Raw genomic sequence first — 69569 nt, forward strand, 5'->3', positions numbered from 1 at the left:
GGAATCGTCGCCCCTATTCACAAAGCCAAGATATGCCGCAATGGAGTGGAGCCCGAACATCAGTCGATTCATTCTTTCAAAATTATCAGTTTGTGCCTCCTGTACGAGTTGAAGAAGAAGATGATGATGAAGGAGAAGAAGAAAATGATGAAAGAGAAGAGGAAAATGAGGAAGAAGAGGTTGTTCAGAACATCCATGTCCAACCTCGACCAGTTGCGGAGGGTTCATCACGCGTCGGGGTAGGGAAGTACATGAGCAAAGTGTACAAGAGATTGTCAATCAGAAAGAATAAGGGGATTGAACCGTCGAAATACACCCCATCGTCGTATAAGTAGCTCATTTTTTATTATATATTGATGTTTTGATACTTGATTAACAGGTTTATGGTGACATATTTTAAGATGAATTCTTGCAAAAAAAATTTATAAGAATATCTTTTTTGTGTTACGAATAATTTTTCATTTAATGCTTGTTACCATCACCAAATGTGAGAATATAGAATAAGACAAAATAATAGTGTACTCAATTAAGATTAAGAAAATCTGTAGGTACGCTCAATTAGACAAAATAATAGTGTACTCAAAGCTCAATTACTCAACCAACCCATCCCAAAATGAGAAAACCATTACATAAAAAAGGTTCAGCAAGGCAGCAACATGCTTTTTATCCAACCGCAGTAAAAACACTGTCTTCACCAACAAGTCTTGTAACAACAGAAAGAGTATGATTTCCCATAACACGATCCAACAAATAAAGGTAAATTAAATTTATGAAAATCAAAAATTGAGAAGAAAAAAATACCTGCACTGCAAGAAGTGGGAGGATCCTTCTGCAAATGTCAACAACTCCTACATAACACGACCGACTGAGCAATTTCTTCGGTCATGCCCCTCTACGCCGCAATTCCTGCACTTGCGAGGAACTCTCGGTTCATCTTCCTCATGGACATGTGAACAAAGAACTCTCCACATATGTCACTTCCCACAAGTGCACTCTGAATCCCTAAACTCGACCTCTTGTCTGTTATTGCCCTTTTCCTGTCCATTTTCTAAACGTGGACGACTTAGAATTTGGTAATGGCCTAGTTCTCGGTCAAGTACTTAACAGTAATGTATTTTCCCCTTCGCATCATTCTAGTAAGTTTGTCCCTCGCCCACGGGGTTAACCGACCTTCGGTATGTTGTATTTCTGTTTTTCTATCTGCCCACCATTGCACTGTTCTCCAAAATGTCAGATCAACCAAAGCTCTAATTGGCAGCTCTCTTATACCTTTCAACACTTTGTTGTAGCTCTCTGACATGTTTGTTGAGGTCACCCCCATCTCAGTTCATCATCGTAACAAAGAGACCAATTTTCTTTTTTGGCTTTGTTGAGCTCTTGTATCGCAACAAGACTTTCCTCCCGTAGTGCACGTCGCCTTCGCATGTATTTACGTACTTGAGTTGTGACACCCAATGCCTATAACATGCCTTTCACATTAGTGCCCTTACATTTCGTCAAGATATTTTTCCTCAAATGGATCAAACAAAATTTGTGGTGACATATCGGCGGCTTTTTCCATTTATCAGAACGCATAGCCTTAAGAATTCCTTTATGCCTATCTGAAATGATGCACACCTCTCTTTGGTATTTCACCACATGAATTCTTACATGATCCAAAAACCACTCTCAACTGTCGCCAGTTTCTTCATCAACAACAGCATATGCAATCGACAGGCATTTCTTGTTAGCATCAACACCACAAGCAACAAGCAACTTACCTTTAAATCTTCCTCGAAGGTGAGTCCCGTCTATTGTTAAAACTGGTTGGTGGTGGGGAGCGGTTTCGCGTTCGAGTGGATCAAGTTATATGGACGATAACTGAACCAGATGGATCAGTTAGCAAATGTCGTTGCCACTTGATCAAGGCGTTCACGATCTTGCTAGCCACCAATGTAATTTATAACTCCCAATTTTGCACTACTTTAACAGTAAAGCGGCAAGTTCGGGGTCGATCCCACAGAGAAACCAATGTATCAAGTGTGTGAGTAGTGAACATGGGGTCGTCTGCTGCCACGCTTTAATTTTGGGAGTTTTTAACTACTGATTTTACCTTAGGCAGAAAGTAAACTATCTACTGGATCAAGGTACTGCTAACTACTGGATCAAGTAAGTGACATGCTGGAATAAAACTGACTACCTAGGCATGCGGCGAAAACACAAACACTTTGCTATTCGACATGATTAAACACTGGATCAAAGTTTAAAGCGAAATTAAACTAGAACAGTGAATACGAAGGCGAAAACTAAACAACTCCAATTTTATACCCAAAACTCATAATAGTGTTGCAAGCATACAGAATACAGAAAGATTGATTCTTTAACTACAGAACAACGTGAAATCAAACTAAACTAACAACTTCGGGAAATAAGAAAGCAAGTAGAGTCGAGAAAACTCTCGAATGGAAATTCGAGACAACGCCGAACAGATATTGAATACTCTGTCGCGCTCCCTCTCTCTGGCTAACCATTTCTCTCACTATCTTTAGAACTGGGAAACTGAACTAAAACGTAAACTAAACTAAAACGTAACCTAAATGTAAAGGAGATTTTTTTATTATGGTGGCACATCCTCTATTTATAGGCACTTCACACAATCTCCAGCTGGATAACGATCTTGGCAGAGGATATTCGCTCACGCTGTGAGTGAGCGGCTCATCGATTGCTACGTGCCTTCCTTCTAGAATGACGTCGCTTTTCAATAACAGATTCATGACTCAGCTCCGTTCTTGCGTCTCATATATCAGTACGTGTCCCTCTTCTAGAACGTCGTCCTTGCTAACAGAATGATGCCCACCATCTAGCTCATTAGCCTCACGTGTCCTCCTTCTAGAATCCAGTGGTCCCCGCCCAACTGCTTGATCACCCCCTTTGATCAGTTCACCCGATTTTTGGCCTTTTTCACCTTTTGTACCAACTTGATCAACTTGTCCTTGTTCTCTAGTCAAGTCGTATTCCTGCACATTTAACACTTATTTTGCACGATAACTGACCAAGTATAGTACATTTTACCCCCTAAACCGATGCATGAAATAAGCCTTATCAGTTGCCACTCTTGGAAAGCATGTATAGCAGGTCCAAGTGCCCAGAAAACGTAATAGAAGACTTTATTACGTCCCTGGCTCAACAACTCATTGTGCCTCCACTCAATAATTGTGTCTGGATTCCTTGACTGCAGTTCAAGCATGTAGCTTGGTAACTGTCTAAATGACTCATCTCATCCACCAAATACAATCTCTATAGCCCTTCTCCGTGCATACCATGTCTTCTTATAACTGATTACCACGTGAAATCTGTCATGAACAAAATTTCTTACGTCTGCGGCTTTGTACTCGGCATTTTTTATCAATTGATGGCGAATACACAAAGCAATCATTGATGATGAACAGTTAGCATGTCATCTATCATTACGATGACCTTCACAACTATGGCGTCCCACCCACTTCCTAATTTCCTACATATCATCATGGGCTCTTTGTGTAACAGAAACTTCCCACGAATATTCATTAGCTTTTTCAGCGTCGGTCTTGCTGATAATAGCTACCCCATCTTCTGTCCTCCCTACTGGATATTTGCATACGACATGCCACCTTCTTAATTTTCTCTCAACCACCCTAAATTGCCGGTCTTGCCTCAGACTCCACATAGTAATAGCAGTCTTCACATGCAGCTTGCTATCAAATTTTGTTCCCAAATTAATCCGATACGGGAGTGCTTCATCCCAGTACATAGTACTGTGTTCATTACCAACATCAGGTACCTCAGAAGGACCACTCGGTAGTCTGCGAAAATATTTCAACCCACTGTGAACGTATTCTGGAAGTGGTTGTTCACCTTGCACAACGGGTTTACACACTATCTCCTCATCACTAGAAACATCACATGGAGAATCATCACTTAAAATAGCATTAGATGATGATGACGACAATGGTGGATCAAGGTCTCTTCGTACAACATCAACATCAACATTATCTTGAACATTCACTTGATTATTCATTCCAACATCAGCAGCATCTGCAACATCTGCTTGCTCATTCATACCACAATCAAAGCTCATATGTTCAACCCTCGTAAATGATCCAATACCATAATCAACAACTGGTGGGATTTCTAAATTTACAACAGACGAATACTCAAGAAATAATTTAATATGACGAGTAGAATTTAGAGCCTCATTGAACATAAACATCACACTTTCATCACTGTCAACCCCAGTACATATATAACTCATACCGGTACCAAAGAGACAATGCCTCCATGATATTTCGATGGAGTGTTGATATGAATCTATTCTTATCTTAGCACATATCATTGCAACTAATTCAGAGAATGAAGCACACGAATTCAATACGATGGAGGCTCTCGCACGAGGTGGATCATAACCAATACCCACTTGAGGAAGTTGAACTATTCTACCACCCCAATATAAACTCACAAATACTTGCATGATTTCTAAAAAAAATATACAAACCAACAACAATTAGAGACAATTTTTTTCTATAAACCCTAATTTAGTAAATATAAGATAAATTTATTAGAAACCCTAATATTATGCAAATAAACAACAAATATGGGGGGAATGTTGAAATATTGAACAAAACTTACCGAAAGATAAGGGGAAATTGCCGATAATCGACGATAACCGCCGGAAATTGCCAAGAAATCGCCCATTTCTCTCTTTCTCTCGCGCAGAATGAGCTACTGCCTCTGTTTCGCGTCTGTTTTGTTTAAAATAGAGATGCATGAGCCTCATGCGTTTTACCCTAAGACGCATGAGGGTCATGCGTCGTCTAAAAAATTAAAAAAATTAAGCGACGCTTGTCTTTCATGCGTTTTATTAGAAGACGCATGACCCTCATGCGTCTTCTAAAAAAATTAAAAAATTGAACGACGCATGTCTTTCATGCGTCTTCCTATAAAACGCATCACGGTCATGCGTTTCATTAACGGCCGACGCATGAGGGTCATGCGTCTCTCCCAAAGCTGGAATAAAAAAAAGGCCAATACACTTATAGAATTTAAAAAACCCCCTAGAACTAAAAAAGAATTACCCCGAAAATTTCACCAAAAAAAAACACAAACCCCTTCTTCAATTCAAACAACAAGGGAAGCCACGATTCCTTCCAATTTCAAAATTTCTCCCTGTTTCTTGATAATTAAAATTCAACAGCTCTGTCTCATGAAAATATGAAGGAGCGTGTGTATATTGTATCCATATATGGAAATGGGTATGAAGTGTGTAAGAGGTGAAGAAGAAGAGATACAAAATGGAAAGTTTGTTAAAATAGCATGGATATAACAGTCTTTTTGTTGTAATCTAGCATCCAACTCTTGAATACTAAACACAGAGTTTGCTTACTCTATCTCAGCTTAATAGTAGCTCTAATCTTGGCGGACCTATTAACTTGTAAATACATGGATTCACTGGATCTACAGACATGATTCTCTATGATTTATTTTAAACTTTGTAGCTATTTGAAATTAAAGCAATGATTTGTAATTTAAGTCCGCTACCGTAATGTACGTTAAAATAAGCTAGAGGAGATGGTGATGAGCAACTTGTACAGATATCTTTTTGATAACAGGGTTCGTGTTGGTTTTGATATCGGCACAAATCTAGTCATAATTTTCCACTCTTTCTATTTTCTATGTTTTAGATCCGTGAGCCACCAATAAATTATCCATCCGTCCCGTAAGAATATGCACTCTTTTCTTTTTAATTCGTCTCACAAGAATATGCACTTTCTAGTTTGGAAAGTCTTTTCTCTCTAATAAGGTGAGACTTATTCTCCACTAACAATACTTTATTTACTTTTTCTCTCTACCTCTCTCTTACTTCACCAATTTTACATTAAAACCCGTGGCGACCCCAAAGTGCATATTCTTTGGGGACGGAGGGTGGACAAATCATTGCTTTTCTTCCAAAATTTAAGAATTCTGTTAAAACATAACAATCAATCATACATGTTTTGATTAATTTTGAATTAAATTAACATGATTATTCTAATTAATTTAATATTAAAATTTATAAAATATTTTTCTTACTTACAACAAAAACTGATTTAAATAAATTGAAATTCACTACTTGCCAGCCAAAAACTTACAAATTAATCTTATACATTAGCCTCAATTAACGATTTTAGTCCTAAACATGAACCTTTTTTTAAAAATGTAACTATCAACCAAAATGACCGTTAAATATTAGAGGAATTATTAATTTTTGTATTAAATATATTCTTTTAGATTTTAAGATAAATGCAAATAACTAATTTTAGATTTCAATCTTAAAAACCAACGACAATTCTGGAATTACTTACCGGCCCAATTAAAGATTGGAGCAGCCCGAACCCGTTTGTCAAACCAGATGATTTTAGTCGATTTCGACGACCTGGAAAGAGAAGCAGAAACCAGAAAGATTTAGAGAGAGAAATTATCTGGGACAAATCCAAGAAATTCACACACATACACATACACATACAATACAACCGTAGAAGGCATCGATTCAAGTAATTGGCGTTGTCGTTCGTTCTCCCAAAAAATGAACGGCGGCCCTTCTGGTTTTAGTACGTTTATCTGCCGATTATATATATTTTTTTGGGTTTTAAAGATTGAATTTTTTTCATTTTTTTAAGCTATTGGAAATCGACTTTTTGCCAATAACATTTTTCTGTTGGCAGATAATGCGCCGGTGACAAGAACGATTGTGATTGTCAGTGCTCTTTTTACAATCATTTTTGGGATCCAAGGTCGTTCTAGAAACCTCGGTTGGTCATATCAGGTTCTCTTCTTATTTTCCTTTGAATTAGTTTTTCTTTTTCTGAATTTTATTGCCCAATTTATTTGTTTTTCATGTTATTTGTGTAATTTCGATTTTGCAGTCTGGTTTTATGCCGGTTGTAGATGCTGGCTTCATATTTTGTCTGATGTAGTTTGAACTGTAAAATTTGCTGAACTGATTAAATTAATGTGATTGCTAATTGGGATATTTTTTCGCTTGGATGGAATGGGAGGCTGGCTTACATGCAGTCTTGAAGATTTTGCATCCCAATTCCAAAGTGAAAATGTGTTCTTGATTTTATGCAAACCTTTGAAGCTTTTCACCTTGCCTTTTTAATATCCCATTGATTTGGTGATAGCTAGACTTCCAGAGTTTATAGGAATACTTAAATGCATTTAAGAACGGCGGCGATACAAAATACTGAAAGTGTTTAGATGAACATCAGTTATTACATTAAATGTGTTTACGGAGATAAAACTACTTGTGCTCATTCAAGTTTGAGTTTTACTGAAGCTGGTAAAGCTCAAACAGACAATCTTAGAGAGGATCTTGAAATTGTGTATTAAGATGGTTAGGTGTAGTGCGCTTGGCTTGGCTCAATTTGTTTATTCCCCTATTGGCAAAGAACTAAACTTTATGCATTCGTGGTAGTGTCACTAACATGCTCGTCATTTCTGCATTACTTTTGTTCACACTTTACACATTTGTTATTAGCATCATTGACTTGGTTCTTATACTGGCAGGACATCTTCAGAAAACTTCAAATATGGAAGCTCATAGTGTCAGTTTTTGGATTTTCATCTACGCCAGAACTTTTATTTGGAATATATCTTCTGTACTACTTCCGTGTATTTGAGAGGCAGATAGGTTCTAATAAATACACTGTAAGCCTTCTTTTCATGCATCTCAATATGTGCCATGCCATGTCAGATAAAAAGGATTCCTTAGTCTTATATTGAAACTATATAACCATATCTCTATGAAGAGTCTCCCTGCATTTCGTCTTTTTGGTGGCTTTAGATGGATTCTTTTACGTTTGTGGCATGAAGTTGATGAAATCAGAAAATAACTCAGACAAAATTGTTTCAATTAAGTGAATAATGGACCCTGAATTCTGGTGATTACTTTATCTGGTTGGTGGTTGTGAAACTTGTGATAATCTTTTCTGCAGGTTTTTATCATATTCTCCATCGCCATCTCTATATTGCTTGAAGTCTTCGCGCTATTACTACTTAAAGGTGCAATACTTTCTTAATCTCCTTTTATATGTCCTTGTATTGAATTACATTTTAAGCGACATGCGCATTCAATACGGGCAAAGTGAAGCCCAAATCCTTTTTGATGATGCGTTGAGTAATGCGCATTCAATACGGGGAAAAGTGAAGCCCAAATCCTTTTAGATGATGGGGTGAGTAGTGACACACTGTTGAGGGATACCTTGATGACTTCATTAAATTACTTGTTATTGCAAATTTGGGTATCATTATTCATTTGAAACCATCTTAAAACCACCTAGTGTTTCAGCACCCTGTCACCGGCTTTCTTCTGTCACAACACTGGTTAACTTAATTTCAACATAATGCCCTAGTTCTTAGATCGAACATGTTTTGGTTGGAACAATACCGTATCTGGAAAACTCTTAACTTCATTGTACCATGACTTATGGCTTTCCTAGTAATTTTTGGAGAAATGGTGTAAGTATTTGTAGCATTTACTGCCTGCAGTTGTCTTCTTCCATGGATTAATTGGTCATATGCTGTTTCCTTAATGAGCATTTTCCAAAAAATAGTTCCCTATTTTATCAAATTGAATCACTTGCTAATATAGTTCTGTACTTAAGATGTGAAGTGGACAGACTTCAGTCAGAAGTACATTTCACATACGCATGTTAATCCTTCTGGTAATAACTTGGCTTTATTTTTTTTGGCAGATCCCTCCTTGAATATACTAACTTCTGGACCCTACAGCCTTATATTTTCTTCGTTCGTACCCTTCTATTTTGATATTCCCGTTTCAACGCGGTTTCATGTGCTAAACCTCAAATTTTCTGACAAGACTTTTATATATCTAGCCGGTCTTCAGGTAATTCACCAGTATTGGTGTTTTTTTACTTTGCATCGTCTGCTATGTCTGTAAATATGGTGCCCTATTTCCTTATTGCAGCTATTTTTGTCATCTTGGAAAAGATCCATGGTGCCAGGGATTTGTGGTATTTTAGCGGGGTCCCTGTATCGCATGAATATTCTCCGTGTACGCAGGATGAAGGTTGTATCCCATCTTCTTGTGATCAGTGCTCTCTACTTAATGATTTTATCTCCCCCCACAATGCATTTTGGCTCACGCCCTCACGCAAGAATCCCATTTGTGGATCTTCCCACGTGCAGATTCGTTTATGGCCTAAAATTGCTATTGAGCTCTACTGACTAAGTTTGTACTTACCGATTTTTAGTTTCCTGAAGCAATTGCCTCATTCTTCTCAAGACTGTCTTTCCCATCATCGATGGGAAGTAGTACGCCGGCCACTGGATCATCTAGGAATGTTTTAGGAAGCGCACCGACCTATCCTGGTCGCCAGATGGAGGTAAAGTCTATCACGGGTTTCCTTGTTCAAGAGATGAATTTGGTTGATTACCTCTGAAGATGAATACAACTAACTCGTTTAACCTCTGAATTTGAATTATGTAATATCTCTCTCTAGTAGCTGTATTTGACTTTCTTTGGCTCCAGGGGAACTATCCAGCTCCGACCCTGTCAACATTGATGGAACCGCCAGAGGACTCCATAGCCACACTGGTGTCAATGGGCTTTGACAGGAACTCAGCAAGGCAAGCCCTCGTACGTGCCAGAAACGACGTTAATGCTGCAACCAACATCCTCCTCGAGTCTCAGGGGCATTAAGCAAATCATCAAACTATGGTTTTGAAGAACAGGACAAGCATTCCATTCAAGCGTGGCACGAGCAGTTGCATCAACATGTTTTTACAAAGCATTTTGCGGGTGGCAGGAGAATTCTTATCTCTGTTATATTTTTCAAAACTTGACTTCTCTCACTAAGAAGGAATCAGGATATTGAATAGCTGTAAACATGATGCTATGTGCAGTTTGTTTCTCAGTAGTAGTATAGTAGATTGCCAAGTAAACAAAATTTACTTCATCAATTGAACTCATGCCAGAATAAACAGGCAAATTTGCAATTATTGTACCTGCAGCATTTATGTGCATCTCAAACACAAGTAGGAAAGAGCCGTTTTGAAACAAATTATATACTCGTACGATGAGTAGACTAAATGAGATCATAGCTCGAGGCAAACATATAACGCAGTAGGTGGAAATTCCACAGTTTGGATCTAGATAGTACTGATGTCCACTCGGCTTTTATGAAGCTGGAAGGCCGGTGTGATCCAGCTCCCGCAACTGCACTGAATCCCTGACCAGTTGAAGTAACCTAGTCGAGCTTCGCAGTGGGCGCATGTTAGCTTGCCCTCAAGACCACCTTCTTCCACTGGCAAATTGTAAAAACACTCATCAATTATCGATTTTATAGTTCCAGAAAGAATTAGTTATAGAACCAGTTTTAGAAAGTCCAAGACTGAACAAATAACCATCAATCTGGATGAGATAGTCATCCTACCTGTTTTCATCCAGCGAAGAGGCTCAACAAAGATGGAAGAGCACTCCTCGTCACCGGGTCTTCTGAAAGGATTTCCACCTCTCCTTTTATGCCAATCAAAGCATGATTCACCCTCTCCTGGAACATGATCCAAAACATTTTCCTGCAATGCAATGACTCTACGGCATTTTTTGCATCGGAATGCACAAGTACGAGGGGCCTGTATGTCAGGTGATGCTTCAGCATTTGAGGAAACAGTTCCTGCTGGCAGTCCAGGATCTGCACCAAACTTCGAACCATCTATTTGTTCCCCACGATTATAGGAATCGCCTGTTATTCCGTTCAGAAGGACCCCATGCAGGCATCAATGAATGAAAAAATGTTCTTGGAAAAGATAATTCAACATATTTAGTACTTACTGCACCTCAGTACATGCGGGACATACCTAACTAGCATCAATTACAAAAAACTGAAAAAAAAATGACTCGAGCACATGCTAACCGTTGCCCATTTTACTGGACTCCAAGAATAAAAGAACTAGATAATTGTGATTAGCAATTGTCAAGCAAATTTTAAGGAATCTTCTTGTATCATTAGAGTATAGAGATGTGTGGAATGACATCAATATACATCAGATACTCTAATCTTATGGATGCAAACAACTGCTGTTTTTTCTTCTTATAAATTAACTTTTTAAGTTGAATGACAAATATTAAGATTGTTAACACATGAGAAAGAATAAATAATGCTTTCTTTGTTGAAGTAGATCAATTTGAATAACGATGGCAACGACCCACTAAGCTCTAAAACCCAAGCCAGGGACTAGCTGTGAATCGTGATCATCTGGCTACTATATTAGTATAACCACCACATAATATTTTTCTAGAACATTTCATACTTAGTTTGGTTAAGCAAATCAAGAATTACGGTATCAGAAATTATAGAAATAAAACAATAAACGTGAAAAGGGGTACAACAAATTCATTCAAGGAAAAAATATTCACCTAATACTTTCAACCGGAAGCGCTTGTATATGGAGCTTGCACGATCAACTTTAAACCCCATTTGTTCAAACATTTTCAGCTGCATGCAACAACAGTGACAGGTGAGTAACACACACAACCTAAAAATGCACGAATAATTATGAACTAACACATTAATTTAAAAATAAATACCTGCTCCAAGAAACCATCATTAGGGCCCACTGATTCACAGCTCTGCTTCAAGGATTCAATAGCATCTGATAATCACAAGAAGAGCCAAAAAAAATTTAACACATTCAAAAAAAACAAAAAAAAAGTAGATAAATAAAGTTGATAGTAGCAGCACAAAAATGCTTATTTACAAATGAATCGAAAAATATGGTATTTGGTAAAATGGCATGTGCATGCACTTTACAACAATGAAAGAACAGCTCCAAACCTTCTAACGGTAGCTGTTCACATTTCATCAGGTATGCGGTATTTATTGCTGCACTGCAATGAATACTAATTTTAATATTTTGCATGACAATTAGTAGAGTGATAACAAGAAGATGTAAATAAGCCAACAGCGGGTACACACATAATTCAATTGAAAGTTTGACCTTAACACCATGATAGCCTGGCCGTCAATATACATGTTGAATAAATCAGTGTGTCGACATATAAATGTTCAACTACAAGTCTACATATAAATAAAGAAGTCATTCCATGAGAGGGGAAAGGAAAATAATTATGCTAGGCATGTGTTCGCTAATCTATTAAATACTACTAGCTAATAGAGTTCTTGAAAAACTTGGAAGTTGGTAAATAATGGAACCTTCTTCAACCTACATGAGAAAGACGAAGAGCTGAGGAAAATTTTCATTAAAGTTTTAGATATAAACTAATTGATCAGGCACTTGACCAAACCCGCCTTTGCCAGTTCTCTATTATCTTTTGGATCTTTGTAAGCTTTTGGCCACCCTTTTTTTTTGTATTAGTACATTCTAATCAAAATAAAAAATTACTGAAGTGTTAGCTTTATCAAGAAAATAATTCTTTAGTCATGCTTAATATTACTAATGTAGAAGCAATTATTAGTGCAAGGAAAGGAAGTTATTATTATGTCTAAAAACCATAGAGCAGACCAACCAACCACCTAAGTAGGTATAGTACAAGTAGAGACATGACATAATCAAAATTATATTCCATACCTCCTTGATACGCCTGCAAAGCAGTGGACAAGAACTGAACCTTCTTTCCTACTAATTTCAATAAAATCCAAGCACACATCCAAATGGTCCAGCAAATTTTCACTTTCCATATCCCTTATAGGTACAGCCATCCTCACAATCTTCAAATCCTTACCAGCATACTCCATTGAATAAAGCAGCTTATCTGGTGATAAAGCAGACTTCGACATGTCGTGTGGAACATCCTCCGATCCGGAGTCCCCGACATAGACCTTCCGTATTTCTTTGCATGGAATTGAGATCCCACTACGCCACTCGGAGAAGAAAGAAATGGATTCCGAACTAAGAACTGACAGTATATGTGTGATTTCATTAGAGTCCTTCTGGAGAACATCCGCAGCATCACCAATGTTGCCAATAAATAAATGCTCACGCACCAGGTACGGCATACCAACATGAACACTTGCACCTATCTCAAATGGATGGAGACTAGAGAGAAGAAATAAAAGACGTTAAAGTCATATACTTGTGCTGAATTCAAATGTAAATCTAATAACTTCTTAAAAAACCAGCAGCTACATCACACCATATAGTTTTAGGTGTCACAAAAAGCAGAAAGACCTTAACAAATAGTACCACAAGGAAAGAAACAGATGCAAAAAATATCACTCTCACACAGGAGTAATCCCGGAAGTCGGGATCACACTTCTTCGCCATTAACTTTTTCCCATTTTTCCTTTTCTGTCCGCCAATAAATGTCTCATTCTACTTTTAGTATATTTGGTAAGTGGACCTTATATTCCACTAACACATTCCCTATTTTATATAAATCCAATATATAAAAGTAGGTCTCTCATTCTACTAACTTTTTCTACCCACATTACTTTATAAAGTCAAACTATTTCTTAAAACTCGTGCCGGTTAGATATAGGACATTTAATCATGGACGGAGGGAGTACCTCTTTGAAATCACCGAATAAAAACATAACTATCGTCAAAAGTATCAAAGAAACTATCCGTCGAGCTAGTGTAGAAACTTCAGTCTTCAGGCATAAATAAAGGTGTTCAATTTAACTAAATATCAGCAACTTTGCGACACAGTTACATTTTCCGATTTTCGAAACAGAAAAGGCAGCATAAATCATCATATTATAACTACGAATCCACACTGAAGCTGATAATTCAAAATATATACGATTACCGGAGAATCTAACTCATCTAAATTCGCCGCCGAACAGAAAAAAAGGTTGTAGAATAAAGCAATTCATTCATGAACTGGAACTATGACAAAGATTCCTAGAAAATGAAATTCCTCCTAGCAATAGCAATAAAGTCATGCACCGTACCTTGGGCCGGAGATGGGATATTCCGGTGATTCGACGAGGAGTGTTGGCGGGCTAACGAATAAGGAAGCTGAATATTCCTGTTCTTTTTTGGCTGTGCGATTTCCACTCGCGTTTGAACTTTTATAGAACCTTCGCACGTGTGAAGGAATCCTGCAGCACGTGCGAGCCTGTTTACTTTTTAGGAGAATGGCATCTTTCCACCTCGGGAGCTCTAACTTGAGAAAATGTTTTGAATAAGTAAAACATTTTATTATATCTTGAAAATTTGAGAAAGTAATTCTAATATTCTGTATTTTGTTGGAATTGTAAAGATCATGTATTAATTTTAATTAAATTACTTAATTGAAATTAAATAGAAAGATAACAAAATTAACCTTAGTTTATGAATTGGATAAATAATGGGCTAAAATTGGGCCGAATATTTTTGCATTGGGCTTTGTATTGTGGTAATTAAGATGAAGAACGAAGAAAAAAATACACTCTCTGGCTGGATTGGGAAATTCGCACATCCCGTTAATTTGATATTTTTACGGACGATTTTTAAAGATTGTGGAAATATCAGATATCACTGAAAGTTGGTAGTGTTTCCGACCAATACCCCTTTTCTTTAATTTAACAAATACATCATCCATGTGCAATACTTATCTTAACTTAATTTAGCTCAAGTTTTAAGAAAAATTGATAAAAAAAAATTAGTGAAATGCAAATCCTACTTTTATATATTGATTTTAATATAAAATATGAATGAAATATGTAGTCCATTACTAAAATAACAAGAATTAAATAAGACATGTATTTGCACGCAAATTGAAAAAAACACATATGACAAGTATGGCAGACACAGTGAATATATCTTTTGTGATGTCTACCCGTACAATACAAATTTGTAGGAATGAACATCCATTGATCATTCATTACAAGGTAGATGTTACACTTTCCATTTTAATTAGACTCACAAAAAATGTTAAATTTCATTTTTTATAAAAAAATATTCTTATCACATAATATATACTAGAAAAAATATATTACCACTTAACACACAATAATATCTCCTAAAATCCAGCATCACCCATGTGTGATATCTACATCGGAACGAGGGAGTAGTATGTTATCTAACTTTCGGTTTATTATGCACACTGAAAATAGATCAAGAAAGTAATGGTGAAAAAAGGTTAACTGTAATGACTATAAATGAATAGGCCACTAAAAGTATTAGCATTAGAAAAAGGAAAAGAAAAATGAGTAGTAATAAGTTAAACCTATTTCCATAAAAAATATATTAAAACCAATTGCTGTCATTCTAGTTCCTCAATTCTGATCTCATACTGTTCACCAGATGAAAGAAGTTTGACACCAACCATGCCTTTTTCCCACTCAGAACTCCCCACTATTATTAGTCTCTGGGCATTCACTCTTGCTGCTCTTTTAAACGCCCTGTCATATTAGAGTCAAGAATTAAGATTGAAAGAACATGGGATATCTGAAACAGCTTTTGGTGTATACCACATGAGGGCATAAACATTCGAAGATTTTTTTTTTCTTTTGATTTATCAGATACTCGGATCATAAATACACTTACCATTTAAGTGGCTTGTTCTCCAAAACTAAGTCGACAGTTTGGCCCTTTTCCCTGAGTCTAGCAGCAACTAGAGAAGCTGCGCCTCGTAGATCCTGACCCAACGAGCAGACAATATTCTGTACCTGGGGGCTAAGTTCTGGAAGAAGTCCCCTATCTTTTAGCAGCTGTAAGGAATATGAAGTTGGGTGGGGATCACAAAATCAAGAAAGATGCTTTAGATGGTTGTAGAAGAAAGGTTGATTTAAGGGAATGGAGTTGTATAGTGGCAGTTGAATGCTGATTCCAAAAGGCCTAATTTTGCAAGAGGAGATGGAATAAATTGTACTCACTTCTATAATAACTGCATCCCCAAATCCAAACCCACAAGCTGGGACATCTTCACCTCCAAAAGTGGACAGTAGTCTGTCATATCGTCCACCGCCACAAATAGCTCTCAGCTTTCCTTCTCGATCAAATCCCTGTAAAGAGAACCATGGTATCAGTTGAAAGCAAAAAAGTTATAGATTCTCTAGTTACTATGATATTAATATTCATTTATCCTGCTTATTCAAGACAAAAGGTCCGATATACTCATGCTAATAGATCAAAGATGTGCTCTCAGTGCATCATTAATGTGCAGGAGAGGAAGAGGGTTGCAAATGAAAGAAAGGGTGGTGAGTAGATAATTATATGGCTATATTATTAAGACAAAATAATGTGTTGAACATGTGCCATTCATACAAGACTAGAACCTAGATGGTCATGGTTCATCCTAGAAATTAGAACGGCCATGGTACAAAATTCCGCACTTGTTCAAGCCATTAACTATCAAGCTGACCTCTATGCTTTAACTCTGGTTAGTGGTAGTTATTATAAAACCTGCAGTGGTAAAGTATCACAATTCAAAAATATGCTTCCTACCTAACCAGTATGAGGTATATTGTTTAGAGACTGCAACTTCCCTCTAACCTATAAGAGTCATACTTAGAAAAGCCTCAGATGGTAGATTCATATGTGGAAGAAAGCTAACATAGTTTTCACTGGGATTACTTCAATTTAATCATGTAGTCACTTGTTTCAGATCTTAAATCTAGAGTTGCTAAATTACATTATCTCTACTTCATGGTATAACATTTATCGCCTTAGAGGACTTTAATAAGTTGAGGGTGTAATTATTTTGACAAGTTCAAACTATTTATGGAAATCAAGTTTGCAATTAAAACATATAAAGATCTGTTTAACATCTATTTATACCTCAAAAACAATTCCAGTGTAGTAGGCTAGGCCACGGACAATGGATGCATCAAATTGGATCCACTCAGAATAACCGTACTTTTCAGCAAGTGAGAATAATTGCTTTAACTCAGCAAGGGCCTCAAATGAAGTGCCAAGTTTCTCTGTAATGATGCATAAGCAAACAAAATATTAAGATTGCAATTTCTTCATATGTATCGAAAAATAAAACTGTCTCAGTTTTAACAGTTTTATCTCATCTATCAGTCCCAAAGTTGACAAGTAACTTTTTGTAACTTCAGTCATCATCAGAAGTCTTTGACAAGATATCAACATACAGAAGAAATAAACCATAATTGCACTGGTCTACCCAACTTCTACATATCCAGCTCTCCTAACTCAATATAAGGTAGCCCCTTTTCTCTTTTCTTAGCAGCCTCAAAATAGGATGATCAAACGCTAATCTCAATTTCTATGATGCCAAGCAAAACAAAAATTCACATTATCATGTCTAACATACTACCTTCCAACTCTTCCAAGGATTTCACTGTAAGGATTTGTAGTAGCTCTTCAACCGCCTGCTCTGATAACTCAGCAGCCATGAGCTCATTTTTTATGTCATCCATGGGAATCTTCTCCAACTGTTTAGAACGAAAAAACAACCAAATAAACACGTAACAAGACAGGTCAGAGAATATAATATTAAACTCAGCATGAGAAAGATGGATGGAAATAAGATGCAAAAGTGTTTATTATTAAATGTGTGTGCATATACACATGACCATTTCAATTATCGAACTGACCTTGTCTATTGTTACACAAACCCTACCAAATAAGGTATCTGGTACTGAGTAGCGTCGGAGCACTTCTTGCAAAACCTGCAAAAAAGGTAAGAATGACAATATATTAAGGCAAATCATCACTGCACAAAAAAAGGAACAGAACAAAATTTCTATTGGTAATATTATACCCCACTCTGGTGGTTAGAAAGGTTTTCACTTAATGTCAGAAGTCTGAACCACAAACTTTGAACTAAAAGATAAGTGATTTAGTTTCATTAAATCAACCTTCATAGCAATGCCTCCCCGCCCGAACCCAACCAAAAACAGAAAGGGAAAGGGGAAAAAGAATCATATAAATTCTAATTTTCAATATCCTGGACTCCAAGTATACATCTAAATGAAAAAACATCTACCTTCATACCTTCCGACTTGAAACTTTAAACCCAACATCTGATGCTGTAATTCCAATGCGTTTGAAAAAGGTAACAATGGAAGAAATCAGCTCTGCCTCAGCCTGATAGTGAATGGATCATCAGAAAAAATATATAATTTAATCATAGAGCTCTGACTTGGGATTGGATGGCACTGAGAACCTAGATATGCGACAAAATAGAAGATAGTGATACTGCACATCACATATTCAGGTTACTATAGTTTGAAATCAGTCATGTTCAAATATTGATCGTGAAGTAAATTAGAATCCCTATACGCACAATTCCAAATAATTCCAGACCAGATAACATGTTTAAAGTTCAAAAATAAAATTGTCTAAATTCAATATAATTGAGAAAACTAAGACGAAAATTAGTCTTGCTAGACTAGGCAGGGTACAATTTGAGAAAAATAGATAACTCCCTTACAGTTGTAGTAGTAAGTGACAGAGCAAATAATCTTCACTCTTAGATGGACTTAGGTTCTACATAGCCTTTATGCGGATCTACTCAAAGGAATGTGGTAACCATAAAAAGCTCTGAGATAATTAGTTAACTTACCGTAACATTAGGTACACCAATAATATCCATGTTCCATTGGTAATGCTCACGACGGCGTCCCCTGGTCATTCGCTCATATCGCCAGCACTGTCCAATGGCAAACCATTTTAGCGGAAGGGATACTGATTTTCTGGACAGAAAGAAAAAACAAGGAGATCAAAATCTGGCATCTGTACCTGAGGCTGGATACAAGAATTAGCAAACAAATAACTATCGCTAGCACATTCAAATATTTTTGGAAAAAGAATGTCTGGAACCACAGTGGTCCTTAAGTTACCGAATATAGTGAAAGATGAGATATAAGATTTCAAAAACTTACCCTTTCTGTAGCACTAGTCTCGCTAGAGAAGGAGTGAGTTCTGGTCTTAATGCTACTCTACGATTTCCCCGATCCTCAAAGCAATAAAGCTTCGCCCATACAAGAAGAAAGAATATTATAAGTAACCTGGTGAAAAAATTACGAACTCTGTCATACAAATGTCGTCTTGAGATTTTGAAGTCTTCATATGCATTTCAGGTTTCTAACAAAGTTTAATTTCAGAAAAACTTTAAAACCACCTAGGTTATTGAGCATAAAGACTTCTATTCCTCCTACAATACTAGAGACTAAAGAATAAAGATAAACAACAAATTCTACTAAACAAAGGACTCCTGCTCGGAAGATAATAACCAACAACTAAAGATAAGGATGCCACCACAGATGATAGTTATCACACATCAGCTTATCGCCTTTTAATTCGACATTAGAATGAAATACTTATTGAGTCAATTGACTTCACTAAGCTAACACAGAAAGAAAACAGCATATGTATCAATTTATCATGGAACTAAAACAAGAAGAACCTGGTCCTTGATTTCCTCCCCAGCTTTTCTCACAAACAGTGCCTCCGACTCGAGCACGGGAAAATCAACCTCTTCAAAACCGAATAGCTGCGATACCTAAAATATTCAACAATCCGCACAATTGAGACTACATCCTTCAATATAATAGCTCAAAAGCCTTCACTATTGCATAGCGGAGAAATCGCATTAACAATATCTTCAGGTAAAGTTATCCCAAGGTGTTAATTTCGTCCAAACAGTGCATAACATAGAACCAAATAACTCAATTTTCATAATTTTCGAAAATTACCTCCCTGAAATTCTGAAACAGCCAAGTGCGCATCCGCATTTCTTCAGGAGGGAAATCTCGAGTTCCCTTGGGCGGATTAACGTCGATTTTCTGCGTGAAATCAGAAGAAGGCGGGGGGGAAGCGAGAGAGCTGGATCGACCGATTCGGGCATTATCTAGTTCAGAGTAGGAGGCGGAAGTGGACAGAGCTTTGACTTTGAAAAAAGGTGGAGCTTCCTTGGGCAGAGGGTGGCGAAGAGAGCGGAGGAAGGCGGCGGCGGCGGAGGGGTGGCGGTAATGGATAAGGAAGGAACAGTTGGTTATCGCACGCATTTTGCCTCGACCCACTCAGGACTCAGCTCACCAGTCAGCGCAAAAAATTAAATTAAATTAAATTAAATTAAATTAAATTAAATTAAAATGTGAGAGAAATAGTGAGAGAGTTGATCAATGACGTAATAACACGGTGAAATTATTTATTTTATTGAGCATCACCAATGGCGGACGTCCGCGCGGAATTCCCACCGGCGTGCGGGAATTCCGTGGCGGACATCCGTCATTGCGCGTCCCAGGCACGGATATGGAATTCCACGAAAGAATTGGCAGTTCCGCGGCATTCAGCGGAATTCCGTGCGGGAGTCCGCCATTGCGGAATTCCGCTTTTTTTCATTAAATATATTTTTTTTTCCGGAATTCCGCTATTGTGCAGTTGGAATCCGTATGACATGGCATGGCAGTGGGAAGTCCGTATGACGTGGCAGCAAGTGTTTTTGAGAAGTCCGCCGGGAATTCTGCTCCAATGCTGATGCTCTTAGTACTCCCTCCATCATTAATTGGCATCGGTTGACTTACATGAGTTTTAAAAGATAGAGTAGAAAATGAGTGGAAAAAGTTAGTTGAATGTGAGTATTACTTTTATATATTAATTTTATAGAAATAATAAAATGAGAGTGAAATGAGTTATCAAATATCAGCCTTCTATCTCACTATCTCTATATTTTATTTAATTGTTGATCAAATATAAAATAACAAAAATGAAATAAATTGAAAAAAAATATAGAAAAACAATTTTAAATGATAAATAATACCCCCTCCGTTCCATAGCAATAAAGTCATTTTGTCATTATGGTACGTTCCATAGTAATAGAGTCATTTCCCTTTTTAGTAAAAGTCAACACATTTTTCCACCCCTACTTTAGAGCATCTACAGTGGTTCTGGACATGCAATAGCCCTCCCATAGCCTTGCCACTGCCACATCATCAGCACTAAAATCCTCTTGCCACATCATCTGGACATGCAACTGGACAAGCAACTGGACATGCAATAGCACAACCACATCACTCAATTATGAAAAACAAACAATTAACAATCACACAAAATACGGAATTAAATATACGACACATATACGCGAAAATATACTATTTTCATTTAAATTAAAAAGTACATTTAAAAAAATTACATAATTTTAAATAAAAACTAACGCCTTGCAATCCTCCGCGCACACAACTCTTCAATTAAATCCTTTTTGAGTCGAATATGAGCATCCGTTTGACGCTTGGAGGAGGGCTTCTTCATCGTGAGGTACCCCACCTTGTACGTTGGCGGCGGCGACGCCGTGGTTTGGACCTGCTTCATTATCGTCGTTGGCCCAATTAGTCAGTTGAACACCTTCATCTTCGACAATCATGTTATGCATGATAATACAAGCATACATTATATCAGCAATGCAGTCGACATTCCACAAACGCGTTGGTCCCTTAACTGCAGCCCATCGAGCCTGAAGCACACCAAATGCGCGCTCCACGTCCTTTCGCGCCGACTCCTGCCGCGTCGCAAAGTAGGCCTTTTTCGCATCTGATGCGTACCGGATCGTCTTCACAAAGACGGGCCACCTAGGGTATATCCCATCCGCCAAGTAGTAGCTCATATCATGCTGGTTGCCGTTGGCGACAAAACTGATGGCCGGACCGACGCCCTGGCACTGCTCGTTGAAAATGACGTCCAAAGAGCGTATGTATAGTGTTTCGAAAAATAAAAAAAAATTAAAAATCTGACGCCGGTACGACGCCGATCCGGGGCCTATAATGGCGCCGTGGGCACGCCAATTTTGACGCCAATTTCGCCGACGCCGGCTGCAATGGTTCGGCGTCAGCACCGGCGTCCGCGAAAAATCGGCGTGCCGGTGCCGACGCCGCCATTGGAGATGCTCTTACTCTCTCTTACTTTTTTCTCTCTTCAACTCTCTACTTTTTTTCATTTTTCACTTTATTCTCCTTTTACTTAACTCACCTAACACAATTTTTCTTAATATCTGTGCCGAAAAGAAACGCCTTCATTATTATGGAACGGAAGGAGTACGAGTAATAAACTGAAATGAGATCGGCGCATGCAATAGGATGCTGATCTCGCGCCGATCTCTCTCTGGCTATGCCCACTCCTCTGACAACTGCCGATGATCGGCTCTCCGTCTGCAGTAGGGAGCCAATCAACCTTCGATCAGCATCCCTATTGCAAATGCTCTAAGAGCGTGCCCATTAATTATCAAAGGATTCTAAATTGTTAATATGTTGTGCAATCACGGCCTATCGACGCCCCTATTGAGAATGCTCTAAGAGCTTGCCGATTTGTTATCAAAGGATTCTAAATTGTTAACATTTCGATTGCATGTATTGGTGTAAAAATATAAAAAAAAATGTTGTATAATGATATCTGCAAATAGCAAATTGCAGAAGAGCTAAAAAGCAGGAGATTCTGTAAAAAACAATGCATCTTTTCCAACTCTTTCAAAATGTAGACGAACTCAACGAAGGTTCTCCAAAATGATTAGCTTATCGCTCTCATTGAGAAATAAGGCTACATATAAAAAAACAGGGAACATAGAGACTAAAATGAAAACTGGCACCAAAATCAGTTATGTGGTAACATACAAGAAAATTCGATGCTAATCTGATGGAGAGTCCTTGCTAGGTAAAGTACTGATCATACCATTGGCATACCACTTTGAGAAACCTTCTTTGAGAGCCTCTCTCATCCAGACATGTCTGCAGCATCCGGTGGCCTCAGGGATGCTCAGCCATCTTCTTTCTCGGTGGCTTTTCTCTGGCCACGACTCGAGCTCCTCCTTCACATGCAAAGCATACATGGCAGCTCTGCATAAACCTGCCGGGCTACACGCATCCTGGAGGGTTTTGCTCTTGAAAGGATAGCATCCCAGATAATGCTGGAGACAAAAGAATCAAATTAATTTTAAACTAATTACCGGTTCTGATGTTCACCCAAGCATGAAGTATACTAGCCTCAATAATTAGTACTTCCACTACCTTGTAACATAGACTAGCACCTGATTAGACCAGAACATGAGCTTTGGCATATGTTACGTAGGACCAACAAATTCACATCGACATAAACAGCAGGCCAAAAGGGAGGGTTCAGATTTCTTAGTCAGATAGATACGGGGAGTGTCCAGAAAAGACTGATGCCTTTGGAAAATACACGTGCCTCTTGATTTATGATTAACTTGGATAAGATGAATTAATGGGAATAGAATGATCATTCATGTATGGTATGGATAAAGAGCACTATTTCATTTCTGTTCAAGATTGTTATAACATACTATCATATAATGTGTTGCGTTACGAACGATGTCAATTTAATACCTCCATGCAACGAGGTAGTTAAAGACAGATACTTACATTAAACAAAAATCACTAAGCAGCAAAACCGAACCTAAGCAAAAAGAAGAAGTGTTCTTTCTTACCACTAAATCGCCTCTTACTCCAGCCTCTTCCATGGCTTCCCTTTCTGCTGCCTCCTCAGCCGTCTCATCATTCTCCCATCCACCCTAGAAAAAAGATCAACACCGACATGCAAGAAAGTGGGGTGTCAAGCATACGAGAGAAAGTACAAGTAAGATCCAAAGAAGGGACAGAACAGTCTTTGCTCTAATGCCAACTCCAGCTTGTCTAATTGTCTAATCTAACTAATACTAACATATACTCCTATTCAACAACACAGAGTATGGAGATGCTTACAAGAATGCTTCAAGTAGAAATGACAGACAATACCAACTCAAATTTTTTAGTAACAGTACAATTGAACTTTACACTTTGTTAGATAAAGATGAGCCATAGACGGCTTGGTTGATGTACTTCCACTTATCTGAAAATGCATATGCGACAAGTCTCACCTTTGGAAACAAAAGACCAGGTCCACTAGTTGAATTGATCATCAGAACCTCTACAACCTTCTCAGGTGAATCATCACCATCTACAGAATTTCTGAATTTGAAGGGAATACACCTAGAAAGCAATCTTACTAATTAAAACAGATAATGTATGATTATACAAATCAAGTTATCAGAAATGAGGAATCAACTGGGGATTGCTAGGACACTTCAAGCCCTAAAATTGAAACCACCATACCTTCACTGCCATACAAGAAGGCATCTACAAATAAGTGAAAACAAGCACATCACACTGAAGTAATCATAACTTCTATTTTCATATAAACTAATTGATGCATGGAAATGAGATTAGTAGAATAAAAGCCGAAGACGAGCTGCCAAAGACGAGCTGCCGAAGACGAGCTGAAATAACACGTAAAAGACGAAGACGAGCTGCCGAAGACGAGCTGCCGAAGACAAGCTGAAATGACACGTGTACACTCGAGGGAAGCTGAGAGAAGATTGACACGTGGCATGAAGATTAGTTAGGAACGAGTTAGTTATAACTGCCAATTCAAGTAGTTAACTAGCTCATAGCTTTATAATCTGTAGCTTCTTCAATTTGTAATTCATTCAGAAATTAATGCAATACTCTTCTCCCATTCCCTCTTCACCTCCGACGAGTTCTATCTGTATTGGTGTGATTCCGGTCGCCGTTCTCAGCTCCGGCAACCCCAATTCCGCACCAAGTGGTATCAGTGGTAACGATCCTTCGCCTGTCATGGTGGAAACGCGCTCCGGCGACATGCGTCGCGTAGAGGATATTATCGCGACTGCGCTGGCCGACTTCTCGGCGAAAGTCTCCGAATCTGACCGCCGACGTGAGGAGAAAGATTCAATCCGCGATAATGCGGATAAAGCTCGTGATTCAGATGTGAGGGAACTACGCGAGGCTATTCTCGCTCTGCAACTTCAACATACGGAGGTTCTCAACCGATTCATACCGAATCCGCATGGAAATCAACCTACTGGAGGTATTCCTCACAATCAATTTGGAGGAATTGGACCTCAACGCCAACCTTACTTCGCTACTCGACAATCGAAGGTCGGTTTCCCTATTTTCTCGGGTGATGATCTGGCCGGCTGGATCATGAGGTGCGACCACTTCTTCACCGTAGATCTTACTCCGGAAGAAGCGAAAGTTCGCTTAGCTGTCATCAATTTTGAAGGCCGAGCACTGCAATGGTTTCAAAATTGGTCACGATATCAGGATCACGCCATGGCTACCCCGTGGCCTATGTTTCTACAAGCAATGGAAGGACGATTTGGTGATCAACTCCTCGGCGATCCTATGACTGAGCTGCTTGCTCTGAAGCAAACAGGTTCTTTCTCTGACTATCATGACCGCTTTGAATTACTCTTAGGTCGTGTGTCTATTTCTGAAACCTATGCTGTGAGTCACTTCATCAATGGCTTGAAACCTTATGTGCAAAAAGCGGTTAGAATGTTCATGCCTCACACACTTGTGCATGCTTATGCTTTGGCTCGGTTACAAGATATGGCTACACCGTTTAAAGATGGTAGTAATCAGCCTAGTAAACGGTTTAACACTCTTGATGCTAGAACTTCACAAGCATATAACTCTGCTCCGTTATTACCTACTCCTATTACACCTGCTTTTAAATCTAGACGACTCTTAACTGAAGAAGAAATGGCAGATAAGAGAGCTAGAGGCTTGTGTTATGGTTGTGATGAGAAATTTGAAAGAGGTCATAGGTGTGCTAGGAAGCAACTCTACTTGCTTGAGATAGACGATGGCATGCTGTCGGGTGAACGTGAATCTGATGAAATTAATGAAGATTTAGGAGATGAGGAGAATCCTTTGATCTCTATTCATGCTATTAATGGTTCATCTGCTAGAGGTTTCAGAACTATGCGTGTCACGGGCAGAATTGGTAGAAGACCTCTCCATATTCTAATTGATTCGGGGAGTACTCATAATTTTCTTGATTTACAAACGGCTAAGAAGCTCGGCTTATCCCTCACTGCAGTGAACCCGGTGTTTGTGGATGTTGCCGATGGAAATAAATTGGAATGTAAGGCAATGTGTAAAAGTTTAAAATGGTCATTGAGAAGCACTACCTTTATCACGGATGTGCTCCTCTTACCTTTGGGTAGCTGTGACATGGTTTTGGGTGTTCAATGGTTGGAAACTCTTGGTGATATCCAATGGAATTTCAAAAATCTGACTATGGACTTCACACTTAACGGCAGAAGACATGTACTGAGGGGAGGTAATAATGAGCAGGTGGTCCAGGCTGCATCTGAGAAAGAAATGAACAAAATTCTTAGCTACAATGAAGGGGTCAAGCTTTACTGTATTCAGATAAATGGTGCAGATTCCCCTGAGTTGTTTACGGTGCAAGGGAATATGGAAGACCAACTTAACCATTCTGACTCTATTCAGCAATTTCTGGAGACTCATCAGTCAGTATTTGCTGAACCTACCACCTTACCTCCTCTGAGATCGCATAACCATCGAATCTCTCTAATACCTGGAGCTACACCAGTCCATTCCAGACCTTACAGACATTCAGCCTTACAGAAAAATATAATTGAGAAGCAGGTGACTGACTTACTGCATCAAGGCTTCATCCAACCAAGTTCAAGTCCCTTTTCTTCACCAGTGGTGCTTGTTAAAAAGAAAGATGGAACTTGGAGAATGTGTGTGGATTATAGGCGATTGAATAAACTTACTATCAAGGACAAATACCCCATCCCTCTTATTGATGAACTTTTAGAGGAACTGAGGGGTGCAACACTCTTTTCTAAGATAGATCTGCGGGCGGGCTATCACCAAATTAGAATGGAAGCACAAGATATACCTAAAACAGCTTTTAAAACTCATGATGGACACTATGAATTTGCTGTTATGCCTTTTGGACTCACAAATGCTCCTGCTACATTTCAAAGTCTAATGAATGACATTTTCAGGCCGTTCTTAAGGAAATTTGTGCTCGTTTTCTTTGATGATATATTGGTGTATAGCAAGGATATTGACTCCCATTTGATCCATCTTGAGAAGGTCTTTCAGAAGCTCCATGAAAATTCTCTCTTTGCTAAAGCTAGCAAATGTGAATTTGCTAAGAGGCAGATTGAATATCTGGGACACATCATATCAGAAGCTGGGGTTTCTACAGACCCTAAGAAAGTGCAGGCGATGCAAACTTGGCCTATTCCCTCTGATATTTCACAATTGCGAGGCTTCCTTGGTCTAACAGGATATTACAGAAAATTTGTTAAAAATTATGGAGTTATTTGTAAACCACTTACTGATCTACTCCGAAAGGATGCTTTCCATTGGGATTCTACAGCTGAGGAGGCTTTCTTGAATCTAAAAAAGGCTATGATTTCTCCACCTGTTTTGGCATTACCTGACTTTTCTTCACCTTTTGTAGTGGAGACTGATGCTTGCAGCTACGGCATTGGAGCTGTTCTAATGCAGAATAACCATCCTATTGCTTTCATTAGCAAGGCTTTATCTCCCAAAAACAGAGGACTTTCAGTATATGATAAAGAACTATTGGCGATTGTTTTTGCTGTGACACATTGGAGCCATTATTTGAGCCACATGCCTTTTGAAGTTAGAACGGATCATAAGACACTGAGTCATTTGTTAAAACAGAAACTCTCCACTCCGGGGCAACTAAATTGGCTCTCTAAATTGATGGCTTTCGATTTTGAAATCACTTACAAGAAGGGGGTAGAGAATAAGGTTGCTGATGCCTTATCTAGAGTACACTCATCTGAAATTTTTTGTATGGCTATCACCACTGTGGCTACTGATATCTATCCCTTAATTCAAGCTTCTTGGGAGTCTGATCCAGATCTACAATCAGTCATCACTGAGCTCAAACAGAATCCCAAGTCCACTTCTAAATTTTCATGGCTGGGAAATCAATTAAGAAGAAAAGGCCGTTTAGTAGTGGGAAAAGATGAAGCTTTGCGCTTGAAAATCATTCAGTTATTTCATAACTCAAGCTCTGGAGGTCACTCAGGTGTTCTTGCCACCTATAAACGATTATCCTCTTTATTCTATTGGGCTAACATGGAGAAGCAGATCCGGAATTTTATCAGAGAATGTGATATTTGTCAACGCTTTAAGTATGACAATAGTGCATCACCAGGGTTACTTCAACCCATACCCATTCCCGAAGCAGCTTGGTCGCAAGTAAGTCTTGATTTTATTGAGGGACTCCCACTGTCACAGGGGAAATCTACTATATTAGTAGTGGTGGATCGGTTAACTAAATATGCACACTTCATGCCGCTTACTCATCCTTATTCAGCCCTCACAGTTGCTCAAGCTTTCTTGGATTATGTGTTCAAACTCCATGGTCTCCCAGTTATACTAATCAGTGATCGAGACAAGATTTTTCTGAGCAAATTCTGGTCCGATTTCTTCAAGTTACAAGGCGTGGAACTTCACATGTCGACTGCCTACCATCCTCAATCTGATGGTCAGACCGAAGTTGTCAACCGTTGCTTGGAGACTTACCTTCGTTGTATGTGTGGAGATCAGCCTACGACTTGGAGCAAATGGCTTAGTCTTGCAGAATTTTGGTACAACACTTCCTTCCACACGGCTATTGGTACAACACCTTTTGAAGCTCTTTATGGATACCCTCCCCCGTTGCATATTCCTTACTTTAAGGGGGATTCGACTGTGCATGATGTAGATGAAAGCCTGGTCGCTAGAGAAGCTATGATGGATGTTTTAAAATTTCATTTGGGTCGAGCGCAACACAGGATGAAGCAACAACATGACAAGCATCGTTCGGACCGCAAGTTTGTTCTTGGTGATTGGGTTTATTTGAAACTCCAACCTTACAGACAAAATACTCTCCGTGATAGACAATTTCACAAACTTAGTCCACGCTACTTTGGTCCTTTCAAGGTGATAGACAAGTTCGGCGAGGTGGCATATAAACTTGCTCTACCAACGGATGCTCGAATTCACCCGGTATTTCATGTCTCTCAGTTAAAGAAGAAGGCTGGACCACTTTCTCAACTACATGGCACCTTACCGGTCATTGGAAACTCGACTTTTTTGGAACCTGTCAGAATCTTGGATCGTCGCTTGGTTAAGAGGGGAAATCATCCAGCTACGCAAGTGCTAATTCATTGGGCCAATTCCTTTCCCGAAGACGCAACTTGGGAGTTTTTGCATGATATTCAGGAGAAATTCCCTCATTTTCAACCTTGAGGACAAGGTTAATTGAAGGGGGGGAGATTTGATGCATGGAAATGAGATTAGTAGAATAAAAGCCGAAGACGAGCTGCCAAAGACGAGCTGCCGAAGACGAGCTGCCGAAGACGAGCTGAAATAACACGTAAAAGACGAAGACGAGCTGCCGAAGACGAGCTGCCGAAGACAAGCTGAAATGACACGTGTACACTCGAGGGAAGCTGAGAGAAGATTGACACGTGGCATGAAGATTAGTTAGGAACGAGTTAGTTATAACTGCCAATTCAAGTAGTTAACTAGCTCATAGCTTTATAATCTGTAGCTTCTTCAATTTGTAATTCATTCAGAAATTAATGCAATACTCTTCTCCCATTCCCTCTTCACCTCCGACGAGTTCTATCTGTATTGGTGTGATTCCGGTCGCCGTTCTCAGCTCCGGCAACCCCAATTCCGCACCACTAATCTTGGAAATGCACCACTTAATTCATCCACTCTCATCTAACAAAAGGTACAGAAAGAATGAATATCACACCAATTTTTTGTGCCTTTCTTCCTCAACATTGTCATTAACAAATCCTGCTCACTCTAACAAACTTGCACCATTAAAAATCCGCAGAAATAATATCCAATTTTGCCACCGGGTTTTCCTAATTTAAAAAAGCCCACAAACACCCACCCAAACCACCATGACAATTGACAACCAAATGAACCTCAAACTCTAAAGATTCCCATTAACCACATTCGAAACACCTACACGTATCCAAACAACAACAAAAAAAAAGAGCTTTAAATTCCCCACGTTGCCCTAATTCAAACTAAATTCCTCATGCAACCAAAAGCACATCAATAAACACACATGCATGTAAACGTCGATACGCCACAAAAATGAACAAGAATAACAAAATTACCCTGCAATGAGGCGGTATCCATCCTCGTAGCGCTGCTGCTGCCGTCCAGTCCGCGCTACCAATTCAGACATTTATCCCAAAAATGGAACAGAAATCTAGGCTGTATATATAGGAATCAGATTATGGCTTTCGGATTTACGAAAACGAAGTAGCAATCCATCTGCAAAGAAGGAATCCCTCAATTTCTCCGCATCATTTTTTTGGAAGAGAAAAAATAAAATCTTTGAATGGTGGGAGCGCAGCGAAAAAATCGGAGCATGTTTAAGGGGTAAAGAATTTGCAAATCCGCAGTCAATTTTGGTGCAATCGTTATTGGAAAGGCCGGTTAAATAATGGCTGCGTTACCCTTTTAAAATTTACAAATCGTTATTTAAATTATAGAGAAACAAATTTTATTTTAATATTATTTCAGATAATGTTTTGATAAACATTTTAATCTTTTTTTGGGATAATTATTTAACCTAACTTTTTTACACTATAATAAAAGATTTTATTTCAAATTTTCGTATTTTCTATTTTTTTTCTTTGAATTTTCAGTTTTCTTCTTATGTATAGGAGTATATAAAATTTATCGAAAATAAAAAAATATTGACTTACCGAATTCAAATCAATTTGAATTTTATAATACATTAAAATTGGATTTGAGAGAGCTGTGATGCCATATGAAATTTATGGCGAGTGATTTTGAGATCATTTAATTTTATTTCGTCCATCTCATAAAGTTACCATATTTTATTTTATTTTTACCATTTTTTATTTATTTGTATTTTATTATAGAATTAGTATATAAAAGTAAGACTCAAATTTAGTAGTAGGAGTATTAACTTTTTATTATGACTAATTTGTGTCTGCAGTCATCTATCTACACGAGTTTGTAAACCATAATTCATTTTCATTGCAATTGTGATCTACTACATAAGCAAACATTTAGTAGTGCATATATATATATATATATATGTCTGTGGTGGTGCAAAAATCACACCATAGGCCCCCATGTATCTGTATTCTTGATGCCACACAGCAGCATTACATACTCATGTGGTAGTGAAAATGATAATCTAAAAGTGAATCCTGAATGGGATTGTGACAAGAAACTACTACTAAAATACTAGGATAATGCATGTGGGCAGCAAGCAAGCTTCAATTAATAATTATCTGCAATTCCTGCTAGAGAAGAATATGTCCCAAGAGCTGCACTTATCACACCGAATACCACTATGCTCCAGCTGACTATCACCTGTGATCGCGTCGCTTTCTTCCCCATTATTTTCACGAAGCATAAAGCTGGCATTATAACCGCCTGCGAAAAACCAACGCAACAACACACTTAACAAAAAGTAGCGTAGCACTAATGCTGTGCCAAGACAAACATGTTCACATCATTGCCTAAAACCTTCTTATTTGGAGATAAAGAGACAAGCAGCATTATATCATTATTCTAGGCCATCTTGATTGAAGATCCATACGATATAAAGCATAGAAGACGTCACACATTATGAAATCGATGAAGGTTAATACAACACTCACCACAAGTATGCTGAGGAGAGAGCCAATTAAAGCCATCACAAGACCTGCAGATTGTAAGAACAAATCAAAACTTCAATCCATCTTCCCAATGTTGTCAAAGCCATCAAATTTTGTTGAAAATTTGCACTTCTAAAAAACTATAATCAGATCTAAAGTATTCAATATGACATCAGGATATGACGCTGAGGCTACGTACCAAAGAAAGGAAGAACGAAGGCGAAGCAAACAGTGGAGAGGACGAGTACTGTTCTCAGAAGAATATAGAACCAGTAACTGTCAGAGATCCTCGGGGGAAGCAGCTCCTCTATGCCTCTCGCCAAAGGATTCATCAACAAGGCGTATGTGCACGGTATTAAGGAAGCCAACAGGATTAAATATCAATTCGATTTTTGCCTTGTTTAAATGGTAAAACAAATACAAATCAAAGGATATTTGGTCAAAGGGTTTATGATCTGCAAAGAATAGACCAAATTCGGATAAGTAACTTGACCAAATTTTCAGTCATTAACTAAGACATAACGTAAAATCTAGATATCTACCGTTGTCCATATTGCAATTTTTGAAAGGATTGAATCGGGTGGCATGTTGAGAGTTATCTGAGACAGTGTGCTCTGTCCGAACATAAGATACCCTACAACAGCAACACCTCCATATAGCAGAAAGCATATCAGAAAGCTGCACGACAAAGAGAAACAGTGTCAGATCATAGAAATAATACTGAATTTGCAAGGTTTGAAAAGGTCAGAATATGTCTACCATATTATTAGTGCTTTTGTAAACTTTGTTTTATCAGCCATTGATTGATATATATTTGGGAAGACGGAGTGCCCCGAGTAGCAGAATCCATACACACCAATTGCAAACGGGATCCCTTTCAAATTCACCACTTCTCCAGTGTGATCAAAGCCGATACCACCAAAACTTCCAAGGAAAACCAAGCAGACAACAATGACTACAGTTGCAAGAACACCACAAGCTACAAGGCAAAAACAAGAAATATTAATGGATTCTCATAATTCATAAACAACGGTAGACAATGAATCAGAAATCATTTGGCACCTGAAAGAAATGATATCACTCGAAGATCCCTCAACCAAACAGTTGGCAGAACAATAAGAGCTGAAATGATACCAAACAAGTGAACTGAGTCGAGATTTAGGCTTCCCAAGTGCAAACTTGCTCCAGGAAATATGCTGGTTATGTTGTCTCCTTCTAAAATGATAAACTCTATACAATATGACTGCAGTTACGGGGAAAGAGTTAAAGGGATATGCTTTTCCAGATAAAAACGGATAGCATTGAACATAGAATTTGATTAAGCTCGACTTACATATAGTTCAGCATACAGCACGATCTGCATTAAGATGCATCAGATGCGTAAGTATCAACTGGTTGAGGCTTATATATTAAACCTCCTAGAAAGAATTAAAATTCTACTAATCCTCAGGCCTCATTCAACTCATATTAGCATTTAGCACTATAAATCATTATCCTTTCTATTTATTATTATATGCGTATGTAAGAAGGAGAGACAACAAAAAAAGTTGGATTAACAATATATATCAAGCAAAGATGTTATAGTAAGAGGTCAACTCCATTGGTGCTCAAAATGATTAAGTCTTGGGGTGTTGAAGGAATATGCATCAAACAAAGGAGAATCTTTATCGATAATCACATGAAATGTTTGATCAAAAAGCCATATTCTAGCATAACAAGAGTTGTTATAGATGTGTACCGAGATGAAAAGCCGCCCATATTTGCCGAATGCTGCTTCTCCGATATCTGGGTAACTTATGATGCCTTCCCTGCTCTCAAAGCAGTATCTCATAAGAGAAGCAGTGTAACAACAGATAACAGCAAAGAGGGCCAGGACTAGCAAGCTACTCCAGCCGGCTTCTCTCACTGTGTACGGAGTCGAGAGTAGTCCAACCCCAGCCAGAACATTTACCCCTGCACCAGAACAGCATCAGTAACTGCTTAAGAGAGCTTCACACACCAAAGTCGAACAATGAAGGGAAAGAAATAAAATCTAAAAGTCAATCTTGTTAGTTTCTACCAAACTTCAAAATGGCAGCTATAATATCTAGAAATCATCCATTATTATGAAAAAATGGTACAATTTCCTTTTAGTATACACCCAAGAAACTGTAGTTTCTTTACGAGATATCACAAATGAAGAAAATAGCTGCTAGTTTTGTACTCCATGCTTGATCATATTTCCTACCATTAAAGATAGTCTGAGAAAAGCTGCACTCCCGACTGATTGGAAGCTCTCCAGTTAGTTGTTCATACAATGAAGCCCTTTGTGACAATGATAACCCTGCCACAGAGATGCTCTCTGGGTCGTATTTCTCATCAACTGATTCTTCTTTCGAGAGCAAACTTCTTCTTAGATCAGACTGCAACAAGTCGTTGTTCACTTCAGAAAACGAATATCTAGAGCTCGAACGATGCTTCAAGGTGCCAAAACTTGGAGATACGGAAATTGAGTAAGCGTCAGCTGTCTCCCTGCACACACACAAAACAATCAAAAAATCAAAAGAAGAAGAAGAAGGCAGCTGTTACACTGGCAAGTCAGTTGCTTAATAGTAATCAATGGAGCCAAAAACAAGCAAAACCCTTCATCCATTATCCCCATTATAGTTGCAATAACCTAAATCATTCCTTTAAATTTCAAGTCAGCCTATTATATAAAGGGCAGTGATTTTTCACTAAAGCAACACAACTCGGATAAACAGAATAACACATTCAATCAAATTCTTAACCGGAAATATAAAGGACCATTCACCAGTTTGTGCATAAAAGTTCAAAATACATCTAAATCTACTGCCTCACATTCATGAGAATCAACCAAATATTGCTAATATGGAAAATCAAGAAGCTAAATTTCAGTAACTTAAACTACTTGTAGCCCTAACTCACCAATAACTCCGAGGCCATTGCTGAGAAATGAAGGGCGAAGAATTTTTGCCATCGGCATCGTCTGCATCGCTGCAGCTCCCGGCATCAAACTTGTTGTCATTCTCTTCAGCGTCATCAATATCATCCAACAAGTATTCCGACGAATCTTCAGCTCGGTTTGACATGTGTCTTTGCCGTTCAACTGAGTAAAAATTCAATCTTTAAGCACAATCTTCAAGCAGAGTGTGAATAGTTGCATGAGGCAATGACAAAGTGACAACTGCGAAGCAATATATATAGGGGTTGGGAGGGGTGATTCTAGACAGTGGTGATTCATCAAATCGATAAAATTTAGAGATTTGTTCAGACTGGAAGTCTTGATGATAAATTGATAATAGGAAAGGATAATGTAATTATGTGCAGACAGCACACTTTCACCAAAATGATTTGTCGAGAAAAATATGTTTTCTATTTTCTGTATTTTTCTTTGTATTGTAGTAGGATTTGAAAATAGTGTTTTGTCGCATTTTATAATTTCATGTGACTTCATGTGCATCATTTATAGTGTATAATTTTGACAGATGGAATACTATACGAACACGGTAGTAACCAAAAATATATTTAAGTTTCGAAGAGTGCGTTGAATTACTTCAAATGTTATCAATTACTATTATTTTTATAATAAAATAATCATTAAAATTGACACGATTCTTAATATAAATATATCAAGTTTGTCAGAGAGGATTTTCATGATTCGTATCATTTGCCATGGGTATAGAGATTTGTTGGGTGGGGGGGGGGGGGGGGGGGGGGGTATATTGTTCCTTTTTTAAAAATTAAAATGTGTTCATTAAAAGATGAGATACAATTAGGAAGTAGGAGGATTAAATTGTTCCCATGTCATTTGCACATGTATCAATAATATAAAAATTTAAGAGAGTGGTTAAAAATATAACTCTATTTTTCAAAGAGATTTTATGCATTTGTAATTGACATTTTGTTTTTATACATTAAGGTCATTGCATGGAGTCTGGAGATAGTCCATCATACATAAATAAAATGTTCATTACAGATGCATATATTCTCAGTAATTATGAATTTTGACAAAAGATATATTTTGATTTTAATTAGTCCCAAAAAAACTATTCATAAAAAAAAGAGAGATGAAAGAGATAAGACTTAGTAACAAAATTAGAGCTTTTGTGTTTGTGTAAAACAATCCGTCAATAAACATAAGATATGAAAGAGAAATTAGAGTATTTGTGTGTGATTGTGTTGGTTAGAGAAAAATTTAATAGCTAAACTGTTGTGTAAAAAATGCATTGAATTTGAAATAATATCTAGCACGAAATTGGAATATTTTGTGCTTGTGTTTGTTAGAGAAAAATTAATAGGTAAACGGTAGTGTAAAAAGGTGCATTGCATTTCAAATGATATTCAGCTGATTTAATAGGTAATTGTAGTGTGTAACAATATGCATTGTATTTAGAATAGCATCCAGCTGCTTTAAAAGGTAGTACTTAAAAAAGATGCATTGCATTTTCAAATAATAAACAAAATTTTATAGTGGTGCAAAGTGGCAAAGTAAAAATAATCTTTATTACCAAAGTTTTCTATCTCCATTGAGGATCACTCAGTTACATCCAACTATATTTTTAGAGTTAGCATTTGTTACTCTTGTCTCCTCAAAAACCAATCTTGCTTCCCTCAAACTACCATATTTTGCATATACTATGTTTAACTACCTAACTTATGTCATCACTTCACCTATTTTTCTCTAATGTTGCATTGCTTGTGGCCTTATCCCATTAGGCACCACTGTCCGCCACTGTCTCCTCCCCGCTTGTGCTGAATTGGTCGTTGGAGTTTTTGTTTGCTCTCTTCAATCCAATCAATCCTCCTATGTCCTCTCATTTTTCACAGTGACGTGTCATTTCTAAAGTCTAATCGTACTTGAAACATTTGTTGGTCTCTTTCTCATAGATGTTCACCTCATCTTTCTTTATTGTAGAGACCGCATAATTTTTGGATTTTCGGGTTAACTCTTTAGTATTATCGTTCATGCCATTGTACCAAAATTTGGAGTGGTTTGAACTTTGAAAGTTTGGAAAGAATAATGGATTGTTCCAATCGATGTTTAATCCACTTGTATTATCGCTGACGTCAAAAGTAAAAAAAGAAAGTAGTAAAATATTTTAAAAGCTAAGTCGAATTTTTCTTTATTTTAAAAATAATTTAAATTAGCATGTCAAAATAACTTCAGCCGTGACAATAGATGCATATTATCCTCGCACTTTGTGTAAAGAAGCACACACATTGCGAGTGTCGTTATTATACAAGAAAAGTGAATTTACCCGTGTGTCTACAGCAAAAGACTGAATTTTGTGATAAAATATGAAAGAAAGTCATTAAAAAGTCAATATAGCTATATTAGATTTATAAAAAAAAATCAAATTCGTTGTGAACGTTTTGATGAAATGAAAAAATAGATAGTTATCCCCATTCCTATAAAAATATGTGCACTTTCCATTTTCGTTCATCACACAAAAATATGTGCATTCCATTTTTAGAAAGTTATATCATTTAAATAATGTAGGTCCCACTATCAACTAACTCTACTTAACTATCATTCTCCTCGTCTCTCTAATTTTACCAGATCATTCTCATTACTCTCTCTTACTTTATCAATTTTATCTTAATTCTCGTGTCACACGCAATGTCTATATTTTTATGGGACGGAGGGAGTATAATATTGGGAACCAAGTTGTATTTAGAATATAGATGGCCGTAGATAAGAGTCACCTCGTTTACAACGAGCTGAAAGAGAGATTAGCATTTTGGGCTCTTTCTATATTTCTTTCTAATTTGGATGAGGCTTTAAAGTTATGACATTGTTAGTTGGGCTTTAAGCCATTTTTCTTGTTTTACAAAGTATTAAAAGAATTTTAAAAATATGTCTCGTTTTTATTTTCAGGCAATTAGGGTCTCAAATACTAAATTTGGGGGCGAATTGCAAAAAAAATCAATTGTGTAATTCAATATTATAAAAACTTATGCATTTCTACCTAATAATAATAACAAGCAGAGCAGATCCAATAAACTTTTAATTAGTTTAATGCAATTTATTGTTTATTTTTATAAAAAACATTATGTATTTGAGGTATATTATAAATTATAAAATATTCAATTATTGTAAAAACTACTTATTAAATACTCTCTCCGTCCCACAGTAATTGTCACTATTTTCCATTTCGGTCCGTCCCATAATAATTATCGCACTTCATTCCACTCTAGGCAATTAACTGAGAGAGTAGTATTTTGAATTTGAAAATGTGAGCTAAACCGTTATTCTTCTTCCGGCAAAGCTTAAGAAAATAAAATTTAAGAGAGAGTTAAAACACACATTTATATACGACCAACTAAATATTGTCTGTCCTATATTTGGAGAATAGATCCGTCTAAGTCGACAAATGTCTTGCCTGCAGTAGTTTTAGTGGTTGATGAATAAGTCATTTGTTAGGCATCAAATCTGTGTTTGTCGGAAACAAATTATTAGATCATATTAGTCCACTCAAATTTTATTTTTGGCCATTACATCAAAAACATATGCACAACCATTGGCTACTCTTTCACATTACATGTCAACACGCAGCAACACATATCATTGTGTGAAAATAATGTCAGACATAAAATTTTCCTTCCCATTTTATCGGGTTTAGGTTGTTTGGCTCAATTTCCCCCCCATTTTCATCGCGTCTAAGGAGAAGAGAGAGAGAGAGAGAATGAAAAAAAGTTGCATTGAATCTTGAATTAGAGATGAATGATTGATTAATGCATGCATACGATGATGTGCATGAATTAGGAAGGAGAGAAGTAGAACCATGAAGGCATGGGAGGCAACAGTACGAAAAACACAAGCCGCGGCGAAGAAGCGAGCCAACAACATATTTGGAACCTCATACGTAGTGGATACTGATGAAGACGCCTCTGATCAAGAAGAGGAGCTCCACGCACCTGGGGAGGTCTTTCACGCTGAGAGATTCCTCCCCAACGGGGATTACTACACCGGCTATTGGTCCGACACCTTTCCCCATGGACAAGGCAAGTATTGGTGGACAGATGGCTGCATGTACGTTGGGGAATGGTTCAAGGGAAAGACGATGGGGAAGGGGACTTTTAGCTGGCCATCAGGCGCCATGTATGAAGGGAATTTTAAGAGCGGTTTTATGGATGGCGAAGGGATTTATACAGGGGCCATAGGTGGCACCTATAAGGGGTCCTGGGTAATGAATTTGAAGCATGGTTTTGGAATAAAGGATTACCCAAATGGGGATGTGTACGAGGGCGAATGGAGCCGAGGGTCACAGGAGGGGCATGGGAAGTATACTTGGAAAATTGGGACTACATATGTTGGAGAATGGAAAAATGGCAATATTTGTGGTCATGGCACAATGAGCTGGCCTAATGGAAATGTGTATGAGGGGGGTTGGGAGGAGGGACTACCTAAGGGAAGCGGGACGTTTAGATGGGGGGATGGGAGCTCGTATGTGGGGAATTGGAGTAGTGATCCCGAGGAACAGAATGGGACTTACTATCCTTCAGCTGCACATAATGAAGATGCACTTGAGTGGGATCCTCAACATGTTTTTTGTGAAGATTTGAAGGAATGCAAGATATGCCCAACTGAGAAGATACCGATGTGGCCCTCGCAAAAAAAGTTGGCCATGTGGAGGTCTACAACTACAATGGGTGGAGGGGAGCCGAGTGTGAGGCATAGGAGGAATTCTGTAGATGGAAGGATAGATTCTGGGGTGGATAAAGATTTAGGAGGGATGCGCTTGTCCGATGGGGCTGCACCCTCGGCTTGGATATCAGGGGGAATGAGGGATGGCGATGAATCCTCATCAATGTCCCCTATGCCTATCAAGTTGCCCAAGATTGCTAAGAGGCAAGGGGAGACCATCTCTAAAGGGCATAGAAATTATGACCTGATGCTCAATTTACAGCTTGGAATTAGGTATATATTTACCTCTCTTAGCTTAAATGACACTAGATGTCATCACAAACTTTTGGGTTTGTTTCTATATTAGCAATTACTGCTCCTTCATCAACTATGTTTTATGCTGCAACAGTCATTCAGTCGGGAGACCAGGGCCGCCTCCATCGCTTGATCTGAAGACATCGGCCTTTGATCCCAAGGAGAAGTTTTGGACAAAGTTCCCTCCAGAAGGTTCCAAAATCACGCCACCGCACAATTCATGTGAATTTAAATGGAAAGACTACTGCCCTAAAGTGTTTAGGTAAAAAGGTCGAGTTTAATGTTGGCTGGCCTTAAATTCTTGAATTTCAACTTTAGAAATCACTGTACCTTGTTATTACAGAACACTAAGGATGTTGTTCAAGGTGGATCCAGCAGATTACATGTTGTCTATTTGTGGCGATGATGCTCTTCGAGAGTTGTCCTCACCTGGTAAAAGTGGAAGCTTCTTCTACTTGACCAACGATGATCGTTACATGATCAAGACAATGAAGAAAGCTGAAGTAAAAGTGAGCTCCAAGATTGCATAATTTATTGCAACACCAACAATATGTTTCTCATCATTTCGTGTCATTGTTTAGGTGCTTTTAAGGATGCTAAGTGCATATTACAACCACGTTCGTTCATTTGATAACACCCTTGTCACCAAATACTTCGGTTTGCATTGTGTAAGGCTAAATGGCCAGAAGGTAAGAAGCTCAGTGGTGGAACATCAACATCAACATCAACTACTGCTACTATTGTTGCTAGTTATTCTGCATTCATGTTCTTTCTTGGAATGACTAACATGTGGTAGTTTCGTGCTAGGTTCGTTTCATCATCATGGGGAATCTGTTTTGCACCGAGTATCTGATCCATAAAAGATATGACCTGAAAGGTTCCACATTTGGGAGATTGACTGATAAGCCAGAATCAGAAATTGACTCCAATACAACACTCAAGGATCTTGATCTCAACTTCATTTTTCGTCTGCAAAAGACATGGTATCAAGAATTTAGAAGGTAAAAAATATGTCCCTTCCTTCCCTACTCGTGTTTCTGTATTCGTATTAATTAGGTTCTACATGTTTCCCTCTATAGACAAGTCGACAAAGACTGCGAGTTTCTTGAACAAGAAAGAATCATGGACTATAGCCTCCTGGTTGGTATTCACTTCACAGAGGCATCAACATCAACATCAACATCAACTGGTGAGCGCTCTGTCACGCCCACGCTTGTTGGTAAATTACAGTCCTACTCTTATTTTGAATTCTTGCAGAACATTAACTCCTAAACAACTCATGCCTTCTCACTTTTCTTGAGCAGATAATGGTGGTTCAGAAAGTGATTCAGTTCCGAAATTGTCGAATGTAGAACATATGTTTTTAGACCCTGCAGGGTAAGAACCAGAAACATGTAATTTTGTGCTAATCTTCACCATTTTACTACAACATTTGCATGAAATGCTCAAACACACTGTATCATCGCAGGTGGGCAAGCATTAAATTGGGGATCAATATGCCTGCAAGAGTGGAAAGAACACTCAGAACAAATGAGGCAGAGGTTCAGCTAATCGGAGAGCCAACAGGAGAGTATTATGATGTAGTACTCTTCTTTGGGATCATAGACATTCTTCAAGACTATGACATCACCAAGAAACTCGAACACGCGTACAAATCCATCCAGTATGACCCCAACTCCATATCCGCAGTTGATCCAAAGCAATATGCAAGACGTTTTCGAGACTACATGCTCAAAGCCTTTGCAGAAGATACATGAAAGTACATTATTTTATTTGAGGTTGTTCTATATATGAAGTAGGTACATAAAATGTGAAGTTTCTTCATTCTCTCTACATATATAGTAATACTAGTATTCACTTGTTCTTTTCTATCTATCTATATGCACTATTCAAGCCCAATTTAACACGAGAAGAGAGATACACGCATTCCCAATATATGTTACTCCAGTTCAGTGTCACGTGACATATTTTTTCTACCAACTTTTTCTATTTATATTAAATTTACCGTATATAAAAATAATCCTAGAAAATTCAAGCTCAACCCAATGTATATACTTAGTAATAAAATTGTCACAACTTAAATTACGACCATCCTTGTGTTGTGCATACAAAAGGCACGAAAAGCTCAAGTTGGTATTTCATCGTCGGTTTTGGTATTTTACAATCATTATGGATCTAAAAACAATCTTAATTGCAACTTAAGTTGGTATAGTGATCAAATGTATTGCTCAAAATCACATAGAACGGCGGATAAACAAACTCATAAGACAAATAGCTAAGAGCATCCACAATGGAGGTGGCCCAGCCCGCGTCCGTCCGCGCCGCTGGCACGGACGTGTCTCACCGCCGCTGGGCTTGCGCCGCTGGTCGAGCAGCGCCGTGCCAGCGAGCAGGACATGTGGCGCGCGGCGATTAGGCAACGGCATAGCCGTTGCCTTTGAAAAATTTTTTAATTAAAAATCGGTTTTTAATTTAAAAAACCGATAAAAAAAAATTCATTTCCCAAAAAAATTATATCCGTTTATTACCGTTTTTTACCACTTTTTAAATTTTTTTATTTTTTTCCCCCCAAAAATGTAACGACCCGCTAAGCCGATATTATTATAATCAATATTAATAACTCGATTATCTAAATAAGTAACCTTTGTGCGATTAAATCCGAGCCACGATAGATTGTCGTCGTTGTTTGTTTTGACGATAGGCAAGTAAATAGAACACGTAAATATATTACACCTATATGAAAATAATAAATTTAAATAAATAAATAAATAAATAAATAAGATCCCAAAATCAAAATTTTAATGTCCGAAACATCAGATAAAAGTCCAACAAAAATTTAAATTAATACATCTTTAGTTCTAAATAAAATCGGGTACATCAACAAGAGTAGCTCCGAACTGGAATTGGTTTTTCCTGCACCAAATCAAACAAATAAACAAATAAAGTTTTCTTTTCAAATGAATAATCTAATGCAATAAATCAGATGCAGATCATTTAAGACAGATACTGTGACATATCTTTTTTTTACAACATTAAATGTTAGCAGAGAATGCATTAAATGTTCTGACAAAATGAGAATGATCAAGGGGGAAGAGTGTTGGCAACTTACTGCCAACGTCTCATGCAGCCTTTTTTTTTTTTGTATACCCATGTATAACAATCATTTCTTTCACCCACCCCACCATTCGACACCAATATTCACACAACTTAAGGGAAGGAGTGGAGAGGGGAGCGAGGAGGAGTGGCGGGGCAGGACATCAGTCCACCAAACCAAGAGGAATCACCGAGAGCTGAGGTAATCAAAATACTCTCCTCTTGCATCATATTAGAACCTCATGCTCAAGAACTTAAGAGCTTTAGGATTTCCAAATCACACAACTTGGAACAAGAAATATCATAAGTTGCTTTTAGCCCAAGATCAGTAATAAATTATCATGGCTACCAACGAAGAACAAAGCTTTAGCACGCATAGCCAAGACTTTCAACACCATATAGCTACTGCCCAAAATTCACAATCAAGCAAACTAAGTGTGTTAAGGCAAAAAGAACTTAGCTTTAGGGCCGAAAGGGCTGCCCAATGACTACCGGCGACGGCGAGGCCACAAAGGCAGCCACACGGACTCATCGGGGCAGCAACGACACTTGACAGCGGTGAGGCAGTAGCTGCTCGTGCGAGGCATCAGCAGGGGCAGAGGCCGAGAAAGGGGCTACTCAAACTCGAACCCGACAGACGGGGCGTCACCGTGGCAGCTTTGATCAGTGGCGACGGCTCTGTTTCACCAAGAAGCAGCGGCGGAGAGCCGACGCTGTTGTGAGTACAGAGGAGAATCGGAGCCTCGCAGTCGACGAGTGAGGGGTAAGGGCTGATAGGACCAAGTAGCAGGAGTCGATGATGGCGGCTCTAAGCTGACGGCGGAGGTCCGCAAATTGGGTCTCTAAAATTGGGATAAATTTCGAATTGAGAGAGAATTAGTGAGAGGGAGGCCAAGAACGGAGGGATCAAGAGAGAGAAGGAGGAAAGAGGGGCGCCGCCGGAGCGGCGGGGCTGGCAGGGCTGTTCATTTGGTGAAAGAGAGAGGAGGAAGGAGGCTGTTCATTTGGTGAAAGAGAGAGAAAGAAGACTTACGTCTTTTTCATAGGTTTTCTTTATTTGGGCCTAATGTTTGGGCTAGTGTTTTTTCCTTTTTATTTTATCTTGGGCTAATGAATTCATTGGTTTGATGCCACTAATTTAATTAGAGTGGGCTAATTTAATTGGTGAAATGGGCTCCATCTATATTGCTTTAGGCTTTAGGAGTTTAAAGTGAGTGAAATAATTAGTTTGGGCCTCATTAATTAAAATTGGATGTTTTGATTGGGCTCTTTTATTTTGTTAGGGGCTTCATAATTAAATTGGAGATATAAGGTGGGGGAATAATTAAGTTTTGGGTCGATAATTAATCGTGATGAATTATTTAATTAATCCCGGAATATTTCAAAGGATGAATAATTTTATCATAAGTCCAAAGTAAATATATATATTCGAAGAGGAAATGGTCGCGATAATTTAATTATGTATATTTCTAATTTTTGGGTTTTATTTCGATATCGTGGAAGGAAATACGAGGAGCCAACGAAGAAGTGGCTAGCTAACTCGCCGGAGCTAACTTGGGTAGCCCCGATGCCGGACCAAGTGGTTCCCGACGCCGACCGCAAGGAAGGAAGAAGGCGGCGGCCGACCGCCGTCGCGCCGCGACTCCATCTGCCCCCGCTCCCTATGCGCCACCTCCATCCCAGAACAACTCGCTGTGGATGCTCTTTGGCCAACTCAATATGGCTGATAGGTCAACTATGACCCCCACGCAACTTCAAACGCACGAGACCATGATATTGGGTCTCCAAAAACAATTGGGGTTAGTGCCGACGGATGAGTAGTCTTCCTCGGGTAATATTAGCCAATAATTATGTAATTTTTAATTTTTAGGAGTTTAATTATGTAATTTTAAATTTTTAGTATTTTAATTATGTAATTTTTAATTTTTAGGATTTTAATTATGTCTTTTTTATTTTATTTGTAATTTGTAATATTATTTAGGTTTTTTTAATGAATTTTAGTATTATGGAAATGTTTTTGTTTAATTGAATTTTAAATTAATTGTACTCGTCCTAGCGGAAGAGCACAGCTGTGGGTGTTGTGCTCTTGCCAGAGAGCAGGCAGAAAAAGTGGGCCGGGCCCACAACCGTACCGCTGGCAAGAGCACGGTTGTGGATGCTCTAAACGAAATGCACAACACTAATTTCTCGAAGTAATTTTTTTTTATGAAATCATAACTAACATCAACGTCACTTGAGGCAAAATCTAAACATTCACAAGCAAATTTTGGTACCTTTATTTTACAAAATGAAAACATAAACCATGAAATACCGTATTACTCCATCCGTTTCCCAAAATTTTAATTTTGGAAACGACATGAATTTTAATTTTGGAAACGACATGAATTTTAATGCAACGGAGAGGATGAAAAAAATGTAGTGAAATTAATGTTAGTGAATTGTGGGGCCCATCTCCTAAAATAGAGGGTTTCTATATTTACGAAACAAGGAAATAAACTAAAAAGGAAAGACTTTCTATTTTTAGGAAACATAGGGAGTATAATTTATTTATTTATCAAAATAAAAATTCATGGGATATTTCTGATACAAAAGAAATTTCATTTTTTAAAATTTGGTGATAAATGAGGGTATTTACAAATGAATTGAGGATAAAAAATGAAAAAAACGTTCATATTTTTGAAAGTGGAAACTTTTTTTTTAATTATTTTTTTTCCTGGTTTTTTTGAATTTTAATGATTTAAAAATAATAATTATAATGGATAAAAACTACGCTCACTCGCGGTGTGTCACACCCAATCCACAGCGCGTTACGTGAGCTGGGCATGTGTGCTCTTGTCTCTGAGCAGCGCTCTTAGCTAAGATAGCTCGTCGTGTGATGTGCCGACAGAATGAGTCCAACTCTTCCCTAAAGTACCGATGTGCATGCTCTTATGTACATTTGAAATTAAATTTAAAATCATCCGTTAATTTTTGGAATAACAATAAAATTTAAAGTTAGATTAACTACATTGGGTTTAAGCATGTGCAAAAGCACGAAAGTGACACTCGATTGGCCATATACAGTGGGTGTCCTTAATGCATCCGCTAAGTATAACTAACTATGTGGATGCATTTGGCAATTGAAGAAGCTCACGAGGTACCAAAGGGAGCTCCTACACCTTAAAATATTGAAGACGACGACCTTTGGGCATAGCATAAGGTCAACATCCAATCAGTATCAGTCACACTATAGATTAACTAACACGAATCGAACACCAACAAAAACATCATCAAAAACACTCACCCAGAATTGAAATTGGAGGCGGGTGGCTCCCGACGTTCCATTCCTTTTATCTCCAAATCCACAATTTCCCATTTCCACACATTCACCACACTCCACAAACACCTACCATCATCATCCCCTATCTCCATTCTCCTCTCCCAAACACACACTCAACTCCACACACAATCCCCACTCTCTGATTGTGCGCGCGCGTGTGTGTGTCTGATTCTGAGCAGTTGATGAGAGATGTCTCTGCACTCTGCCGGCCAAGTAGTGCAGTCGGTGAAGCTCTTTAGCATCACCGACAGTTGTAGAAAAGACTTGGTCTTTGTCGATTTCGTGGGCTTGTGCGGCGCCAAGAAAAATGTGGGTCGTCGGAGGGCGGGCGTTGGAGTGAATAGCCGCAGCTCTCAAAGGAATCATCTTCGCGGCTTGGCGGGGAAAACATGGGGTTCATCCATTAAGTCGGTTCTTGATCTCGAGCGCGTTAAACCCGACTCACAAAAACGGTCTTCTGATCCCAAGCCGAAGGTCCGAGGCGGTGGCTTTCTTGTTTGATTTATTGCAAAGATTGGATTTTTATTGCATGATTATTCAGCTGCCACCCTTCAAATTCCATCAAATATGTCCCCTGCTGCAAGCTTTTATGCACTTGTATGCTTGTTTTATTGTCTTTATGGTGTGAACTGTTTGACTCACTTCTTGTGCTTTTGTGGATATGCTCTGAGAGTGATCTTTTTGGTTCACTATACATGAGTAACTGGGATGCTCTAACGTTGACTGCCTCAGTGATTCAGCTCATTCTTGAGTTCTATTTGCCATTCTAGTACGTGGTTCACACATAGGGATGTGTTTGGACATCACATCAGGATAAGTACTTGTGCTTCATACTGGATGCGTTTTCAATCAACATAGATGATATAAGCTTCCGAAATGATTTGGTGGCAGAATGATTTATAGATCATCTTCTTAGGTCCATGGTTGAAGAGATTGGTGTCATTTGGTTTTTCGCTAGTTATTACTTATAAGACCATTCACGTATTGCAGTTGAGGAATGTTACGGTACCTCAGAAGAGTCTATCTTGCATCTTGGGGCGTGGTCCTGTGTGCTGGCATTTCAATTAAGTAATCTTTAAGTTAAGCTTTAGGTTCTGTAGATTGTTTTCTCAATAATGATTCTGCGCCATGGCTCATTATTTCTGTGTTTTTAAGACTTTAGAGTTTAGAGATAGACTACTCAAGGATTGTGGTGTCAGAAAATTTTGATCTAAAGAAGTAAGTAGTGTTAAATAAAAACTTGTGTAACCTAGGAAAAGTTCATTTGAAAGGGTCTAGATTGGCTTAGAAGCTCACAGTAGAGGGTAAATAAGTCAATTGTTTCAGCATTCATTTGTCCTTGTTAAGGTGCTTATATAGCTATATGTAATTGGTCTCCCGTCTCTGATGTAACCTTTTCTCTCAGTTTTTCTCCTTTTCTTAACCTGGATGATTGCTTCTTAAGAAGTTGATCTGTGTGAATATATCAAAGTATGACAAGATGAGTGATCCTCCATCTTCCTATACATGTGTGTGTTGGTTACCACTTCATCGCCTAATTCATCTTTTTTTTTTCGGAAGTTTCATACCCAGCTTCTATGCTATCTCTGATCTTGGGAGTTTTTCTAGAGTGTGGAGTGTGTAGCTGTGTTGCTTTTATCGTATATGGTTTGGAAGCATGTGTTAATAATGATGTCAAAACAAATAAAATAATAATTCAAGAGAGGCTCAGCCATCAAACAGTAAAAATTACATCATTTCATATTAATCATGAAATGTCCAATAAAAATTTAGTGATGCAGGAAACCTCTCCAGACCTTGTAATTATAATCCTTTCTAATGTGTTTCAAGTGCTTTTAATACTGTCTTTTCATCTGTTTGATGTTTTCTATGCAATTTGTACATCTCAGGTTGCAGACTTGAACGATATATTGGCTGAAAAGGGGGAATGCGGTGTTGGGTTTATTGCCAATTTGGACAACAAATCATCATATGGAATTGTCAAGGACGCTCTTACAGCTCTTGGGTGCATGGAACATCGTGGAGGGTGTGGAGCAGATAATGATTCAGGGGATGGTTCAGGTATTATGACCTCAATTCCCTGGGACCTTCTCAACAATTGGGCCAACGAACAAGGGATTGCTTCCTTTGATCAGTTGCATACTGGTGTTGGGATGTTGTTTCTTCCAAAGGATGAGGACCTCATGAAACAGGCCAAAACAGGTTAGTCAAGTGGCAGGGTATACATGATTTCAAGTCTATTGATGCATCTTCGACAAGTTTTAGCTTCCTGACAATCTAAAATGTTCATTTCAAAAATCATAAAGGTATGATAATGCAGGAATGAACTATAAAAGTTGGGAGTAGTTGTTTACAGAATAAAATTAAGCTCTTAGTATTCTATTTTTTTTTCAATCAAAAGGGTTTTTGTTAATATTTAGTTATCTTCTGGTACATTATCTGTCTTAATGATTAGCTTGATCTGGATTTAGATTGCACATGTTCCTGCCCCATCATAAGAACTTTAACCCCGCAAAGTTAAATATGTAAACATGTGGCTGGTGAGGTTAGTAAATTATCTTTAAAGTTGGGATTAAGATACTAATGTATGATTATGATTCACCTGACACATTTCAAGCTGTTTGTCCAATAGTTCTTGAATATATTTGAGATGGACTACTATATGGTCTCCTCGATCTCTAGATTTATATCCTAAAGTAGGTTCTGACTATTCAACTGTAATCCTTATGATTTTCTTTTCTTTTAAAAAAACTTTTTAATTGCTTTAATGCTTTATGCATTCTCTTGACATGTTATCTGCTTATGCAGCAATCTTGAAAATATTTGAACAAGAGGGTCTTGAAGTGCTTGGCTGGAGGCCAGTACCTGTAGATGTGTCTGTGGTTGGTTACTATGCAAGAGAAGCTATGCCAAACATACAGCAGGTCTTTGTTCAAATTCCGAAGGAAGAAAATATAGATGACATTGAAAGAGAATTTTTTATATGCCGGAAGTTGATCGAAAGATTAGCAAGCTCTGAAACATGGGGAAATGAGCTGTACTTTTGCTCATTATCGAATCAAACTATAGTTTACAAGGGAATGCTGCGATCTGAGGTTCTTGGTCGCTTTTATTATGATCTACAGAACAACCTTTACAAAACTCCTTTTGCTATATATCATCGTCGGTACAGTACAAATACTAGTCCTAGATGGCCTCTAGCTCAACCAATGAGGTTCCTTGGTCATAATGGAGAGATCAACACGATACAGGTTATGTATTCAGCTGATGTTCTTAGCCATGGTTACCTGGTTGTTCAGCATACTAAAGCTAAAATAATCTTGCAGGGGAATTTGAACTGGATGCAGTCTCGGGAGACTTCACTTAAATCACCAGTTTGGCGTGGTCGTGAAAGTGAACTCCGCCCTTTTGGAAACTCTAAAGCATCAGACTCTGCAAACCTCGACAGTGCAGCAGAAGTATAGCCACCTGCTTATAATGCTCTATGTGTTTTGGATTGAGTAACTTATGAAATTATCAATAAGCAAATAATGAAAGGAAAGAGTCTATTGGAGACAGTTTCATTTCATTAGAAGATGCAGCATTTCATTGTGAAGTGTTAACTGATTGATTATCTTAAGATATGGTCAATGTTGTTGTTGGTTATAAGTGAGGGCATGTGATTTCTTTCTTCTGATCTATATTGATGCACTGACATTGATTTGTCGCTGAAATCAGAAATTCTCTTCTAGCATCCACCAATTATATCTAGAAGAATGCTTTTTGCATACGTTTGGCACTGGAAACAAGTGTTTTTTGCTTGTGCCTTTTCATTTTTCATACTTTAATGTTTCTACTCTACATTTTGTATAGTTGTTGATAAGAAGTGGACGCGCTCCTGAGGAAGCCCTGATGCTCCTCGTTCCTGAAGCATACAAAAACCATCCAACTCTGTCGATCAAATATCCTGAGGTATCATGTTTCTTTGACAAATTTTCCCCATAATAGCTTTTTTCCATTGCTGATAAAAACCCATCCCTCTCATAATCGAATAACTGAATTAATAGTCTTCAGAATGGTACCACCTAACCAGCACTAATGCTATTTCAAGCTCTGCACAGTGCCTGTTGTGACTTCAACATGTAAGTTCTGGCAGATTTAACTTGTTATTGTTTGCTCCAGGCTATTGATTTTTATGATTACTACAAGGGTCAAATGGAGGCTTGGGATGGACCTGCTTTACTCTTATTCAGGTGAACTTTCCCAAAAAGTAGGTTTTGTTTTTTTTGACATTTATGGATGAGTTTTTGTGTTTAAATTGTAATTCAGTATTCTAAAATAGTAAAATTGATCTTGTGATTCCATCATATCCATACCGTATTGTCCATTCCATATTTCTGAAAATATCTACTTTTTGTTAAGACCTTTGTTTTACATATAAAGTGACTACACTATGGATTCGCTATGTATTTTCCATCACGTGGTTTTAAATGCCGATGTGAATAGTAATGTGTGGCTTTTCTTTGGGTGACTGGTGAGTATCTATTGTGATGCTTTAATTTCTCTATCTTTTATCTGGATGTATTCCAGTGATGGGAAAACAGTTGGAGCTTGTCTTGACCGAAATGGACTTCGCCCTGCTAGATATTGGCGGACGGTAGACAATGTTGTCTATGTGGCATCTGAGGTTTGCTTGCTCTTCATTCTTTTTACTGGTTTGTTTGAGGACATACGCATAATTGGATGGTGAACTCCATTCATGTTATTGAGACCTTGGAAACATTTGATAGGCATTTGTGGTAGTTTGATTAGTGAAACACACTGCTGAAGATTTCCTAAGGTGAAACGCTTCTTACTTAGTTGTGCTAGCAGAGATTATTTTAATGCTGCTTTTAGAGAAGTAAATAATATGAATAACATAAATCCTTAGAACTTAAAAGTAGAGAGGTTGGCTGTGAGCTACTATTGTTTGTTGTATTCTCTCCCCTCGGAAATGCATTTTGATCACTACATCACCCTGCATTTCACTATAAAGTTCAAATGCCTGGTGGAAATACTACTACTAGCTATATGAATTAAGATATCTTTCCCAGCCCGACAGTATGTGTGGATTTTTATTATGAAATTCTCCCTAGACAAAAGAGTGTCTGTCATTTTCAAATTTGCTAAAAATTGAGAAAACAATGTTTAAAAAGCCCAGTTTGACTTTCTTAGCCGATCAGTTGCTACAGCTCTCTCGTTTATTTCGAACTAAGTGGTGGTCAATGAGGCATGAACTAGTTTTCTTCAAAAAAGTACTCCATATCCTGTACCCATGTTATTATGTAGATCTTATTGGTAAATTAGAAAAATAGTGAGACTTATAATTTTTTAACCAATACGTCTTAAATTTTAAAATTGATACTGCTTTTAAACTGTCACAAAGTTCTGCATTTCCTGATTTATATTAAATATAGTACTTAACAATCACAAGGACCCAAATTGATTTCAGTTTCTTCCCAATTTTCAAGGTGGGTGTTTTACCAACGGATGACTCGAAAGTTGTAATGAAAGGGCGTTTGGGCCCTGGGATGATGATTTCTGTCGACCTAACTAGTGGACAGGTACTTAGTATGTGATCTTAGTTTGTATGAAACTGTTACCCAACTAAAATCAGATTCGTAGATGCCACAAGTAAACAAAATTATGTCTCTTTACTAATATTCCTGCATACGATTTCTTGTGCATAGGTATTTGAAAATACTGAGGTTAAAAAGCGAATTGCACTATCTAATCCTTATGGGAAATGGGTGAAAGAAAATCTCCGTCCTTTGAAGCCTGAACACTTTATGTCTACAACTGTCTTGGACAATGAAACAATTTTAAGGCGCCAACAGTAAGTTACTGGAGACTTATCCTTTCTTTTATGTTTTATTAGCCTGAAACTACATGTCAGACAGTGTTGCTTGATTTGGAACTAATTGGAAAGATAGTCTGGAGAGGAGAGATTATAGTTCATTACTTAGCCCATTCTTCCGCACTTATCCTTCTTCACTGACTGAAGTGGAGTAACTCTTTTGACAAGTTAAAGACATTTCTTAAAAAATATGACATTCTTCGGATTGAAGTTACTTAGAGGTGGGTTATAGCAACTATGCTGACTGCCCTATCTGTTGTACCAGGGCATACGGATATTCTAGTGAAGACGTCCAGATGGTGATTGAATCGATGGCCTCCCAAGGGAAGGAGCCTACTTTCTGTATGGGGGATGATATCCCTTTGGCAGTGTTATCCACAAGGCCTCACATGTTGTTCGACTATTTCAAGCAACGATTTGCTCAGGTCTGTAAGTTTTATTATTATTAGCACTCAACTAATAGTATAATATTTTTATGTAGATGTGATAATGTATGATGTAGCATGGAATATATATTTTAATAAATACTCCTACATGATTTGGTAATGGCGCTGCCTGTTCCAATGCTTCAATATCTTCTTATTGTATTGTCCTTTTAATTGTACTGTTACTTTTGTATTGCGGATATTATTCAGACTTCAAACATGAATTACCTTCTAAACTTTTTCTTACAGTATTGTAAAGCTGATCCAATTCACAAAATGTTCTTATATATTGATGAACTAGGTTACCAATCCTGCTATAGATCCTCTCAGAGAAGGACTAGTCATGTCTCTTGAAGTCAACCTTGGGAAACGAGGCAACATACTAGAAGTTGGCCCAGAAAACGTTTCTCAGGTACTTACACATTTCTTTGATTTTCATGACGACTGGGAAAGGAAGTACCACACAATTCTTCCATGCATTACTTTACTCACAGTAGTACATTATGCTTTTTTCAATTAGGTCATGTTGTCAAACCCTGTACTTAATGAAGGGGAGCTGGAGTCTTTACTGAAAGATCCACTCTTGAAAGCCCAAGTTTTACCCACGTATTTTGACATAAGGAGAGGAGTCGAAGGTTCGCTAGAGAAAACACTGAACAAGCTCTGCGAAGCTGCTGATGAAGCTGTTAGAAATGGTTCCCAGCTCCTTGTTCTATCTGACAGGTTTGATGAGCTGGTAAGATTTTTGTTCCTGTGCATTACATTCGTCATTTTTGTCGTCGTCATTATTATTATTATTATTATTATTATTTTTATTATTTCTTGTGCAATAATGGTTTGCCTTTCTGCTAGTATATCATTTTTGTGATTTGAGTATTCATCCAAACAACTGTTTGCTTCCATCAGGAGGCAACTAGGCCAGCCATCCCGATACTTCTAGCCGTGGGTGCTGTTCACCAGCATCTGATTCAGAATGGACTGCGAATGCAAGCTTCCATTGTTGCTGATACAGCTCAGTGCTTCAGTACTCATCAATTTGCCTGTCTAATTGGATATGGCGCGAGGTATATCTTATTTTCTAATTTATTTATGCATTTATGTGCATGAACTGTTTGATATACGTGAGGTTAGTTTTTACATTTCATTCGTTCAGATACACATGATATGGTGAAATATTTATTTATCGACTATAGATCAAACATATCCTTGATTTTTACATTATTATGAAATTGATAATTCCAGCTTAAAAAATGATTCCATAAAATAAATTAAAATGTTTCAACTACTTAGGCTCATGACATATGCGGGGCAAAAGACAGCGACCTCTGAGGCATTAAATTGTCACCAGAGATATTCTGGTTCCTTCACATGTCTCCTTATGTAAAGGAAGCATATGAGGATTTACTCACTTTCAACCTTCTAAATCAATCAGTCCTATGATCTTATCTCAAATTGGAATTAGTATATTATGAAAACTAAAATGCTCATTTACCCTAATGTGCTGCATTAAATAATTTGATTAGTTCTCATATACTAATTTGGTGGCTTTTACTAGTGCTATCTGCCCATACCTGGCACTGGAGACATGTCGTCAGTGGCGGTTGAGCACTAAAACTGTGAACCTGATGCGCACTGGAAAAATGCCTACTGTTACAATTGAACAGGCTCAGAAGAACTTTTGCAAGGTTTATATTTATTCATCTTTTCTGCACGTAGTTGGATTACAATTGTCTGTACTAAACTTGAATGCTTATAATATGTACTTGGTTGGGTATGGTAGGCAATAAGTGTTTCTAATTTCTATTTCAGGCGGTTAGATCTGGCCTTCTGAAGATTCTCTCAAAAATGGGCATCTCATTGCTCTCCAGGTATTTAAACTCTGGGTTATAATATTCTTCGGTGTGGCTTTGGAAATTCTTTTTTTCATTCTACTTTTACTTGTCTGTAGTTACTGTGGCGCACAAATATTTGAAGTTTATGGACTGGGCCAAGAAATAATTGACATTGCTTTTTCTGGGAGTGTGTCGAAGATTGGTGGATTAACACTAGATGAGGTAATAAACTAGTTGGAAGAAGCATTTGAGTTTTTGTTGCTTTTCCTTTATTAATAAGTGAACTACAAACTTTTTTTGCAGTTAGCACGAGAGACATTGTCATTCTGGGTTAAGGCTTTCTCCCAAGACACTGCTAAAAGACTTGAGAATTTTGGGTTCATACAGTTTAGGCCCGGAGGTAGGTTTTTAAAGTTCCATATTGATCATCAGAACCCTCAAGTTACTCAATATTTTTACGGTTGCATGCACAAGTGCTAAATCCTCATATTCCTACATAATAGGAGAATATCATGGAAACAATCCTGAGATGTCAAAGCTTCTTCACAAAGCCGTACGACAAAAAAGTGAATCTGCATATTCAATTTATCAGCAGCATTTGGCCACCCGACCAGTGAATGTGAGTCACTTTTTGTGTGGTTCCTTCTTTGTTTACCTTTTTCATCTATTTACAAATCTTGGTATTCGAGATTGCCCTTTCTGTTTTGGTGGGGCTTGATCGTGAGTTATTTCAAATTAATATTCATTGAAATATCTGATATGTGTGAAGTTGATACCTTCACATTGAGAATTCACCATCATTGACCGAATTTATGCTTACTGATGGCAGGTTCTCAGGGATCTCTTTGAACTTAAAAGTGACAGGTCTCCAATTCCACTTGGAAAGGTTGAGCCCGCTACCTCTATTGTTCAGAGGTTTTGTACTGGTGGCATGTCACTTGGTGCAATATCCAGAGAAACTCATGAGGCGATTGCCATTGCAATGAACAGATTAGGCGGAAAATCTAATTCTGGAGAAGGGGGAGAGGTAATTAACCTTATCATTGTGTAATCTTATATGTTGTGGTCAGAGCATCCAGAATTGAGCTTTATGATTGGTTGTGGGAGAAAATATTTGGTTCACATAGAGGTATACAGACTTCTAATTATGTTTGGTGATAGTAAAGGCTCCCAACGAAATGATTTCTGGAAAATATAGGTCATATTTTACTTATGGTAATTCACACAATATTCTATTTAACACTTCGTGACACAAGGGTTGACATTCATCTAGGATCCAATTCGGTGGACTCCGCTTACAGATGTCGTTGATGGGTACTCTCCAACATTACCTCACCTTAAAGGTCTTCAAAATGGTGATACTGCTACTAGTGCCATAAAGCAGGTCTGAATACCCTGAGTGTTGTTCTTTATTTTCATTTTTTTCTGTTATTGAAATTCTCATCTGCATGCATACAATATATACTTTTGCTGCACTAACAAAACTAATGTGATGTTTCAGGTCGCTTCAGGGCGTTTTGGAGTCACCCCAACTTTCTTGGCTAACGCCGACCAACTAGAAATCAAAATCGCGCAAGGTGCAAAACCAGGAGAAGGTGGCCAACTGCCAGGGAAGAAAGTCAGTGCTTATATTGCAAGATTAAGGAACTCGAAGCCAGGTGTACCACTCATATCTCCACCTCCTCATCACGACATTTACTCTATTGAGGATCTTGCCCAATTGATTTATGACCTTCACCAGGTGAGCTGAAGAATACATGCAATGTTATGCTTGTGTAATTGCTTTAATCCGGGACAATCAGATGGTAAGAATATTTAATTTACAGGTCAACCCCAGAGCTAAAGTATCGGTAAAGCTAGTTGCAGAAGCTGGCATTGGTACAGTGGCTTCTGGAGTTGCCAAGGGTAATGCTGACATTATACAGGTAAAGCATCATTTACTTGGGTCAACATTCATTGTTTTCTATGTTGAATTTCTTAGATAGTTAGTTAATTCTTCTTTCGTTGCTGTTTGTAGATATCAGGACATGATGGAGGAACTGGTGCTAGCCCGGTAAGCTCTATTAAGCATGCTGGTGGTCCTTGGGAACTTGGGGTTACAGAAACACATCAGGTTTTTTTTCTTATTTCTTTCGGGATATGAATCTCTTATTTTGTGCGTTCTTTCTATGAAATTTGTTTACTTACAATTTCTTGTCCTAATGCATGGTGGGTCCGGTGGTCTGGTTTGTCCGTTTAATATAGACACTCATTTCAAATGGGCTTAGAGAAAGGGTCATTCTCAGAGTCGATGGTGGGTTCAAGAGTGGATTTGATGTTCTCATGGCTGCAATAATGGGTGCTGATGAGTACGGATTTGGTTCTATTGCCATGATTGCTACTGGTTGTGTCATGGCTCGTATATGCCACACGAATAACTGTCCTGTTGGTGTAGCCAGCCAGGTAACGAATCATTAATAATGTTGTCCTTTTCATTTGAATTTCTTCTTCACAGTATTTGGCTGGGTTCATCAATCTCTCCAACTGACTTTCTGCAGAGGGAAGAGCTAAGAGCTCGTTTTCCCGGTGTACCTGCTGACCTTGTCAACTATTTCTTATATGTCGCGGAAGAGTTGAGAGGTGTGCTGGCCCAACTTGGCTATGAGAAACTCGACGACATAATTGGTCACACCGAGCTACTTAGACCTCGAGATATTTCATTAGTGAAGACCCAACATCTAGACCTTAATTATATTCTCTCTGTAAGTATACAAGAAAATATTGTTCTGATGCATTGCCCATAATATAAAATGTGGGTTATTGTAAATAATTTACACATTTGCATCTCAGAATGTTGGATTACCAAAATTAACCAGCACTCAAATAAGGAACCAGGAAGTGCATAGTAACGGGCCTGTTCTGGATGATACGTTGCTTGCAGACGAAGAGGTAATACTTTGTAATTGAGACAAACACTTTCTTGGCACTCCTTCCCTAAACCATTTTTTATATGCTCTTCAAATCTTCAGATTTACAAGTTTATTTAATAAAACTGATAAATTCTCTGCTAAATTTAATTGCCTGGTGTGCTTGCAACTATACCATTCTGCTGTCTTATTATCTTCTTGTTTCTTCTGATACAGATAGCCAAGGCTATTGAGAATGAAACAGTCGCGAATAAGACTGTACAAATATACAACGTGGACAGGGCAGTTTGTGGCCGAGTTGCTGGTGTAATTGCAAAGAAATATGGAGACACCGGGTTTGCTGGTCAAGTGAACATAACGTAAGAAAGATCACTTTTTTAGAATATAACGCGCTATCAACTGTCACTATCCACTAGTTTGGGGGTTCGAGCCATCACGGGGGTAATGGGAAATCATTATTGATCCTCTTTTTTAGGAGAAGAAAAAAAAACTGTTGCTATTCGTCTGGACAGTAATGAAGTTGGGACTTATGATGTTTCTTTTTTATCTTTTTCTCAGGTTTGTAGGGAGTGCAGGTCAGTCATTTGGTTGCTTTTTGACACCCGGCATGAACATCCGTTTAATTGGAGAAGCTAACGACTACGTTGGAAAGGTATGTGGATCGGTAATCTTAGCTCTAAATGCTTTATACTTGCCGTCCGTTGTTTTTTTTATAATTACTCCATGTTAGTATCAGCTTCTAACATGCTGTGTATGTTAAGGGTATGGCTGGAGGCGAACTCGTAGTTGTGCCTGTCGAAAATCCCGGATTTGTCCCGGAGGACGCCACTATAGTTGGAAACACCTGCTTATATGGAGCAACTGGTGGCCAAGTCTTTGTTAATGGGAAAGGTGGCGAGCGTTTTGCTGTCCGGAACTCACTAGCTGAAGCAGTCGTGGAAGGAACCGGAGATCACTGCCTCGAGTATATGACTGGGGGTTGCGTCGTCATCCTAGGAAAGTAAGTATTGGGTTACGTCCCACATTATGTCTGAAAATGAGCTTACCACTGTCAATAGTAGTATTTACCTTTGTTGTCTTTGCTCTCACCAGGGTTGGAAGAAACGTAGCTGCAGGCATGACCGGAGGTCTGGCCTACATTCTTGACGAGGACGACACCCTTATCCCAAAGGTTGGTACAGTTCAACATTTGTGCCCGTTGGTAGTCTTAAATCCCCTTACTATACGATGTGACCATGTCAACAGGTGAACAAGGAAATCGTCAAGATCCAGAGAGTCGTTGCTCCAGTCGGACAGATGCAACTCAAGAACCTCATCGAAGCCCATGTCGTAAGTATATGATTTATTGTGTTATAGTAAAATCTTGCAAATTCCAACACTAAGGTTGTGACCCTTTGCTGCTACCATTTTAGCGTTTATAAATAAACAACATAGTACATGTTTGGTAGGGAAGATAACTCATCTATGTTTGGAATTCTACGACCAACGTGGTAAAATGACCTCATTTTTTTGTGTAGGAAAAAACTGGTAGCAGCAAAGGGTCTCAAATTCTGAAGGAATGGGACAAATATTTGCCACTGTTTTGGCAATTGGTTCCTCCAAGTGAAGAAGACACTCCAGAAGCATGTGCAGAATACGATCAGACGACTGCGGGTGTCACTCTGCAGTCAGCATAGGATCGGCCACCCTCACAACGCGACGGCTTATGATTGAACAAAGCAGCCAACCCATCCTAATACTAGGATATAAGAGCAGTTTGTTTGTACAGTGTTTCTGTAGAAATTTGAGATTCGTATAGATTCTCTTTCTAGAATGAGATCTTGTTTTTAAAGATCAAACAGCCTACAGAATTTGGAAATCAGATTTGAATTCCCCATCAAATCGGGAGATAAAAACAGGATGCTTTTGCTTGATGATTGGCACTTGTTCAAATCTATGTTGGGAGCAATAAACTTCTGTATATGTATGTACTATATCAATGTAATTGTACATGCAAGTGAAAATTACTCCATAATTTATCTTTTTGTTGCTTTGATCAGTATTATGAGGTGTCACAGTCACTATCACATATAAATAAGCTTAAATTCTTAGCATTTTTAATATGATGAATAGAGCATGTTAATTACTACAAGTATCTTAATTTAGTCCCACACTCTTCCTATTATTTAACTATCAAAATTCTTATAAGTATTAACCAATCAACAACATACAGTCCAATTTTAATTTAGTTTTAGATAAATTTTATCTTAGCTTGTTCCATACTATTCCTATTATTTAACTATCAAACCAAATTCTAACACCTTAGTGAAAATAATGAAATCTCAAATTAGAAATAGAATCTCATGAGAACTTACATCTTTTCTTAACAATGAATTGTAGTGTTAGTGTGTGTATTTCGAATATAACTAGAAAGAGAAGCAATTTTATTGTACTTTCCAACCTTATTATGTGTGACCGTACAGGTGGGGTCCATGCAACTCCATCTGACCACCTGAAAAAATGGATAATAATATTCCAAATCAAAGCGCCGCCGATAAACCACCTGCCAGCGCCGGCGAAGTCCCAAGTACTGTGAATCTATAGCCCACACAGATAGACGTCACCACGGTTCGGGAACCGGCGGTTCACGGTTCGGAACCGCCGGTTCCGGTTCAAGAAAGGCGTGAACCTGAACCGGCCCGGCCAAGGTTCGGCGGTTCCAGTTCCTGAACCGTGAACCGTGAACCGCCAGTTCACGTGAACCGCCGGAACCGGCGGTGCATATCCGGTTCCGGGCCAGTTCGTCCGGTTCGGCGGTTCATTTTAATTTTTTTATATTTTTTTTACATTGTAAATTTGTAATTCAAGTAAAATATGTAAATATATTTGCATAAATAAAATTAGAATAAAGTGATGTTCAAATGCAATTTTATTGATACAAATTACAACTTTAAAATTACAAATTACAACTTTAAAATTGCAAATTACAACTTTAAAATTACAAATTACAACTTAAAATTTACAAGTTACAATTTAAAAATTATAAATTACAAAAGACTTAAAGTCTTGATTATAATTTACAAATTACATATTCGAAACAAATGGAAGAAAAAAAAAGGAAAATGACTCGAGCTCAACTTAAATTAAAATTTAAGTTGAGATGCCTACGTATCCTCAATGCTCAATTGCATTTTGGAATCAAAGTCCACGTAGTTCTCTTACCTTGCTTACCTATTTGGCTTGATCGGAGGATGTGGGTATTTATAGGGGAAAATTGTGATTAAATAAAAAAAAAATTCAAAATTTTGAAAAAAAAACGGCGAAACCGCCGGTTTTTGACCGAAACCGGTGGTTTTTTCTGTGGAAACCGGCGGTTTCCGTCAACGGTTTTCGACAAAACCGGGGCCCGCGAGAGTGGTTTCTGAAAAGGCTAGGTGTAGGGCGGTTGTAGGCCTGAAAAGTTGTCAGAAACCGCCGAACCGGCGGTTCCGAACCGCCGGTTACGGTTCCTCCAAATTCGAAACCTGAACCGGCCCGGCGGAACCGCCGGCGACGGTTCCGGTTCCGGTTCCGGTTGGGAACCGCCTGTGACGGTTCCGGGCCGATTCGTCCGGTTCGGTTCGGTTCAGTTTGGTGACCTCTACCCACAAATAACCTCTGTTTTTTTTAATTCATTTATTTATAATTTTGAATTCCATATCGAGTATGGCCACCACGTGCGTGTTGGCACAATTACTAGTAATTATGACTTGTGTTACAACTCTTTTTTTTTTAAAATTTCTCATGTGGTTTAAGATTGTAACATCGAACCGAAAATTGATTTGGAGTATTTTATAAGTTCTTATCATCTTCCAAAGCAAAATTAATATAAAATGGGGTTAAGTTTTCTAGAGAGTTTCGATTTCAAATAAGTGGACGAGGTTCCTACATTAAACAACATATGTCTTGTTTTTATGCTAGTTGTATTGATTCTCTACAATGTGATCTGTCTAATTGATGCCTTTATCGAAGTGATAATTGTTATTGTTATTAAATTTATAAATTACATAAAAAAGTAAAGTTTTATTGTTTTAAACTTCATAGAAAAATTAACTAAATAATTGTACGCAGGTTATAGTTTATAAACCTAAAGATGTCCAGCTTCAATTTAATGTCAACATTTTAGCCTTAAATTCAGTACAGACTGTACAGTCATGCAATAATTAAAATAAAATGCATATAGTATTATGTATCGAGACTAAATGTCAAAACTTCCAAGCAAGTAATTAGTGCATTGAATTTGTATTTCTTTTCAGAATTTCAGCATTAATTGATGGACCATAGAATAAACTAAGTCAAATTTATAAATAATGAAACAAGTGAAATTTCCACAAAATTGCTTTAGCAGCAAAACGTACCGTCATTGATGAGAAGCTTCGGATCTCACTTAAAAATATAGTACTATTAAATATTCATTTCACTTTTATTTTATTTTATTTTATTATGTCTATTATTAAATATTTTATTAATTTGTTCTACTAATATTTTAATAATGGATTACTGTACTATTTAAAAATAGAGCTAACAGTACACTAGCTTTTCCACTCGTATTACAGCATTTCTTAATAAAAAAACGATATTCAAAATTAGATAATTATTTAGGGACATAGTAAGTACGTAATGGGAGAGAAACATTAAAAACCATTTAAATTAATTCCCATACAAATGTATAAATTCAAAACTATGTTAATTAATATGGTTTTTATAAAATGTGACCTGAAGCTAAAATATTTTAACAATTATTCTAAATATTTGAAAATTCGAAATTGCTATATAATTTAGTTTTTATTTTAACATGAAATCATCATAAGGTCATTAGTAACACAACATCATTATTTTTCAGCTGCTATATCAAATTTTAAATCAACCCCAACGTATTCATTGCAACTTTAGTTACCCCCAAATCTAGTAGCAATTCATTTTTTTTATTCCATACTTTTTCTTAATTATTCTCAAATTTCATATTTTTCCCTTATTCTCTATCTCCTTGTTCCAACTCCCAGGTTTATTTGGATCCAAATCTTTTGCCGACAATAATTATTGAAGCCAACCTCATATTTTTGTTGAAATTAAAATGATTGAATATGAGTTATTAGCTCCGTTTGATGTATTGAATTAGAAAGATTAAGTTGACTGTAAACTACTAAACTAGGTATAAATAACCATTTCATTTTTGGTTAGATATTTTTACCAAAACTAATTAAAAAATTATTTTTCTTTAAATAAAATGAAACTGAACCGAACCTACATCTGAATAAAATCGAACCTGAGGGAACCGCATCGCTATCTCGATGCGGGCTCGGTCTCGTCTCGGCGAGACGAGACCACATCGAGACAGCGATGCGGCACTCACGTCCTGTCCCGTGGCCCTTCACGAAGATGAAGTTGGCGAGCCGGCTCGCAACGCGGTGAGCTCTGGCGCGAGGTGTGACACTCACTCGCCGGCCCGCGAATGAGCGTCGTCATGCTGACGCAATAAATAATTTTTTTAAAAAAATTCGATTTTCTGAAAATATATATATATATATATATATATATATAAACTAAAAATTTTAAATGGTAATTTTTAAATATATATATATATATATATAATTATTTTTTTCTTTTTTTATTCTATAAATACTTCTATTACCTCTTTCATTTTACACACACATATCTCTCATTTTCTTCTCATCACTATCATATCTTCTCTCTTTCCTCTACAATTTATGCAAAAATGTCCGGTGACAGAAACTCCAGCGGCGAGGGCGGCTTCAACTTGAACACGTTTGTCGACTGGAGGGCATGTACAATATTTTGGATGCTTCCGGTTCGTCTCCGGGCACCCAAGGCTCGTCGACGCCGGCGTACCAAACACTATCTTTTCCAGTTGATGCATACTATCGTCCCTCCGCCCCGAGGTATGGGCAAACGCAGGGATTATCCCAAATTATGGAGAATATTTCGGACGAACACACTCCCGGAAACCTTCCGACCAGAGCTAGAAGAGGAGGAAACGAGGAGGACGAGGAGGCCGACATTCTGAGAGCGGCTTTGCGAGTCTTCAAAGTCTACACCAAAAAAGATTTCAAACGTGCCGATGTTTGGCAGTCGGTCAAAGAGCTTGATAGGTGGGCTGGCGGTGTCCAGTCCAGCACCGGCTCGAGCTCGAAATGCAAGAAGGACACGGCAGGTGGCCAATACTCGTCTAGTGAGGGCAGGGAAGGCAACGCCTCACAAGAGGTTGAGTTCCAGACATCCGATGCAAGGGGCTCCTCCGGTACACAACGTCGGCCGCAAGGGAATAAGGCGGCGAAGGCGGCTAGAGCTCGCGCACGGAGGGGCCGAGGCGAATCAAGCCAGGCGGGCTCCCAAGGGCCTCCGTCCTCCCTAATGTCCATGTACTTCACCGCCACGATGGCTGACACTTCCAGCATGACGTCTGCCCAATATCAAGCCAATCTTGCCAGCATTGAGTATCTGGCAAGTCAACTTGGTATTCCGCCTCCATCTAGCTTGGGTGCACCGCCACCGCCGTTGGGGGATGATTCGCCGACGAAGTAGTTTTTATAATTGATAAGGCTCATTTCATGCATCGGTTTAAGGGTGAAATACATGCTACTTGATCGGTTTATCACGCAAAACAAGTGTTAAATGTGCAGAAATACCACTTAACCAAGACAGCAAGGCCGAACTGATCAAGCAAGTACAAAAGACGATAAAAGGCCAAGAATCGAGGGAGTTGATCAAGGGGGAGCGATCAAGCAGTTAGGTGGGGACCGCTGGCTTCTAGAAGAAGAACACGTGAGGAAATGAGCTGGATATAGCGCACCATTCTGTCATCAAGGACGACGTTGTAGAAGGGGACACGTGCTGGAATATGAGACGCAAGGACGGAGCTGAGTCACGAATCTGTTACCAAAAAGCGTCGTCATTCTAGAAGAACAGCACATAGCAATCAATGAGTCGCTCACTCTCAGAATAAGCGAATATTCCCTGTCAAGATCGTTATCCAGCTGGCGGCCGAATCGAGCTTATAAATAGAGGGTGTGCCACCACAAGAAGGCATCCGAGACTTTACTTTCCGTCTAGTTTAGCTTAGCTTAGTTATTTAGTTTAGTTCAGCTCTCTAGCTTAGTTTAGTTCAGTTCTCTAGCTTAGTTAGATAGCTTAGTTTAAAGGGCGACCGAAAGGGAGCGCTGCAGAATACTCATTTCTGTTAGCGTTATCTTAAGTTTCCCGCTGAGATTTTTCTCAGTTTTTACCGCTTTCTTAGATTCCAAAGTGTTAGCTTAGTTTAAATTTCACGTTGTACTCAGCTTTTAGTTTAATCAAAGTTATTTTCGCTTTTAATCCGCACATTTACTTTTCTGTTATTACCTGCAAATCACTTGATCCAGTAGTTAAATTTCCATTGATCAAGCTAGCTAGTTTAATTCTGTCTAGATTAAAACCAGTAGTTAAAAACTCTCAAGTTAAAGCGTGGCAGCAGCCAACCCCCTGTTCACTACTCACACACTCGACACACCAACTTCTCTGTGGGATCGACCCCGAACTTGCCGCTTTACTGTTAAAGTTGTGCAAAATTGGGAGTTATAAATTACTTTGGCAAGGCGGAAAGGGCGAAAGCTAGATTGCATTGATTAAGTGGCAACGACATTTGCTAACTGATCCAATCGGTTCGGTTATCATTCCATATAACTTGATCCGTATTCTATTCGTGTTTTCGACCTCTTTCCAAGTCCTTCCAAAATGGTGCCGTTGCCGGGGAAGCATGGTGTTATTTTATGTTTGTGTGTAGTACGTAGGAGTAAATAGTTTTATTTCTTTCTTTTCTCATTTGTTTTTCCTGTTGTTGATGAGAAGGTACCACCATGGCGATTACTGGAATCATCTCTTTATATATAGAAGAACTAACATTCAGTGGAGAATCCAGGAAGTCGGCGTAGTGACCACTCGTTACAGAGCCGCACAAGCAGCAGCAGCCACCGAGCAGAACACAAACCCACCACCACCTGAACAAGCAGAAGTAAAAATGGCCCTTGTCCCTGACGACTCGGGAATCGGCTCTCTACACGCTCATGATGAGAAAGAGCCCACAGATGCCATCGCCGCTACTCCTGGGATGCGGAGCATCGCAATCAAATCAGGAGTACTGGCCGTTTTGTCCCACTTCTACGGCCTTTCGAAGGAGTGTCCGTATGCTTTTCTGGAGGAATACTGCCGATACTGTGATATTCAGCCCGTGCCAGCTGGATCCACATCCGAAGATTACAGGCTTATGGCTATTCCCTTCGTTTTGAAGGGGGACGCGGGTGTCTGGTCGTCTAGGCTGCCAGAAGGATCCATCAAGACTTGGGCCGAATTCCACATGATATTCCTCGATCGTCTCTTTCCAGCATCGAAAACAAGTGCCCTGAAAAGGGAAATTACAGAAGCCAGACAGGAGTATGACGAGCCCCTCGGCCAGTACTGGGATAGGTTCCAAGAGCTGCTTCAAGCATGCCCTAACCACAAGCTGGGAGAGAAGGAGATCTACTCGATCTTCTATGGCGGACTCACGGTGGACAGCAAGAACGACCTCAACCTCGCAGAACAAGGGGACTTCTCGAAAACCGCATTTAGTCAAGCTAAGAATATTTTGGAGAGGCTGATTGAGGCTAAGCGGTCGTACGAAACATCTCGAGGGCAGTACAGAAGAGGAGCAGTGTACGCAGCTGAGGCGCGCAACGATGAAAAGCTGGAGGCTCGATTTGAGCAGATGGAGAAGAAACTGCTGGAAGCAGTAGAAAAAACGAGACCGCCGCCACCGCCTGCACCGAAGGAGACACAGTATGTGCCGCAGCCGCCACCGCCAGAAGAGCATCATTACTATTAATGCGAGTTTCCCCCTGAGGTAGAGCAAGTAAACGTCGTAGGCCACTAGAACACAAATGGCAACTGGATCCAGGGGAAGCAGAGAGATGCTCCGTGGAGGGACCACCCCAACTTCAGATGGACTGATCAGAATCAAAGCCAACCACAACAGGTACAACCCTCTGACGAGCAATCCAACTGGCCAGCTCGAATCTTGGATAGACCAAACACTGGAGGGAATAGAATGCAAGGAGGACAGGCAGGTTGGTCAAGTGGACCTCAAGGGAACTGGTCAAGTGGAGGACAACCTAACTGGTCAAGCCGGCAACAGGAAGGAGAATGGGGGTACCAACACCAAGCCCCTCAGTATAGCAACCAGGGTAGGCAACCAACTAATTAAATGGTGAGTTATGTCCCGCAGTACCACAGGGGAAACCAACAATCCCAAGGGAACCAACAGTTCTTCCAAGGAAACCAACAAAATCATTTCCCCCAGAATCAGCCAGAACAGTATGGATCGACTGGCTACTACCAGCAAGGCCATGGATGAGGTCGATTTAATCAGAGGTATACCAGGCAGCAAAATGAAGGTCCAGGAGATGCGATGATCCCGCATCAGCCCCAAGATGCAATGAGAGAAATACAAGTGACTCAGAAAGAACAGAGGGCTGCACTCAAGATGCTTACAAAACAGTTATCTCAGGTGGCCATGTCTTTGGCCGAACTGAGAGGGAATGAAGGGAAGCTTCCAGCCACAGTACAACCCCCATCTCAGCTCACGTTAATTTCCAAACAATTTTAGTTTTAATTTGTTTATGGTATGTATAACTGTCATTCTATTTCGTATCACACTTAGACCTGTGTTGGGTCTAAGTGTGAGAAGCATGCATGCCATTTTTTCTTTGTTTAACTGTCTTATTTGTATGTTTTTTTTATTTGTTAGCATGCGTTGATCGCTGGCACTGTCTCACACTTAGCCCAGTGTCTGGTCTAAGTGTGAGAAGTTTCCCTTGTTTGTTGTGCCATTACCTGTGCCTAACCCTTTTTTTCCACTGCATCCAGTCCCTCGAGGACGAGTTCATATGCAGTGGGGAGGGGGGACAGGTTAGTTATAGTAGAATCATACATGCTAAATTTTTTCAAAAATAACAAATTCCAGATCGTAAGAAAATAGGCAATATGCATGAAATTGAATAAATGGAAGACTTGATTACCTTTTGGGAGAGTTAGAAAAAGGATTCAGTATGCTCGCATGTAAAAACTTGATTGCAAAAACTTGATCAATTTGAATGACGCAAGTATGATGGAAACGCTCAATTTCTAAATCAACTGTGAAACCTCTCTATATGCGAGTTATAAGCCAAAAGTAGAACACTTTCTACTATTTTTACAAAAGAAAAAAATTACGAGAGACTGACTTTTAATATTGAGATGAAAATTGCACAAGTAGTAATGACTAAAGGCATTAGTACTTAACCATTTGAGCCGTGTTCTTATTTCGTTCCACAAACCCGCCTCATTAGTCAAGGCACCCCCTAGTAGCCAATTTGTGCCCATACACTCTTTCTCTTTCTTTGAAGCCTTAAAACCAAATTCAAAGTTTCATATCACATGAGGAAAGATGGTCAAAGAAATGAAGTTTGTCAAGGGAAACAAAAGGGGGATAGCAATAAGGATGGTCGGAATAAAGGGTAGCCGGGTTGATCAAGTTAGACAATCAGGTTGATCATATGAAAAGAATGAAAAGGTTTAAAAAAAAGCCGAAGGTTATAAGGCTAAAGGTCAAAATCTGACCAAGAGGAAGCACCAAGAAATAAATATCCCAATTCTAATCCAGCGAGTTTGGTCAAATCTTTGACCTTTCGACTCATGTGATTTTTCTTTAAAAATTTTTATATTTAAACTTAGAACCCCTAGGACCCTAACCTAACACGTTACTACCCTTGAGCCTCGTTACAACCCAAACCAAAGACCTTAAGGAACTATCTTGTGTAGTCCGATTCAAAGTATTAAATTTGTGGCAACACCGAGTGAACAGTCCTAACATCTTTGGTGAGAAAGGAGTGACTGAGTGAATCCAACAGTGGTTTTTAAATTGAGCAATCTTGACAAGCTGACACCTTGATCAAGCAAAGGCGAAAGAGAAGGAAAGGAACAAAAGCTACTGACAAATGGATTGACCTCGACCTCGGGTATGATTGTTGGAAAATTATTCGGTCTAATGCGTACATGTGAATACGTGTTTTTATCTTAAAGTTTTGTTTTTCTTTTCGTTTTCCTTTACTAGTGAAATAAGTAAACCATGTCTGAAATATGTCTTATCTTTTTCTTTTATTTTTCTTTATACTTGAGGACAAGTATGTTTTAAGTGTGAGCAGTTTGATAAGGCTCATTTCATGCATCGGTTTAAGGGTGAAATACATGCTACTTGATTGGTTTATCGCGCAAAACAAGTGTTAAATGTGCAGAAATACTACTTAACCAAGGCAGCAAGGCCGAACTGATCAAGCAAGTACAAAAGGCGATAAAAGGCCAAGAATCGGGGGAGTTGATCAAGGGGGAGCGATCAAGCAGTTAGGTGGGGACCGCTGGCTTCTAGAAGAAGAACACGTGAGGAAATGAGCTGGATATAGCTCACCATTCTGTTATCAAGGACGACGTTGTAGAAGGGGACACGTGCTGGAATATGAGACGCAAGGACGGAGCTGAGTCACAAATCTGTTACCAAAAAGCGTCGTCATTCTAGAAGAACAGCACGTAGCATCAATGAGTCGCTCACTCTCAGAATAAGCGAATATTCCCTGTCAAGATCGTTATCCAGCTGGCGGCCGAATCGAGCTTATAAATAGAGGGTGTGCCACCACAAGAAGGCATCCGAGACTTTACTTTCCGTCTAGTTTAGCTTAGCTTAGTTATTTAGTTTAGTTCAGCTCTCTAGGTTAGTTTAGTTCAGTTTTCTAGCTTAGTTTAGTTCAGTTCTCTAGCTTAGCTAGATAGCTTAGTTTAAAGGGCGACCGAAAGGGAGCGCTGCAGAATACTCATTTCTGTTAGTGTTATCTTAAGTTTCCCGCTGAGATTTTTCTCAGATTTTACCGTTTTCTTAGATTCCAAAGTGTTAGCTTAGTTTAAATTTCACATTGTACTCAGCTTTTAGTTTAATCAAAGTTATTTTCGCTTTTAATCCGCGCATTTACTTTTCTGTTATTACCTGCAATTCACTTGATCCAGTAGTTAAATTTCCATTGATCAAGCTAGCTAGTTTAATTCTGTCTAGATTAAAACCAGTAGTTAAAAACTCCCAAGTTAAAGCGCGGCAGCAGCCAACCCCCTGTTCACTACTCACACACTCGACACACCAACTTCTATGTGGAATCGACCCCGAACTTGCCGCTTTACTGTTAAAGTTGTGCAAAATTGGGAGTTTTAAATTACTTTGGCAAGACGGAAAGGACGAAAGCTAGATTGCATTGATTAAGTGGCAACGACATTTGCTAACTGATCCAATCGGTTCGGTTATCATTCCATATAACTTGATCCGCATTCTATTCATGTTTTCGACCTCTTTCCAAGTCCTTCCAATAATTTAAGTGTACAATTTTTAATTTCTAGTATTTTAAATTATGTCTTTTTATTTTTTTAAAGATTTTAATATGTGTTTTTTATTTTTTTAGAATTTTAAATTGTAATTTTCTTTTATTTGATGAAGTGTGTTTTTATTAATTGAATTTGTTGAAAACAAAAATAAAAAATGAAATTGAATGAATAGTTAAGGGATGAGATGATTAAGAGATGGAGGTTTGCAGGTGTTGTCTCTTAGTTAAGAGATGGGGTAAAAAGTGTAGTAGGGCCCATGAATAGTGAAGGAATGAAACAGTAT

At 38.4% G+C, this 69569-nt stretch overlaps 7 protein-coding genes across 8 annotated transcripts; 3 read left to right on the forward strand and 4 right to left on the reverse strand.

Moving 5' to 3' along the window:
* The first annotated feature begins 6418 nt into the window (after nucleotides 1-6418).
* Nucleotides 6419-10014, forward strand: LOC121799479 (rhomboid-like protein 20). Its single transcript, XM_042198866.1, has 8 exons — nucleotides 6419-6602; nucleotides 6717-6817; nucleotides 7561-7701; nucleotides 7989-8055; nucleotides 8748-8899; nucleotides 8981-9082; nucleotides 9267-9398; nucleotides 9545-10014. The coding sequence occupies exons 1-8, from the start codon at nucleotides 6578-6580 to the stop codon at nucleotides 9713-9715; spliced, it is 891 nt and encodes a 296-aa protein (XP_042054800.1). The 5' UTR covers nucleotides 6419-6577; the 3' UTR covers nucleotides 9716-10014.
* Nucleotides 9954-14009, reverse strand: LOC121799478 (dual specificity protein phosphatase 12-like). 2 transcript variants are annotated; one of them, XM_042198864.1, is made up of 7 exons: nucleotides 13929-14009; nucleotides 12604-13071; nucleotides 11850-11902; nucleotides 11603-11667; nucleotides 11432-11510; nucleotides 10449-10757; nucleotides 9954-10319 (listed from the first exon to the last, which is right to left on the reverse strand). In XM_042198864.1, the coding sequence occupies exons 2-7, from the start codon at nucleotides 13029-13031 to the stop codon at nucleotides 10165-10167; spliced, it is 1089 nt and encodes a 362-aa protein (XP_042054798.1). In that variant the 5' UTR covers nucleotides 13032-13071; nucleotides 13929-14009; the 3' UTR covers nucleotides 9954-10164. The 2 variants fall into 2 exon arrangements, with proteins under 2 accessions (XP_042054798.1, XP_042054799.1); XM_042198865.1 differs by lacking the exon at nucleotides 13929-14009 and adding an exon at nucleotides 13784-13847.
* A 1074-nt stretch (nucleotides 14010-15083) lies between these two features.
* On the reverse strand, nucleotides 15084-19981 carry LOC121801391 (histidine--tRNA ligase, chloroplastic/mitochondrial-like). Its single transcript, XM_042200873.1, has 11 exons — nucleotides 19626-19981; nucleotides 19337-19432; nucleotides 18813-18901; nucleotides 18494-18623; nucleotides 17923-18015; nucleotides 17523-17597; nucleotides 17243-17360; nucleotides 16741-16883; nucleotides 15837-15965; nucleotides 15508-15671; nucleotides 15084-15362 (listed from the first exon to the last, which is right to left on the reverse strand). The coding sequence occupies exons 1-11, from the start codon at nucleotides 19935-19937 to the stop codon at nucleotides 15224-15226; spliced, it is 1488 nt and encodes a 495-aa protein (XP_042056807.1). The 5' UTR covers nucleotides 19938-19981; the 3' UTR covers nucleotides 15084-15223.
* A 2378-nt stretch (nucleotides 19982-22359) lies between these two features.
* On the reverse strand, nucleotides 22360-30220 carry LOC121799481 (nudix hydrolase 16, mitochondrial-like). The gene is made up of 4 exons (XM_042198867.1): nucleotides 29924-30220; nucleotides 23792-23903; nucleotides 23363-23446; nucleotides 22360-22825 (listed from the first exon to the last, which is right to left on the reverse strand). Exons 1-4 carry the CDS (start codon nucleotides 29992-29994, stop codon nucleotides 22547-22549), a joined length of 546 nt encoding a protein of 181 aa, XP_042054801.1. The 5' UTR covers nucleotides 29995-30220; the 3' UTR covers nucleotides 22360-22546.
* Nucleotides 30221-30798: 578 nt separating this feature from the next.
* LOC121801274 (amino acid transporter AVT1A-like) lies at nucleotides 30799-34784 on the reverse strand. The gene is made up of 11 exons (XM_042200728.1): nucleotides 34373-34784; nucleotides 33675-33958; nucleotides 33186-33400; nucleotides 32781-32804; nucleotides 32510-32690; nucleotides 32207-32426; nucleotides 31990-32125; nucleotides 31883-31902; nucleotides 31647-31792; nucleotides 31451-31494; nucleotides 30799-31223 (listed from the first exon to the last, which is right to left on the reverse strand). Exons 1-11 carry the CDS (start codon nucleotides 34534-34536, stop codon nucleotides 31068-31070), a joined length of 1590 nt encoding a protein of 529 aa, XP_042056662.1. The 5' UTR covers nucleotides 34537-34784; the 3' UTR covers nucleotides 30799-31067.
* Nucleotides 34785-38232: 3448 nt separating this feature from the next.
* On the forward strand, nucleotides 38233-41146 carry LOC121799426 (phosphatidylinositol 4-phosphate 5-kinase 5-like). The gene is made up of 8 exons (XM_042198783.1): nucleotides 38233-39368; nucleotides 39484-39651; nucleotides 39733-39898; nucleotides 39971-40078; nucleotides 40197-40390; nucleotides 40469-40608; nucleotides 40694-40766; nucleotides 40858-41146. Exons 1-8 carry the CDS (start codon nucleotides 38233-38235, stop codon nucleotides 41144-41146), a joined length of 2274 nt encoding a protein of 757 aa, XP_042054717.1.
* Nucleotides 41147-45683: 4537 nt separating this feature from the next.
* On the forward strand, nucleotides 45684-58880 carry LOC121799482 (ferredoxin-dependent glutamate synthase, chloroplastic-like). Its single transcript, XM_042198868.1, has 32 exons — nucleotides 45684-46275; nucleotides 47691-48003; nucleotides 48610-49052; nucleotides 49128-49259; nucleotides 49654-49752; nucleotides 49963-50033; nucleotides 50371-50467; nucleotides 51291-51383; nucleotides 51510-51655; nucleotides 51942-52101; nucleotides 52403-52513; nucleotides 52622-52837; nucleotides 53008-53165; nucleotides 53657-53786; nucleotides 53911-53969; nucleotides 54050-54155; nucleotides 54237-54333; nucleotides 54437-54552; nucleotides 54763-54960; nucleotides 55207-55317; nucleotides 55435-55674; nucleotides 55760-55858; nucleotides 55951-56046; nucleotides 56178-56375; nucleotides 56471-56674; nucleotides 56763-56861; nucleotides 57056-57198; nucleotides 57398-57491; nucleotides 57601-57839; nucleotides 57932-58010; nucleotides 58085-58168; nucleotides 58357-58880. The coding sequence occupies exons 1-32, from the start codon at nucleotides 45991-45993 to the stop codon at nucleotides 58513-58515; spliced, it is 4875 nt and encodes a 1624-aa protein (XP_042054802.1). The 5' UTR covers nucleotides 45684-45990; the 3' UTR covers nucleotides 58516-58880.
* Nucleotides 58881-69569: the final 10689 nt, after the last annotated feature.

Source organism: Salvia splendens, chromosome 4 (genome assembly GCF_004379255.2).
Source record: "Salvia splendens isolate huo1 chromosome 4, SspV2, whole genome shotgun sequence".
In the NCBI taxonomy this organism is placed as follows: domain Eukaryota; kingdom Viridiplantae; phylum Streptophyta; class Magnoliopsida; order Lamiales; family Lamiaceae; genus Salvia; species Salvia splendens.

Excerpts from the sequence above, each read along its gene's own strand:
- LOC121799479 (XM_042198866.1), top strand. The coding sequence starts at position 6,578 with ATGAACGGCGGCCCTTCTGGTTTTA. Across the intron at positions 6,603-6,716 it reads CGGCGGCCCTTCTGGTTTTA|ATAATGCGCCGGTGACAAGA; the intron begins GTACGTTTATCT and ends TTCTGTTGGCAG. Across the intron at positions 6,818-7,560 it reads ACCTCGGTTGGTCATATCAG|GACATCTTCAGAAAACTTCA; the intron begins GTTCTCTTCTTA and ends TTATACTGGCAG.
- LOC121799478 (XM_042198864.1), bottom strand. The coding sequence starts at position 13,031 with ATGCCGTACCTGGTGCGTGAGCATTTATTTATTGGCAACATTGGTGAT. Across the intron at positions 11,903-12,603 it reads TTTGCAGGCGTATCAAGGAG|TGCAGCAATAAATACCGCAT; the intron begins GTATGGAATATA and ends TATTCATTGCAG. Across the intron at positions 10,320-10,448 it reads TCTTCGCTGGATGAAAACAG|TGGAAGAAGGTGGTCTTGAG; the intron begins GTAGGATGACTA and ends ACAATTTGCCAG.
- LOC121801391 (XM_042200873.1), bottom strand. The coding sequence starts at position 19,937 with ATGCGTGCGATAACCAACTGTTCCTTCCTTATCCATTACCGCCACCCC. Across the intron at positions 19,433-19,625 it reads TGTTTCAGAATTTCAGGGAG|GTATCGCAGCTATTCGGTTT; the intron begins GTAATTTTCGAA and ends TGAATATTTTAG. Across the intron at positions 17,361-17,522 it reads TTTGTGTAACAATAGACAAG|TTGGAGAAGATTCCCATGGA; the intron begins GTCAGTTCGATA and ends CGTTCTAAACAG.
- LOC121799481 (XM_042198867.1), bottom strand. The coding sequence starts at position 29,994 with ATGTCTGAATTGGTAGCGCGGACTGGACGGCAGCAGCAGCGCTACGAG. Across the intron at positions 23,904-29,923 it reads GGATACCGCCTCATTGCAGG|GTGTATTCCCTTCAAATTCA; the intron begins GTAATTTTGTTA and ends ATTGCTTTCTAG. Across the intron at positions 23,447-23,791 it reads CTGGTCTTTTGTTTCCAAAG|GGTGGATGGGAGAATGATGA; the intron begins GTGAGACTTGTC and ends TCTTTTTTCTAG.
- LOC121801274 (XM_042200728.1), bottom strand. The coding sequence starts at position 34,536 with ATGTCAAACCGAGCTGAAGATTCGTCGGAATACTTGTTGGATGATATT. Across the intron at positions 31,793-31,882 it reads ATCATAAACCCTTTGACCAA|ATACGCCTTGTTGATGAATC; the intron begins ATATCCTTTGAT and ends AATACCGTGCAC. Across the intron at positions 31,224-31,450 it reads CTCTCCTCAGCATACTTGTG|GCGGTTATAATGCCAGCTTT; the intron begins GTGAGTGTTGTA and ends GGTTTTTCGCAG.
- LOC121799426 (XM_042198783.1), top strand. The coding sequence starts at position 38,233 with ATGAAGGCATGGGAGGCAACAGTACGAAAAACACAAGCCGCGGCGAAG. Across the intron at positions 40,079-40,196 it reads TAAGGCTAAATGGCCAGAAG|GTTCGTTTCATCATCATGGG; the intron begins GTAAGAAGCTCA and ends GTTTCGTGCTAG. Across the intron at positions 40,391-40,468 it reads TGGTATCAAGAATTTAGAAG|ACAAGTCGACAAAGACTGCG; the intron begins GTAAAAAATATG and ends TTCCCTCTATAG.
- LOC121799482 (XM_042198868.1), top strand. The coding sequence starts at position 45,991 with ATGTCTCTGCACTCTGCCGGCCAAGTAGTGCAGTCGGTGAAGCTCTTT. Across the intron at positions 52,102-52,402 it reads TCAAGCAACGATTTGCTCAG|GTTACCAATCCTGCTATAGA; the intron begins GTCTGTAAGTTT and ends TTGATGAACTAG. Across the intron at positions 53,970-54,049 it reads GGCATCTCATTGCTCTCCAG|TTACTGTGGCGCACAAATAT; the intron begins GTATTTAAACTC and ends ACTTGTCTGTAG.